The sequence below is a fragment of the Crassostrea angulata genome, chromosome 5 (genome assembly GCF_025612915.1).
Source record: "Crassostrea angulata isolate pt1a10 chromosome 5, ASM2561291v2, whole genome shotgun sequence".
NCBI classification, from domain to species: domain Eukaryota; kingdom Metazoa; phylum Mollusca; class Bivalvia; order Ostreida; family Ostreidae; genus Magallana; species Magallana angulata.
The window spans coordinates 7117312-7175925 of NC_069115.1; the positions used below are offsets into that span (position 1 = coordinate 7117312).

The 58614-nt window shown below is 32.0% G+C and overlaps 1 protein-coding gene across 2 annotated transcripts; it reads left to right on the forward strand.

Moving 5' to 3' along the window:
* Positions 1-15769: 15769 nt before the first annotated feature.
* On the forward strand, positions 15770-46206 carry LOC128182836 (sterile alpha motif domain-containing protein 9-like). Of its 2 annotated transcripts, XM_052851591.1 has the most exons (8): positions 15770-15882; positions 16184-16221; positions 25093-25149; positions 25255-25629; positions 34380-34451; positions 34565-34913; positions 35579-41382; positions 45426-46206. In XM_052851591.1, the coding sequence occupies exons 1-8, from the start codon at positions 15810-15812 to the stop codon at positions 45516-45518; spliced, it is 6861 nt and encodes a 2286-aa protein (XP_052707551.1). In that variant the 5' UTR covers positions 15770-15809; the 3' UTR covers positions 45519-46206. The 2 variants fall into 2 exon arrangements, with proteins under 2 accessions (XP_052707551.1, XP_052707552.1); XM_052851592.1 differs by lacking the exons at positions 35579-41382; positions 45426-46206 and having other exon boundaries at positions 34565-35159.
* The last annotated feature ends 12408 nt before the right edge of the window (positions 46207-58614 follow it).

The window sequence follows — 58614 nt, forward strand, 5'->3', positions numbered from 1 at the left end:
ATACCATCTAATTATGTATCTCTTGAGCAGTTTTAATCAAATAAATGCATTTTTATTTTTGGAGAAAATTGATTACATAAAAATTGCAATGTCAGAGCTGCCATTATGAGATTCATGACTAGAACACAAAGTTATTTCCGTAATCATTCCAGTAGAAATGTACATTTCGACAATTGTACAACTTGGCTGTCATAATAACGCTTATTCTTAACAATAAATGCAGGGGATGAATATATTTCTAAGGGATATTTTTGGAATATTCTTTTAATGAAATTTAATTAGCAGGCATGCAAAGCAAATACACATTAAACTCATGTTTGAGTTAATTTATTATTTTCAATGGAAAAACACATACATCTACAGAATATGTGACGTTTATAAAAGATTTAGATAAATCATTGCTTAAAGAATACTAGTCTCTTCATAATTTACTTCTCAAGAGTGGTGTAAAACCCCATTGTATTGTAGGATCTATTCATTATCTCTCCTTATTAGCACCTATCCAGAGAGGGACCAGGATATTGGGGTGAAGGGTGGGTTTTCTTTTAACAATTTAATTAATAGTAATGATGGTTTAACCCATGGTAAAGAAATGCTCATTATTTTATCTTTGTTGGATAAAAATTATGCAATATTCAAATACCCTTTGAATGGAATTAAGATCAAATAAAATTAAGATTCTGAATTTGAAAATAATTTCATAATAATTCATAAAGATAAGACACATATGGACTTTTTAATGTAGATTTTATTCAACAAAAATTAAGTAAGACATTTTTTTTAAATTCATATATATACAATAAAAAAATTGTTACAGATAAATCTCAATATATTAAATTAGTCAATAATGTTAAACAAATTTAAAAAAAAAAAGAGGTTGGTGCCTAAACATCTTAAGATAGGTGCCTAAACATTTTGGGGTCTAAACATCTTATCAATCAAGGGCCGTAACATCTTGGGGCCTAAAAACCCTGCTACCTTTTTTAACACTTATATACTTGGATTTAAACGCAAACAAAGTAATTTTATTGGATAAAAGTCTTAGAAAAGTATCATTTATATAAAATTTCAGGTCTTTCAGGTCATTAGTATTTCAGGTCTTTAGTAAGTGCCATCATGGGACTCAAGCGTGCCCTTTATCAGCCAATGAGCGCAGCCTTCACAGAGACGACAGAGAACCAGTCTACAAAACAGAATTTTTCAGTTCAGTCGAAGAAAATATCAGGGACGTATATACGTCCCTGAAAATATATACACGGTAAGAGCTTTAATTTCGGTAAAAATGAGCTGACAGTTTTATACGGAATTTGTTTTGCAGGACAGTAAAGGCAACCTTTTGCTTTCAAACAGCACACGTTTATAGGGTGTCCGGTCAAGTCGTACACAGACCAACTCGTATACAGGTCAACTCGTATACAAATTTTCCGCATAAAATAACGAAAGCAAAATCACCATAATTTGAAAGTCAACTCGTATGCAGAAAGTTAGAAACAAAACGTAGTAAATTCATACATGTTTAATTGTGCATTATCATTAAACTCGGTAACGATGTGAAATTAATTACAACAACAAAAATTAACGATTATTAATTGTGTCAATCCAATCATTATTATTTGGTAATTATTTCTACACATCAAAACAATAATTGTTAAAACAACAAGCGCGGTGTTTCTTGCTTCTCCAAACGGATGTCTTCTCAAAGGCTAATTAAGATACTCCTCATTATTTTGTTTGAAATAAATATATCCAACTTTCCGCTTTTATATGTCATTTCCCAAACTTCTTTCAACATGACCAGTACAAACCTGTGTGTTTCCTGTCGACGAACTTTAAGTTAAAAATTTGTTTATTCATATAATGAGTGAAAAGTGAATATAAAAGTCACATATGAAATTTCTTTAAATAATTATATATATATATATATGTGACTATTGTAATATTCAATAAAAACATATTTAAAATTAGATAGACAGATATACGGCTAGCAATCTATTGCCTACTTTAAAAAGACATGTACTGGTTAATTAAACTAATTAATATTGGAGCTTTTTCATATCAATTTTTCATTGTACATGTATATGAATGTACGGGAATCTTTGTATACGAGTTGACTTTTAGTTTTTTATGCGGATATTTTTGTATACAAGTTGACTTTCGTTTTTTTATGCGGAAAATTTTGTATACGAGTTGACCTGTATACGAGTTGGTCTGTGTACGACTTGACTGTAAATCGTTTATAGTGGGTTAATGTATCTCCCCAAAGCGAAAGCGCCCCATGCATTAGCGCCCCCAGATTTTTTTTGAGCGCCACAATTACGTAACTTGTGTGGAGGCATCCTCAGGTAGTGACTTGATTCAATTTTGTTCAAATCATGGTCCCCGGGGTTGGGTGGGGCCACAATGGGGGAATGGGTTATATAGAGAAAATCTTTAAAAAATCTTCTTCTCAAAAACTTTTAGGCCAGGAAGGTGATACTTCTGCCTATATTCCTCTTGCAGCGGGGTTCACTGTTCCCTCATGTTCTAATGCCACAAAGAAGTGCTGGGTAAGTCCTGTACAGAATTTCCACAGATTTCTGAAGACTTAACCACCGGACTGAGTGGAGCTGGGCAAATTTTAACATGGTTCAGTAGCATTTGAACCTCCCTCAGTTTATTTAATCTGAGAGCAAAGCCACTAAAATAGAAAAATATTTGACACTGTGTCAGAATACTTCTTTAGCTCTGGAATTGATTTTGATGCTTGTGAAGCAGCCAGGGCACATCTATGAGTGGCACAATGTGTTCCTATCAATGTGGGACTGTGCTCCCGAAGCCTCACAACAACTCCACTATTTTTCTCTGTCATAACATTCGCACCGTCAGTTCCAATGCCAGCAAGTCCTGCAACACTTAAGGTGGCAGGGGATAGTTTCGAAGAAAATTTTGAAATAAAGGGAGAACCTGGGGTTTGGCTGGTTATTTGAGGGGTATAAATTGGTAGAATATTTATTGCATTCATTTTGTGGATAGAGGAACTCATGTCAATTTCATTGATATATGACACTTTATTACTGGTAGCACTTTATCAGATATGGAATGAAAATGCGAAACTGTGGCCAAAATTTTCACTTTCGGTTTTGTGCTTGAAAAGTAGGGTGGGTTCAGAACACGAAATGTCACTCGAAAAGAAGGTGATTGACCCCCCCATCAATTGGTGATCATTTGCATGGGTATACATTAAGCTACCAATCCTATGGTAGTTTAAGGCAGTTGCTCGGGACTGGAGCGTGGTTCTGGACCCGTGAAAATGTGAAAAAAGGGCCATTTTTCAGAAAATTTTGAGACCGTCCCTGGCTTTTCTTTATAGTGCCATATGTAAGTTGTACTTGTTTTATTCTGAAATGTTTAAAAATTCTCAAGAGTCAGGACCATGTGTCCCCTGCATGCAAACCAATCTTAGCAAATTTAAAAATCCACCGAAAAATTAAATCACATATCTGAGCACTATCTGCCTCACATTTCCTTGACCAAAAAAACTATCCCCTGCCACCTAAACCTTTCATCCGCAGCTCTGTCAAAACATGATTTGTTATAGTTTCTGCATCCGCTTTTGCTGTTAAAATTTCAATGTTGCTAAGGAGGCTGGTCTGTAGTTTTCTCTCATGTAGATATTGGATGTACACCAACAGCCGTTTACGGTTTCCTCTGTCTGTGCTTTCATCAAGAATTTACGGAAGCGTATTAGGGTTGCAGCAGTATTTTTTTTTATTAATTTGTTATACAGATTAGAAATTGGTTATAACAGATTATCAATTTGTTATAACAGATTATCAATTGGTTATAACAAATTAGTAATTTGTTATAACAGATTATCAATATGTTTTAACAAATTATCAATTTGTTTTAACAAATTATCAATTTGTAATAACAGATTAATAATTTGTTATAACACATTATCAATTTGTTTAAACAAATTATCAATTTGTTATAACAGATTAATAATTTGTTATAACAGATTAGTAAGAAATGAATAATAGCAGAGAGATATCATAGCATTGTATAGAAATCTCATAGCATTGCATTTTATACTATTTTTTGGTATGCTATGATATTTTCAGTGTTTTGTAATGAGATTCCATTGCTATGCTATATGATATTTGACCGTCATTTTATGCATATCTATTACAATCTCATGCTATGCTGTGCTATGAGATTCGAGTAATGTTTCGAGATTCATAAGCAATGATATGAGATTCCTATGGGATTCTGTAAGATATATATGCTATGCTATATTAAATTGAAACGAAATGCTTAATGATATGGTAAGCAATGCTATGATCAGTGAGAATCATATGAAATGCTATAGGATTCAAATGCTTTATAATGTATATCGATGTTATGCTATGAAATTTAAATAACATATAATTAAAATCGTATGACATACAGTCGGTTCAAGCATATCTTTTACAACATACACCATACCATAGCATAGCATTGAAATCTCATAGCATAGCAATGGAATCTCATACCATAGCATACAATCTCATAGAATCGCATTCATCATATCATATCATAGCATACCATACAACATTATTTTAATTCGGTTTTAAATGTTTTTATTTGAAATAATAAATGTTAACATAATAGATTTGTGATAAACTTTGGCTTTTTATTATTTTACCTCGAAATGGTGGAACTCTTCTGTGTATGGAGGCGTTTTTGTTCAAATCTCATAGCATACCATAGCATAGCATACCATACCATATCATTAAGCCCTTCATTTCAATTTCTCATAGCATAGCATACAAATCTCATAGCATAGCATAAAAATCTCATAGCATACCATTAAAATCGCATAGCATAGCATAAAATTGTAAAAGATATGCATGAAATGACTGTAACATTGGAATCTTATAGCATATCACTGGATTCTCATTCATCATAGCATAACAAAACCTAGCACAGCATACCATATCATGTAATATCATATATCTTCATAAAGCATTTTATTTAAATTTACTAAAACAAAAGCATATAATGATATGCTATGATATTTCGATACTATTCAATGTTGTGGATATAAAAGGCTAAATGGTGCTATGCTTTGATGAATGAAAATCAAATTATATGCTATAAGATTCCAATGGTATATAATGTAATTCCAATGCTATGCTATGGAATTAGATAACTGTAAACATATCATTGGAATTGCATTGAATAGGATTGGATCTTATAGCATATCATTTGATTCTCATTCATCATAGCATAACAAAACCTAGCACTGCATACCATATCATGTATTATCATATATCGTCAGACAGCATTTTAATTTACCAAAAAATAGTATAAAAATGTAATGCTACGAGATTTCTATGCAATGCTATGATATCTGTATGCTATTATTAATTTGTTAAAACAAATTGATAATCTGTTATAACAAATTAATAATCTGTTATAACAAATTACTTATCTGTTATAACAAATTATTAATTTGTTATAACAAATTGATAATATGTAATAACAAATTACTAATCTGTTATAACAAATTATTAATATGTTATAACAAATTGATAATTTGTTAAAACAAATTGATAATCTGTTATTACAAATTATAAATCTGTTATAACAAATTATTAATCTGTTATAACAAATTACTAATCTGTTATAACAAATTACTAATCTGTTATAACAAATTATTAATCCGTTATATCAAATTGATAATTTGTTTAAACAAATTACTAATCTGTTATAACAAATTATTAATCCGTTATATCAAATTGATAATTTGTTTAAACAAATTGATAATCTGTTGTGCAAATTATTAAATTGTTATAACAAAATACTAATCTGTTATAAATTAATTTGTTATAACAAATTACTAATCTGTTATGACAAATTATTAATCTGTTATAACAAATTACTAATCTGTTATAACAAATTACTAATTTTGACAAGCAGAGAGGCTCTCTTGCTTGTTGGAGATTAACGTAGACTAGAGTTCGATATCAATAGTGCTTGGATCCATACGATTTTTAGAATTGTTTCGATTCGAATACATAGTTTGAAATCTATCTTTAAATATTACACATGATTCATATGGGGTTTCTCGAAATTCTTGTCTAAAAATTCATATAATAAAAAAGTGCGTAATTCAAATACAGACTAGAAACTGATTGCCATGCAATAAAGTTGATTTTAAAATAAATGATAATCGATAAAATCAACTCCCCTCAGTACTTTGATTTTTGTTCAGGGGACTGTACATTAAGCAAGGAAAAACTTCCCAATTACTATCAAAACGTCGCATTTTTAGCTTACCGAGACGAAGTCAAGGAGAGCTTATGCTATACCCTCGGCGTCGGCGTCGGCGATGGCGTCGGCGTCGGCGTCCGGACCTGGTTAAAGTTTTTGTTGCAGGTCCTGTATCTAAGCTATTATTTGTCCTATCTTCACCAAACTTGCATGGATGATGCATCTGGACCTACTTATGGACTTGAAAGACTTGGATGCTGAATCTGGGTCCTAAATTTCAGATGCTGGAGGAGGTTAAGGTTCTTGGACCAGGTTAAAGTTTTTGTTGCAGGTGCCCTTTGATAGCAATATCTTAGTTACTGCTGGTCCGTACTTCACCAAACTTGCATGGATGGTGTGCCTTATGATACTGATGCACCAGACAGGCTTGAGTGCTGAATCTGAGCTATAGGTTTCGGATGCTGGAGAAGGTTAAGGTTTTTGGAGCAGGTTAAAGTTTTTGTTGCGGGTGCCCATTGATAGCAATATCTAAGTTACTACTGGTCCTAACTTCACCAAACTTGTATGGATGATGCGGCTTATGATACTGATGCACCTGACAAGCTTGAATGCTGAATCTGAGCAATAGGTTTCGGATGCTGGAAGAGGTTAAGGTTTTTAGAGCTGGTTAAAGTTTTTGTTGCAGGTGCCCTCTGATGATTATATCTTAGTTACTACTGGTCCTAACTTCACCAAACTTGTATGGATGGTGCGTCTTATGATACTGATGCACCTGACAAGCTTGAATGCTGAATCTGAGCAATAGGTTTGGGATGCTGGAGGAGGTTAAGATTTTAAGAGCTGGTTAAATAAAGTTTTTGAAACAGGTGCCCTCTGATGATGATATCTTAGTTATTACTTGTCCTTACTTCACCAGACTTCCATGGATGGTGTGTCTTATGATACTGATGCACCTGACAGGCTTGAATGCTGAGTCTGGTTTCGGATGCAGGATAAAGTTAAGTTTTTAGGAACAGGTCACATGTTTAATAGATGATAGTACTATTTCAAACTTGCATAGTTGATTTAACTGTAATATGAATGAATCGCAGAGGTAGCTTCAGATGCAGAGCTTGATCTCCATTATCAAGGATGCTAAAAAATAAATCTTAGTTATTACTGGTCCTAACTTCACCAAACTTTAATGGATGGTGTGTCTTATGATACAGATGCACCTGACAGGCATGGATGCTGAATCTGAGCCATAGGTTGCGGATGCTGGAGGAAGTTAAGGTTTTAATTGCTAGTGCCCTCTGATGATGATATCTTAGTTATTACTGGTCCAAACTTCACCAAACTTGCATGGATGATGCGTCTTATGATACCAATGCACCTGATGGGCTTGAATGCTGAATCTGAGCCATAGGTTTCGGATGCTGGATGAGGTTTAGTTTTTTGGAACAGGTCACATGTTTTATAGATGATAGCTTGCATAGTTGATTTAACTTTATTATAAATTAAATGCAGAGGTTGCTTCAGATGCAGAGCCTGATCTCCATTATCAAGGATGCTAAAGAAATCTCCTACCTCACTCAAACCAGCTCGATAGATAGATGTGTTTGTTGATATTAAAATGATATAACATGATTCCTATGATATAGTATTGTATGATATTAAACAATATTGTTTGATATGATACAATATGATATCTTATGTTATATTATAAAAAGTTATACGATAAGATATGATATTGTATCAATTTTTTTGATATTTTATATGATATTGTATCGTGATATTGTTATGTATAGTATTGTATATTATGATACAATATTGTATAATATTATATTGCATTTTTAATTTATTATTTTATCACATGATACAATTACATAAGATATTGTAAAATATTATATTGTATCCTATGATACAATATTGTATATTATACAATATTGTATCATACAATATTGTATAATATGATATTGGTTTCAGTAATAGAGAATTATATCACATGAAATTGTATAATATGATATTGTAATATTATATAATATTGTATCATACGATATTGTATGATATGATATTGGTTTATATGATATATTATCATATCACATGAAATTGTATTATATGATATTGTAATATATATTATTGTGTCATATGATACAATATGTATAATATAATAATGTATTTTATAATATTTTACTTTATCACATAATATTGTATCATTTGATAAGATACAATGTTGAAATCAAATTATATTGATGTATTATATGATATAATATCATATAATGTATCAAATATGTTTCAGTGTCATTCAATACAATATCATACTATATTATACAATATAATATCATGTTTCAATGTTATGTTGTATTATGTAATATGATATTGTAATATAATACTATATTGTATTATATTTTATGATATTGTATTATGTGATCAAATACAATAAGGTATAACACAATACAATGTCATATCATACGTTACAATATCATATCTCATTATTGTTTATTACGGTATTTTATTGTATTATATGATATATATTATAAATATGACATGATGCAATATTTCATTTTATATCATTGTATTGAATAACATATGAACATGTGATTATCATAAAAAATTTTATCAGATGATATACGATATTTTGTCAAAACAGAATCCATGAATATCCAAGATCATAAAGTATGATTTTCATATAAAATGATAAAGGTGGTCTTATGAAGGTGATGTCTCATAAGGGTGATGCTCCGTCTCGGTGAGCTTAGTAATCTATGATTACCTATGTTTCCCAATCCATTGGCCTTGGCTCCAGTACCAAAAATGGTTGTGAGAGGCCTGGGCCCCTATCATATCTCAAGAGATGACATGGCTTGTGCATGAATTTTTAGAGGTGTTCTGGGAACCATACTTTTTTTGCAATAAAAAGGTTATGTTGTGATATAAACCAAAATTCTGAAACCTGATGACACAAAATTTAAATTTACAAAACCTTATTGTGCATGTATAGGACACCTCAAAACATATTCTAGGTGATGATTTGTCTACTGTTGAAAATGTAAGAGGAGTTTGAGGAAGCATTTTTTACCCAATATTTGACAACCAGGACTACCAAAGCATTTTTGAAACCTTTTTACAAAACAACATGACCCCTCCCTCCCGAAATTAAACTCAAAGAGTTCAGTTTGCTTGTTTATAAGATGTAAGAGCAGTTTGAGAAAGTTAAATGTGACAGATGGATGAAAGGACGGACCAAGGTAACAACAAAATACCCGTTGTTTCTTTAGAAAGTGCGGGTATGACAATTTAAGTTTTCTTTTAAATTCTAAAACCAACTATTTGAATCAAATCAAATAGGGCCATTTTTTTATTTTTAGGTTTACGAACATCAAAACGATAAAGTTCCGTAGGAGGAGGAAATAAAAAAAAAATAAAATTTACGTTTGACCAACTATTTTGTTGGGTTTCGAACCAAAAAAACTTTAAAGTTTCATAGGAGGAAAAATGTGGGGGGGGGGGGGGGGGATTTACATCATCTTTATACTAATAATGAATTGCCACTTTATGATAGTGGTGTGTAACTGCGTTAAGTGGAGCATGAAGTGTAGCATGTGAAAAAGTATGAATAATCTGTGAAATAGTACAATAGAATATTAGACAAACAACTTTTATATTAAATGTAGCATTTGCCATTTTATAGGGATCCGGTCATTTATTATTTAAAAATCTTTAGTTACAGTTGTATCATATAATCTTTTTAGCTAGTTACAAATAGTTTTCCACTTTATTTGTTAAGGGTAATCTTTGCTAAAATAAATGGAACAAATTTTCATATAAAATGGTTGAAATAAGGAATGCTTTATATAAAAATATAATCAGAGGTGCTAAGCATGGACATCATCATTAGACAATATTGCTTTAGAATATGTTAACTTTCTTTAAACAAATGGTATTAGAACTTTATTTTATTCTGCGTTTTGGGTGCTCGAGTGACCGGTTCTTTTCCACTTGCAACACATCGACATGCATTAATTACATATCGGTCTGACAAGATAATATGATCTTATAAAGTTGTTGATCTAGGCATTTTCTACCTTTGCGAACAAATTTCAGAATAACCACACCAAAATAAACGTAAACATCACTCAGAATGAAGATTTTTCTCGCGCCATCTTAGACAGGAAGTTGTTGCCTTACTATATGAAATCTCGATCCTAAACCAAAAAAATCTCAATGCCATCAAAAATTTGCTGTCAGGGAAAAAAAGATATCTTTTTTATTAATTTCATTTTTTTCTTCTAAAAACTCAGAAAACCGAGCGGCGGGTTTGTAAACCTAAAAATAAAAAAATGCTGGCCCAATGATGAATCGAGGATCATTCTATGGACTTACCATATAAATCAACTTGCATGCATCTAATTTATTGCCTGACGTCATGACGTCAGGCATATCTAAGGTTTAAAAGTTACAATCTCCGAAACAGTGCAGACAATGGGACAAGCAATATCATGATATTTCACATAAAAGATTAACCGATGCATGTTTAACAGTTTAAGATGTCAGCATTTACGTTCATAAATGATGAAAATGTTATATAGCATGTAATAACAACAGCGAGCAAGAGTTTTCAAGTAAAAGGGACGGTCACCATGCAGAGCACGTGTGTAATCCTGATTTAAAAATAGATCTGCATTCCACCATATTTGAACGGTGAAAAAGGGGGAGGGGGTCATCGCAACAAGTTGAAACATATTGTCTATTACGGTACAATGTAAGTAATAATTAGTGTTGGATTATCATTATTACAAGACAGTCATCAGTTTGGATTAAAACAAATATACATGTATATTTATACAGGCGGAATGTTTACTGGAGGAACTACATGTAAATCGCCAAAGCGGAGTGTGACCTGATTTTCGTTCAGTTGGGCGATTTCATTAATTTTGAAAAGGGAACATAACTCGCGTGTCTTACTAAATGTACATTACTACATTTGACAATTACTAATCAAGTGTGTTTCTTAATTCGATAGAATTCTTCCAAAACATCCGATCCAAAGTATAATATACATGTATGTAGCTGTTACAAAGCAAATGTCAAAAAATTCATCGATTTTTAGAATTGTTTCGATTCGAATACATAGTTTGAAATCTATCTTTAAATATTACACATGATTCATATGGAGTTTCTCGAAATTCTTGTCTAAAAATTCATATAATAAAAAAGTGCGTAATTCAAATACAGACTAGAAACTGATTGCCATGCAATAAAGTTGATTTTAAAATAAATGATAATCGATAAAATCAACTCCCCTCAGTACTTTGATTTTTGTTCAGGGGACTGTACATTAAGCAAGGAAAAACTTCCCAATTACTATCAAAACGTCGCATTTTTCCCAATCCATTGGCCTTGGCTCCAGTACCAAAAATGGTTGTGAGAGGCCTGGGCCCCTATCATATCTCAAGAGATGACATGGCTTGTGCATGAATTTTTAGAGGTGTTCTGGGAACCATACTTTTTTTGCAATAAAAAGGTTATGTTGTGATATAAACCAAAATTCTGAAACCTGATGACACAAAATTTAAATTTACAAAACCTTATTGTGCATGTATAGGACACCTCAAAACATATTCTAGGAGATGATTTGTCTACTGTTGAAAATGTAAGAGGAGTTTGAGGAAGCATTTTTTACCCAATATTTGACAACCAGGACTACCAAAGCATTTTTGAAACCTTTTTACAAAACAACATGACCCCTCCCTCCCGAAATTAAACTCAAAGAGTTCAGTTTGCTTGTTTATAAGATGTAAGAGCAGTTTGAGAAAGTTAAATGTGACAGATGGATGAAAGGACGGACCAAGGTAACAACAAAATACCCGTTGTTTCTTTAGAAAGTGCGGGTATGACAATTTAAGTTTTCTTTTAAATTCTAAAACCAACTGTTTGAATCAAATCAAATAGGGCCATTTTTTTATTTTTAGGTTTACGAACATCAAAACGATAAAGTTCCGTAGGAGGAGGAAATAAAAAAAAAATTAAAATTTACGTTTGACCAACTATTTTGTTGGGTTTCGAACCAAAAAAACTTTAAAGTTTCATAGGAGGAAAAATGTGGGGGGGGGGGGGATTTACATCATCTTTATACTAATAATGAATTGCCACTTTATGATAGTGGTGTGTAACTGCGTTAAGTGGAGCATGAAGTGTAGCATGTGAAAAGTATGAATAATCTGTGAAATAGTACAATAGAATATTAGACAAACAACTTTTATATTAAATGTAGCATTTGCCATTTTATAGGGATCCGGTCATTTATTATTTAAAAATCTTTAGTTACAGTTGTATCATATAATCTTTTTAGCTAGTTACAAATAGTTTTCCACTTTATTTGTTAAGGGTAATCTTTGCTAAAACAAATGGAACAAATTTTCATATAAAATGGTTGAAATAAGGAATGCTTTATATAAAAATATAATCAGAGGTGCTAAGCATGGACATCATCATTAGACAATATTGCTTTAGAATATGTTAACTTTCTTTAAACAAATGGTATTAGAACTTTATTTTATTCTGCGTTTTGGGTGCTCGAGTGACCGGTTCTTTTCCACTTGCAACACGTCGACATGCATTAATTACATATCGGTCTGACAAGATAATATGATCTTATAAAGTTGTTGATCTAGGCATTTTCTACCTTTGCGAACAAATTTCAGAATAACCACACCAAAATAAACGTAAACATCACTCAGAATGAAGATTTTTCTCGCGCCATCTTAGACAGGAAGTTGTTGCCTTACTATATGAAATCTCGATCCTAAACCAAAAAAATCTCAATGCCATCAAAAAGGGAAAAAAAAGATATCTTTTTTTTTAATTTCATTTTTTTCTAAAAACTCAGAAAACTGAGCGGCGGGTTTGTAAACCTAAAAATAAAAAAAATGCTGGCCCAATGATGAATCGAGGATCATTCTATGGACTTACCATATAAATCAACTTGCATGCATCTAATTTATTGCCTGGCGTCATGACGTTTAAAAGTTACAATCTCCGAAACAGTGCAGACAATGGGACAAGCAATATCATGATATTTCACAAAAAAGATTAACCGATGCATGTTTAACAGTTTAAGATGTCAGCATTTACGTTCATAAATGATGAAAATGTTATATGGCATGTAATAACAACAGCGAGCAAGAGTTTTCAAGTAAAAGGGACGGTCACCATGCAGAGCACGTGTGTAATCCTGATTTAAAAATAGATCTGCATTCCACCATATTTGAACGGTGAAAAAGGGGGAGGGGGTCATCGCAACAAGTTGAAACATATTGTCTATTACGGTACAATGTAAGTAATAATTAGTGTTGGATTATCATTATTACAAGACAGTCATCAGTTTGGATTAAAACAAATATACATGTATATTTATACAGGCGGAATGTTTACTGGAGGAACTACATGTAAATCGCCAAAGCGGAGTGTGACCTGATTTTCGTTCAGTTGGGCGATTTCATTAATTTTGAAAAGGGAACATAACTCGCGTGTCTTACTAAATGTACATTACTACATTTAACAATTACTAATCAAGTGTGTTTCTTAATTCGATAGAATTCTTCCAAAACATCCGATCCAAAGTATAATATACATGTATGTAGCTGTTACAAAGCAAATGTCAAAAAATTCATCTACCCCTCCCCCCCCCCCCCCCCCCCCTGGATCTCTGCCAATGGATGAGTTCATTCGTTGCGTGAACGGTAAAGCAGGATTTCGCGCCAAAATGTCACATTCATAGTTTTTGCGCGCCGATTAGTTGACGAGTCCGTTGGGATCATGCAAATACCCCAGAGCACACCATGTGTTTACATCACAGGCACGTAGCATCGGGGGTTAAGGTGAGGAGGGCTGCTTCCCCCTCCCCTCTTTTTTGACAGCTGGCACTTTTCTTAACTTTATAGGATAAATGGAAATATCATGGATTTGCCCCCCTCCCCCTTCACTTTTGTAGGAGCATGCAATAATGAAACTGCAAATAAGGAATTATAATTGAATTGAAGTTACAGTAAGGGTTTTTTCATGAATTTGAGAATTCACCCTTTTATAATTGATTGTCAAGATTATTTTGACAAAGCTGCTTACACACATTAAAAAACAATACGTGTTTGTATGCCCTCTTATATTTCATAGGGTTGGAAGTTTTAAAAAATGCCTTTCAGTTGATTTTGCAATTAATACAACAAATACAATTTAAAAAAACGACTATTTACTCTCCAGCTTTCAAGCTTACATGCACTTATATGATATGTGTGCATTCCTTAAAAATTGAATTAATAAAAGAAATGAATTTCAAGTGATATATATGTACAGTGTACATGTTCTAGATTGAAGAAAAGACTTACATTTTGTCTTAAATATGCACGTTCCATTTATAAATTTATGATCAGCAGCGAGAATTAAAATTCATTTCTGATAAAAAAGCCTAATTGATACATGCATGCTTCCATTGAATAATTTTGTTTAGTTAGGCAAGCTTTTTGGAAAGCTATTACTTGTATGGATATTTATATACAGTATCATTCAATTGCAGCTATTCTGATCACATTGTCCGTCTGTTCATCTGTACGTCTGTAAACTTTTTTACATTTTGAACTTCTTCTCTAAAACTGCTTGGCCAATTTCAACCAAATTTGGTACAAAGCATCTTTATGGAAAGGCGAATATAAATTGCAGAAATGAAAGACCGATCTTTATTCGAAGCAGAGAAAACCTTGAAACTGTAGAAAAAGGGGGGGGGGGTGCATTTCAAATCAAAGTACTGAAGTACTCAAAGCCGGGCTCTTTTGATGTGTCTTTATGCATATTGTGCAGTAAAGATTGAAAATCAAAATATCTCTCTCTCTCTCTCTCTCTCTCTCTCTCTCTCTCTCTCTCTCTTTAGTATAGCGGAAGTTTTTACTTTGACGCTGTTCGGTTTTTTGTTTACTTTTGAAATTGTGCTATTTATAGTAATATTGGCGATTTGCCTGCCTACAGCCAGGACTCTGCTTTCAGCAGAGCCCGGTTAAAACATGGGCTTCACAGGATTTGATCATGTGACCAACCAACTTCATATCTCGATGAACTTTTTAAATTGCTGTTTATTTCTTAAATGAACATTTTCGTGTCGTCACAAAGACCAAATCACGCGCTTTTGACTTGTCGCTTGGATTATTGTAAAATTAAAATCTCGGTTATTTTTACACTTCTGAACGATTTGTCTTTTTCAAACGTAAATATAAGTAATAAACAGCAGTGTTAAAAAGTTCACCGGGATATAAAGTTGCTTGGTACGTGATCTAATCTACTGAGAAGCCCTTTGGACTTCACAGGATTTGATCACTTTACCAACCAACGTCATATCAATCCTGGTGAACTTTTTAAATTGCCATTTATTTTTTATTGAATGCCCATATAAAGCCAGTGTTGCTCAGGTGAGCGATGTTGCCCATTGGGCCTCTTGTTGTTAAGATTTTGTCACAACAATTGAATTTGTACTTTTAATAAACTACACACTCATACCCTTGCAGGAAGTACATTTACATTAAAGACGGGGGCGTTGCAGATGTACAAAAATGACTCTTTATGTGAATGGCATCCCTAAGAGTACATGTACCTCAAGGGACATTGTGAACATTTTTAGTACAGGTAGTATTGATTATCATCTTTTATTATTTGCTATGTTTGCAAGAAACTTGAAAAGAATTTAAATATTGTGTATTTGTGTGCCTGTACTTTTTTTTGTCATACATTGTCGGGTAACTAAATGAAACTATTATTGAGAAAAACAAGTTGCAGTCATATTGAGTTTAGTGACATCAAAACCATTTTAGTCAAGCATTAATGTTTAGTAAATAACACATAAGAACATCAGGATAATTTTATATATTTACCTTGTACAACAGACTAATAAGTAACAACTGAATTCAATTTAAAATTCTGTTTAAAGTTGCCCAGGTGAAATACGTGAAGATAGATCAAGAACATGTGAGTATATGTACCTGATTTTGATCCAATTTGATTTACAGTGGCCTCCGAGTATAACGAGATGCTGGGGACATAGTTTTATTTCTCGTTATAACGGATACTGGTTATATCCAAGGATGGCATTTCCCATACCAAAACATTTTCACAATTAGCTCATGATGAGCAGCTCACGTGAAGACTAACAAGATTTCCTCACGTGAGTTGCTCATGTGAGTCTTGTATGCAATTTAACATGCAAATTAGGTAAAATGCCCACATGAGAAAAATTCTGCAGACGAGCATTTTTTGCTAACGTGAGGAATAGATCTGCTCACCAAGAGTTTTGCTAAGATGAGGCTCATGAGGATTATGAGACTCATGAGGTTCATGTTGAACAGTTGCTCACTTCAAAGACTATGGACAAAAGTTTAAATTAAAAACTTCAATATATATTTACATCTGTCATTTTAAAAATACAATTTCATACATTGTTCAACATTGCATTTACACGAACCTTTAAAAAGTTTACGAATATTAGATGCTGGCATGCCGCGAGTCGACAACAAAAACGAGTCGTTCCTTTGTTTTTCAATTACGAAGATAATAGAAGTATGATCAGCAATAACTTAGTCTTATATTGTTTGTTATGCTTGATATGATTCTTACACTGCGAGTGTGAAGTTTAATTTGTATATATTCTATACGTTGAACAGAAATAAACTATAAACTCTCTCTCTCTCTCTCTCTCTCTCTCTCTCTCTCTCTCTCTCTCTCTCTCTCTCTGAATGTATGTTTGTGCATACTAACAGTGACTGAACTACAAAAGTCTTATTTTAATAAATTTTATTTATTCTAGACTCACGGTTTAAACAACGATCTCCACACAATGACTTAAATTTTGTAGACGATCTATGACCAGCTTTATATGTTTTATCTATACAAAGCACACATAATTAGATTGAAAAGAAAGTGCATTGACCTGTGCTCGTTCTTAATACTTGCTTTCTATGGTGATTCATGCGGTAAATGAAGGTGGCGACATTGCAGAAAAAAATTACATTACCTGCGTTCTTTTTCTCTGCATTGATCGCTAATTTATTGTTTATATTTACATCTTTCTATCAACAAATTGATAAATTGGTTGAAAAAAGTCAGAAAAATTAACAAAATTATTGTTACGTACATCAGTACGTTAGGTATAAGAAACGTCTGCTATTTGAATTTGATTCTGACATCACAAATAGCATGATTATTTCGTGTAGTCCGGGATTTTTCTTAGGTTGCTGAAGGTTTCGACCAATCAATAAACTAGTAAGAACTGGATCGTTTATATTTCAGTTCTGTCAATTTCAACAGAGCTATGAATGTACAATCCATTTTCGTAATAAAATAGAGGGAATCATACTTGGTGGATGTAAATAATATATTCATTTACCTCTACTGGCTTTCGAGTATTTCTCTGCAATATGGATACCCTAACTATGTCTGGTTAGTTAATTCCAAATTCTTATTCTAAACAAAGGGAATGGAAAGTTTGGAAATAAATACTAATACCTAAAAAAAAATAAGAGAAATGTTGGTTGTGTTAAAATCCAGTTAGACTGTCCGTCATGTTTATGACGCCGCGTTAAAGGCTTCGTAAAATGTTGACGTTTCGTTTTAAAAAGGCGCCGTGTTTAACGTAAAATGTATCATACTTACACTAAAGTTTTATGAATAAATCATATACCATTGAGTATTGTTTATTCTTGGCTTTTGAAAATGGTAGGAATCATTAGATTTTAAAACACGGCATTTTTTGACCAATAACGTCCCTTGTTCTTTGTCCGTTGTCTGTCGTCGGCGTTGGCGTTGTCGTTGTCGGCGGTGTTGTCGTTGTAAACTTTTTACATTTTCTTCTTCTTCTCCAGAACCACTGGGCGGATTTCAACCAAATTTGGCACAAAGCATCACTAGGTGAAGGGGATTCAAGTTTGTTCAAATGAAGGGCCACGCCCCCTTTAAAGGGGAGATAATTGAGAATTATTGAAAATTTGTTGGTATTTTTCAAAAATCTTCTTCTCAAAAACTATTTACCAAGAAAAGCTTAAACTTGTGTGGAACCATCCTCCGAAAGTGTAGATTCAAGTTTGTTCAAATCATGGTCTCCGGGGGTAGAGGGGGGCCACAATAGGGAGATCAAATTTAACAATGGAATATATAAAGAAAATCTTTAAAAATCTTCTTCTCAAAAACTATCAGGGCAGAAATGTTCAAATTAAAATGGAAGCATCCTCACGTAGTGTAGATTCAAGTTTGTTCAAATCATGGACCCCGGGGGTAGTGTTGGACCACAAGAGGGGGTGAAGTTTTACATAGGAATATATAGAGGAAATCTTTAAAAATCTTTTTCTCAAAAAATATCTGGCTAGAAATGCCCAAATTAAAATCGAAGCATTCTCAGGTAGTGTAGATTCAAGTTTGTTCAAATCATGTTCTCGGGGGTAGGGTGGGGCCACAATGAGGGGATCAAGTTTTACATAGGAATTATGGAGAAAATCTATAAAAATCTTCTTCTCAAAAACTATCAGGCAAGAAAAGCTCAATCTAAAATGGAAGCATCCTCAAGTAGTTTAGATTCAAGTTTGTTCAAATCATGGTCCCCGGGGGTAGAGGGCGGCCACAATTGGGGGATCAAGTTTTACATAGGAGTATATAGAGGAAATCTTAAAAAATCTTCTTCTCAAAAACTATAGGCCAGAAAAGCTAAAATTAAAATGAAAGCATCCTCAGGTAGTGTAGATTCAAGTTTGTTCAAATCATAGTCCCTGGGGGTATGGTGGGGCCACAATCGGGAGATCAAGTTTAACATAGGAGTTTATAGAGGAAATCATTAAAAGTCTTCTTCTCAAAAACTGTTTGGCCAGAAAAGCTCAAATTAAAATGGAAGCATCCTCAGGTAGTGTAGATTCAAGTTTGTTCAAATCATGGTCCCACTGGGTATGGTGGGGCCACAATGGGGGGATAGATTTTTACATAGGAATATATAGAGAAAATCTTCTTCTCAAAAACTATAAGGCCAAGAAAGCTCAAATGTGCGTGTAACTATTCTCAGTTAATGTAGATTCAAGTTTGTTCAAATCATGGTACCTGGGGGTAGGGCGGGGTCACAATGGGGGATAAATTTTTATATATAGAGAAAATCTTCAAAAATTTTCTTCTCAAGAACTATTAGGCCAGGAAAGCCCAAAAATGAGTGGAAGCATTCCCAGATCGTATAGATTTAAGTTTGTTTAAATAATAGTTCAGGGGTAGGATGAGGCCAAAAGGGGGGATGAATTTTGACAAAGGAATATATAGAGAAAATCTTTTTAAAGACTATTTGGCCAGAAAAGCTTAAACGTGTGCAGAGGCATCCTCGGGTAGTGTAAATTCAAGTTTGCAAAATCACAGTCCCTAGTGGTAGGGCGGGGCCGCGATGGCAGTTTAAATTTTTACATATATAGAGGAAATCTTTAAAAATATTTTGGGAAAGTTTTCTGTCCAAAACTCAGTACTTAGTTTGAAAGCACAGGTTATGCAGATTTAAGTTAGATGAAAACATGATTCCCTAGAGAAAAGTGGGGCCATGAAATTGGGAGGGGGGGGGGGGTATATAGGAATAGAGAATAAAAGGGGCTTGGTATTACCCCCCCCCCCCCCCAGCAAAAAAAAAAAGATGTGGATAAAAATTGGAACATTTTGAATTTTTTTTAGCAAGATCTACTGTACTTAGTTGTTAAGATATTTTGATACTGTACTGCTAATTTGATCAGAGTTAAGGCAATTGTTGCTCAGGTGAGCAATGTGGCCCCTGGGCCTCTTGTATAATTTATTATTTATTTTATTTTAATCTTCCTTAATGCTGTTAATTTTAACAAGTAATCAGATAATAACCCCATTCTGTCATTTCTGAAAAAAAATCTTATTGTAAATTTAGAAGAAAAGGATGAGAGAGCAGAACAATTAACCCCCTGGGATTAATTATCTTGTCTGCTGCAGAAAATTTAGAGGCTTATCTCTATCTCAATCTGTCATATGAAGATTATGAACACCTTTGTCTGCAACTAATGTTTGTTTTGATGTTGAGGTCAACCCTGGTTGATACAATGTTTTTGCTTGCATTGGCTTGCATTTTATAAAACACCTGTTTAAATCTTTTTTAAATACACATTTAATTTTTTTTTTATAAGACATGAGGTTATCTCTGTTTTATGCAGATACAAGGTTACTATTTAGAGTTTTTGCACATTCAGGAATTATCTTGAAATTTTAAAAATACAGTTGTTACTTATAATTTTCATATTTTTTTTTACCACCTTATATATATTGCAGTTCTTTACATCTTATGCCGGGCATTTATTTTTCATCATTGTTAATATAAAGAGGATGGAATTCAAAGTTTTTTTTTCACTTCTGTATATTAATTGTCATAGCGGGGCCCTTTCTGACTGGTCAGTTTTCTAGTTTATTATCACATGATACTTCGTGAATTTCCAAATCACACTCTTTCCCGACAAAGATTAATTATTCTTCATTTTTTTAAAAAAATTCTTAGCCCTAATGAATAGATTTACTTCTCCTTGTTATATTTTTATTTCATATTCATTCATTTTCTGACTTTTAGTATCGATATTTGCCTCAATGAATTAAACTTATTAACACAATTTCATATGTACAAACCCCAAATTGTGCAATGCTTCTGTTTAAACAGTTGAAATTAGATTTAAATTGATGAAGGTAATTAGTTTTTTAAAATCTTATTTGATACTCTGTATCAATGTTTGTTTTTTTTTAAAAAGTGGCTGAAAAAACATGTACATATATATTTTGAACAAAATCAATCAATAAGCAAAAAAAAAAAACCAATAAAATTTGAGATGTGCATGTCGTGAAACCGTGAATGGTTAATGTGAAATTCGATTGGCTACCGCTATTCACTATGTCCACAAAACAAGTTTTCTATTCAAACATGTGATTGACTTTCTATAAAACCTTTAAACAGGATACCCCTATTTCATTTAACACGCGTTTCTCTACTTGTCCGAACAAATGGAGAGGCTTTCTGACAAAGCCATTGCCATTGCCGATATTGTTTTGTCTCGAGCTAAAAATGAGATTTATTAGACACACTAAGTTAGTCGAGTCATTTATCCGTGTTGAGTTTTGGCAATTCTGATCTTGAGGAAGCTCTTACTGTGGAGTATTATGGACGCGCTAAAAATTAACTTTGTTGATGGTGTTTTTACTCGAGAAAGTGGGCGGAGTTTAAAAAGAAGTGTGGGGTATATAGGGTATGTACATATAACCCACACTTTTAACAATAGAAAACTCGCCAAGCTATGGTACAATATATAATATTGTATCATACGATATTGTATAATATGATATTAGTGTCTATAATATAGTATTATATCAAATGAAATTGTATTATATGATATTGTTATTGTTATATTATATAACATCGTGTCATACAATGTTGAATAATATGATAATGGTTTATAATATATATGATAATATCACATGAAATTGTATTATATGATATTGAAATATATATTTTTGTATCATATGATACAATATGTATAATATGTTATTGTATTATATAATATTTTACCATATCTCATGATATTGTATCATTTGATATGATACTGTATAATGTTGTATCAAATTATATTTTATCATATTATACAATATCAATGACATATTATGTATCAAATATGATGCATTATGATACAATACAATATCATACTATATTATATAATATAATATCATATTGTATAATATTATAATGTTTTTTGTAATATGATATTGTATTATATAATACTATATTGTATTACATATTATGATATTGTAAAATGTGATAAAATACAATTATTATACACAAGGGTAAAACAGTATACCCCCGCTCCGAAGGAGAGGGGGTATACTGTTTTACCCTTGTGTGTCTGTCTGTCTGTCTGTCCGTCCGTCTGTCCGTCTGTGTCCGTCCGTAACAAAAATTTCTGTCGCATTTATCTCGGCAACTATTTATCGCAGATGCTTGAAATTTTAACACAGTGTTTGTTAAGGCATGCCATATCGTGGGATATATTTTTGTACCAATCGGACGTCAACTTCCTGTTAAATGACGACTTTGCTTATTTTTTAACCAAAATTTTCAAACAAATTTTCGTCAAGGATTTCTCAGCAACTGTTTATCGCAGATGCTTGAAATTTTTACACAGTATTTGTATAGGCATGCCATATCGTGAGATATATTTTTGTACCAATCAGACGTCAACTTCCTGTTAAATGACGACTTTGCTTATTTTTTAACCAAAATTTTCAAACAAATTTCTGTCAAAGAATTCTCAGCAACTGTTTATCGCAGATGCTTGAAATTTTTACACAGTATTTGTATAGGCATGCCATATCGTGGGATATATTTCTGTACCAATCGGGTGTCAACTTCCTGTTAAATGACGACTTTGTTTATTTTTAACCAAAATTTTCAAACAAATTTTCGACAAAGATTTCTCAGCAGCTATTTATGGCAGATGCTTGAAATTTAAAACACTATTTGTTTTGGCATGCCATATTGTGAGATATATTTTTGTATCAATCGGACATCAACTTCCTGTTAAATAATGACTTTGTTTATTTTTTGCCAAAATTTTCAAACAAATTTTCGTGAAAGATTTCTCAGCAGCTATTTATCGCAGATGCTTGAAATTTTTACACAGTGTTTGTTAAGGCATGCCATATCGTGGGATATATTTCTGTACCAATCGGACGTCAACTTCCTGTTAAATGACGACTTTGCTTATTTTAGCCAAAATTTTCAAACAAATTTTCCTTAAAGATTTCTCAGCAGCTATTTATCGCAGATGCTTGAAATTTTAACACACTATTTGTTAAGGCATGCCATATTGTTGGATATATTTCTGTACCAATCGGATGCCAGCTTTCTGTTAAATGTCGACTTTGCTTATTTTGCATATTCACATCAGAGCGGGGGTATCACTAGTGAGCATTGGCTCACAGATATCTTGTTTATAACACACTACTATGTCATATCATATGTTACAATATTATATCTTATCATTGTTAATTACAGTATTTTATTGTATTATGTAATTTATATTGTAAGTATGATAGGATGCAATTTTTAAGCAGATAATATACGATATTGTGTCAAAACAGTATCAATGAATATCCAAGATCATAAAGTATGATTTTCATATAATGTGATAAAGGTGGTCTCATAAAGGTGATGCCTCGTCTCGGTGAGCTTTGTAATCTGTAATTACCTATATTTTTAAATTATATTAAATGTACTCGATGTTTATCCATAGTCCTTTGCAATTTCACTTTATTTTTAATTAATTGTTAACTATTTCTAAATAAGTCATATTGTTTCTAGCGAAATTACTTTTCTTTCTTTTGCTTTGAAGCCATGACTGTGAACATTGCAATAAAAACAACTCATCATTATTTCTGAATTTTTTTAATCTATTGTCCTGTGTATACATACCTGTAAAATTCACATGGCCTTACCGTTAGTTACCTGGAACCTGCGTGTGCAATCAAGCGTGCCTGAATACCTTGTTATATCCGATAGCGCTTATGTAGGAAAACTGGATTATGTTCTGTTATATCTTTGATGATACATGTGTATTTATTTAATTTGTGTTGTTATTATTAATACATATGTGTAATTATATTATTTCCTAGGTGCTTCAATCAAAAACACAACGCGAAGTCATTAAAATATGCTTACTATGTTTTACCGGTTAGTAAAGGTTCACTAAGGCCCCCATCTGTAAACAAAGTTTGTAAAAAAACCCGTATTTTCATACCTTTAAATAAACTTCGTTCTCATTGGCTGATCGGTTTCAGGTAGTCCAATGGGACAGATCGATATGTATTGATTTTCTTCTATTGTTTAGTAAGGGTATAAAAGGACAGTCTTGTCCATTTCTCATTGAGTTGTCCAGCAGAACACTCCACTCAGGTGCTGCAACAGCACCTAACTCACTTTCTGCAGCCTTTTGGCTACTTTCACTTTAACTGTGAAATTTGATTAAGTCATTCATTGACTCATTCGGAGTTTAATTCCTAAAAGTTTATTTTTGGCAAAGTAATTTATTTTCTCCTTTGGAATAAATATTTTTGAACTATAATTTTCTTATAAGAATTATTTAGAACATTTTTGGAGTATTTTTTCCACTTTTTGAGACTTAGGCATATTTATGAATATTCCTGGAAAATATTTGTTTTCCAACCTTTTCCTTAGAGTTTTTGATATTTATATTTCTGGGGGATATTCAGAGTTTCTTATTTTTGTTTATTAATAAATTATTCATATTTTGAGAATATTATTATTCAAATATTTAATATTTTGAGTTTTTCATTTACAACTCGTATTTATAGCCATAGTGGTTATCCCATATTGTCATTGTTTATCTTAGATCATCGTATCATTTTGTTATATAAATCATTAATTTGCAATCAATCTTTTGTTGTCACTCTCTGCCAAAAGCACATCCAGTGACTCGAACTGTAGCCTGTAAGGAAGTCGTTGCTTTAGCACATAGCTAGTGGACATCTGTGACACGGCCATATAAACAACAGATTGTTTACTGGTTTGCAGGAGTGTGCACTCCTTTTCTTACTACACTTACAACTAACGGGAAGAAATGTTTACCTCGTAATATCCAGAGGCCACTGAACATTAAATTAAATTTAAGGGAATTCTTTTTGAAATCTACAAATCATATTACAATGTCACATAAATTCTACACATACATTTGTGTTTTCCATCATACTTATCTAATCATTAATTTTTTTTTCATCGATTGTGAAATAATGACTAAACGTTCTCCTATTTTACAGGGACGCGCACATGTCGAACTACATGACAAAACTTCAACATCTTTTGTGCTCACCAAGGTAAAATACTTGTACTAATAGACATACAAATCTTTTGAGAATACATTTTGCTTTGTTTTATTATTTGAAAAGATACTTTGAAATCATACAAATCCTACTTTTCAGAAATGGAGAATCAATGGTTCAGAATTACATGTAGCAGATTCAGAACAATCAATTGCAAAAAGAAGTAGCAATATAACAAATAATGAAATAGAAATGCAATCAGCTAGAAACATTAAGACAAGAACAAAAACGGAAAAACCATATCAACTTTACAGAAGAAATGCTAATTCATTCTGGGCTGACGTACCACATGATGCATCTAGAATTAGAGCCAAAAAGGGTAAAGTCAAGTTCTACGCTGGCTTTACGAAAAAAACTTGCACTGAAAATATGATTGGTATATGCCAAAATAAAAGAAAGATACAGAGAAGGAACTCGAAAAAATCAAACGTTAAACAGCACCTATTCAGTCATAGTTACAAGTCACTGGATCTGGTAAGACAAATTACTTTTAAAAGCATTATCTAAAAAATGATCATTTTTAGACGGGGTCACATGACCCCGTCTATTGGTTTACTGTCAGCCGAAGTCTCAAACAGGAAGGCACGCATAGAACACATGAATTGAGTCTACGCGTAAGAAAATAGTGCAGAAAGTGTTCATGCATTTCAGTAAATATGTATTATAAAAACACGCATTAAATCTTTTTAAGTCCTCTGTGTATAAACAAAATTCTATTTAGAAAATAAACAAATAGTTTTATTGATCAAAATATTCTTGCTCGGGATCAAATGTGGAATGAGTTACGTAACTAAATACACAGCGTCGTTGATGATTTAGTTGGTGTACGAGCTCATTAATCAATAGAAGAGGTTGAAGGTTGAATCGAAAGTTATGTTCCCAAACGCAATGTGCCATTTTTGAAAAGTTGTGAATTTTATTTTGACAATCTTTCACCTTAATACTACCAAACTTCATGCGCAAGCTGAAGTTAAAATCGGGACGGGTTATACAAATTAAATAGGTGTTTCACTGGCTTCCAGTCTACTTGCGGTATGACTGCTGTTCGTCTCTATAGGAATTTTGTACAAAGAAAATAAAAACAAGTCTGAATTTGCCTTCTTGTTTGTTGGCTCTTTAGTTGATTAAACTGAATTTAAATTTTAAACAATGCATAGTAATCAATATCTATAATAGATTATACATTTTGGAAGACTTATACATCATATAATATATACAATCTTATCGATTGAAGAACCAAGTTAAATGTTAAATGCTCATGTTTTCCGGCTTAGTTGGAATCAGGCTTGGGGTGAATTACATTGTAAAATAATGCATTACATTACCATTACTTCATGAATTAGGGCATTAAATTACCATTACCATTACTTAATTTTCTTGAAGTAATGCATTACATTACCATTACATGAGTAAAGTAATGCATTACCATTACTATGTGAAAAGTCAATAAGTTTTAAAAAAGTAATTCAATTTTAATTTAACTAAATAAAGAGTTTTTGTAAATATTTCATAAATAAAACATGTTTAAAATATTTACAGGTTCATGTTCATGTTCACTATCAGGTTCAAATTTAATTACTTATAGAGGATTGCTGTAGCACTTGTAGTTTTCAAAGTAAGGTTGGTCCCAGAACATTTACACGCTAATGGCGGAGTTGACAATCTCTGTTATTTATGTCTCTGATTTTCGGACTATGATTTTTAATGAAAGGAACGGTTGTATCGTAATTCGTGTAGGTGATGCACGAGTTTACACAAAAAAGTAGTAAGTGGCGAACGGATTTATTTTTACTTATTAAGTTTGCATGAATCGCAAATGAAGAAAATCGTGTCAGTTAAGTCGGTCTTAAAAATCAAAATGGCGACCGTGACAAATCTTTTTTATTGTCAAAGTCCTTGGAATCTTATTGTAAAAAAAATATTTTTAACGTCAAGTGCCTTTGTTTGTTATCGGTATACAAATGTTCACAAATTTGTTTTGTTTGTTAATTCAGCAGTTTTAGAGTTTTTGGGGTTTTCATAAAACTTTTATTACGGATACCGTCCGACTTGTGGATTTTCCCTTGGATCACAAAATTGAATAAATCTAATGATTAAAATTATCTACTTTGATATAGTTGTTTGATTTTCCCGGTTAGTAGTAATTTTTAGAATTTTTCGTTGGGGTCTTATTTTACATAATATATTACATTGTGTCCATTTTCTAAAATTATGAAGGCCGGGATTGAGTAAAATTTAGACAAAGTATCAGACAATTGCAAATAAGCCGAATTAACATAGATTGTAACAACTAATTCAAACTCATAAATTTTGGAAGCATATTCGAGGAAATCAAGGACAATTACAAATTCAAACTTTCAAGACCCCGTCTTTCAGTACTCTCAGTACTTTGATTATTCAAAGTTTTGGATTACACTATTCGTCTTTCTTTCTTTCTGTTTTTCTATACTTTTAAATGTTCATAATGTATTAAAGAATAATACCCGGTATATTAGTATTCAATGTGAAAAATAATTGAATACTTAAAAACCTTAAAACTCGTTCTAAAAGAGCGCTCAGTGAAATTTTAAGATATATATTTTATTGAAGTGGTTATAATGCAAGGGTTGTAAGAAATTGAGACTATCAATTGAAAATAAGAATGCAAAAACCCAGATGATTTTAATATTTTTGTCGAACTATACAGGGATTTTTACTTTGCATGAATTAGATTTACAGAGCACCTTTTCATATTTCCACAACGTCAGGTGACGTTAATCAACTGGAAGGCAAACCTGTCACTCGTTTCCAAATTAAACACCTTTCAGTTCCACACGCTTTAATGTCTTTTAACCCATCTTTAAATGTATCTTCAGACCAAAATTTATCAAGTTTTTGTATAATGTCTTTTGTGGCATATCGTAGATCATGTAGGTCCAATAATCTTTTTCCACACAGTTTCGACTTTAGATTAGGAAATTAAGCGATACCAACAGATGCAAGATCTGGGATGTATGAGAGGGAGTTGACTCGTCCTCAAAAATAAAATATCATTTCATCTTTATACCTCTGATGTTATTCATAAAACATTGTCCTATAGACACACATGGGCCATCTCAAGTCTCCGTCGGAGATTTTCCTGCTTGTACACAACATTTTATGACGGTCCAGTGCTTCAAGATGTACAATGACGTTAACGTTTTGACTCAGTTTTCAAGCGTTGGTTGTCCTTATTCGGCAATAACACAGTCAGAATATTTTCAATTTAATTGAAACTTTCACTAAATGACGTTAATATGTTAATGTCATGTCGTATAAAATATTGTGCAAATTTATGTGCTTAAACTGTACAATTACTTAATAAGGAAAACTGCATACAAAATACAAAGTAATATAAAAAACCTGACATGCTCCGTAAAGCATATTTATACTACTATATTAAAATAATAGACTTGAATTTTGGGGTTTTAATACCGAGAAATCGGAAGAGTACTGTCTTTTGATTTATATATTTTAAACATCATTGGTACTTGAAGATTACCAATTTGTTTTTATTTTTTCTCAATCAAGCTTCGCTAATTAATAATCAACGAAAATTCCTTTTAAAAATCTGGAAATCATCTGGATTTTTTGGATTTTACAATCCTGCACATGCGCATTTAAGTCACGCTAAATCACAGGAGGCTCCTTAGTTTTTGTTTCCACAATATCACATTTACATGGATAAAACTCAGAAACGATATTACAAATAAATGTAAATTTTCATTGAAAAGTTGTCATATATTCTGTTCATCAAAGGAAATACGGGAGATAAACTTAATTCAGTGCATTTAATATTTAAAATCCCGAGAGTTTTGCATGTCATGGTGTGTAAATTTGAAGCGAGTTAAGGGTTAAAAACCTTCATGAAAAGGTGTTGAATTCTTCATTTATATGAATTAAAATTCTAAATGAAAAATATTCACAGCCTCAAAATGGTTTTTTTTAATGAATAATTTAACTGTTATTTTCAATGCAGCTTCATCAATTTTCTCCAAAATCGTTTCGAAGCAATTCTGAAATTGTTTGCTACATTACGGGTATATGGGAGGCATTTTAACTGTGGGGATGGCCTGTCCCGAGACAAAGTTAGATTATTCTAACTAAGCAGAGTGTAGTGAAATTAGTAGCATTATTGTAGGCTTAAAGCTTGGTTATGTAAATGTCAACAATACAGTGTGTTGATGTACCTATTTCGTAAATGTCTGATATCATTTGCAATGTCAACCCGTGCACGCAAGGGTCGAGGTCTTGTCTTATCATAATAATTAAGCAGTATATTTAAAAAAATCCAAATCGTTACATACTTACTAGTAAATACGTCAAGTTTAAATGCATAAATATTAACATTTTTTTAAAAATACTTTTTAATGGTTAGGTTTACCTTAAAAAATTGTTTGTTTGAAAGTGCTGCCTTGGGGGTTTCAGACCAAGAGAGGAGGAAGGAGGGGGGGGGGGGAATTTTGCTTCATTTAATATTGAAAAAAAAAATCTCAGTAAATAGAAGAAATGTTTATTTTTTATTTATTTTATCAAACCCATGTTTTGACAAACAAACTAGCATGGAAACATTGTAATTAGGGGTTTCAAGGGACCAGGTATCCTAACTATTTTGAAAAGCAATATGGAATAATAAATGCTTAGAATGTTGATCTAGTCAGTATTCAACCATCGAAATTTATTCATATGGCCCCAATAAGGAGATAAGGGGTTAGCCCCTAAAAACGGTCTTTACCAAATAACTCAAGAATGGTAACAAATTTTTAAATGTTTGTTGAACAAAAATATGTTTAATATCAAAAGACCTTTCATTTAATATCAAGAAAAAGGGGCTGGTCCCTCAAATTAGGGACCAAAAGGGCTCTAAAGGATTTATTCCATAGAACTTTACTGAGAAACATTTTTAATATGTTTAAGAAACAAAAATGTTCATCTTACAATTATAAAGCTATACATTATAAAACTTTTATCATGCGTTAGGTAATTGGGGCTTTTAAGGGGCCAGAGGTCCAAATCCTCAATCAATTATATCTCAAAAAGGACAAATATTTTGAAAAGCAATATGGAATAATAAATGCATAGAATGATGCTTTAGTCAATATTCAGCCGTCGAAATTTTGTCATTTGGCCCCAATAAGGAGATAAGGTGTCAGCCCCTAAAACGGTCTTTACAAAATAGCTCAAGAACGGTAACAAAAAGACCTCTCTTTTGATATCAAGACAATTTAGGGGCCATAAAGGCTCTGAAGTCCTTCTTTTATAGCACTTTACTGAAAAATATTTTGATATATATTTAGGAAGCAAAAATATTCACCTCACATTTATTTAACAGTAAATTATAATTAGTTTATCATGCGTTCCGTAATTAGGGGTTTCAAGGGGCCAGAAGTCCAAATAATTTTTAACATATATCAAACAGAACAAAGAACAAGTATTTTAAAAAGCATTATTTTTAAAATCAATATAGAACAAAAAATACTGAGAATGTTGTTCCTATTAAAAATTTTGTTATGTTGCCCCGATAAGGAGATAAGGGTTAAATATCAAAGTCAAGGTCATATTACCTTCAATAATCGCACGGAAGACATCCACGTTGATCCTCGTTGGTCGCAACGAGATCGTGTCTAGTGTTTTTTTTTTTTTTTAAATTTCTTACAAGTTTTGTGCACGCGATTTCTCAGAAATAGCTCGACTGATTTTCATGAAGCTTAAAGCTCAAGTGAGCTATTCTGATCACTTTTTGTCTGTCGTCCGTCTGTCTGTAAACTTTTCACATTTTCAAGAACTTCTGAAGAACCACTAGGCCAATCTCAACCAAACTTGGCACAAAGCATCCTTAGCCTAAGGGGATTCAAAGTTAATAAAATTAAGGACCACGCCGTGTTTGCAAAGGGAGATAATTAGGAATTTTAGAAAATTTTCGAGAAATTTTCAAATATCTTCTTCTCACAAACCATAAGACCAGGAAAGCTGAAACTTGTGTGGAAGCATCCTCAGGTAGTGTAGATTCAGAATTGTGAAAATCATGTTCCCCAGGGGTAGGATGGGCCACAATGGGGGGGGGGGGTTCGAAGTTTTACAAAGGAATATATAGAGTAAATCTTTAAAAAATCTTCTTCTTAGAAACTAATCAGCCAGGAAGCTGCAACTTGTGTGGAAGCATCCTCAGGTAGTGTAGATTCAAAGTTGTGAAAATCATGATCCCCAGGTTAAGGGAGGGACCACAATAGGTGGTCAAAGATTAACATATGAATATATAGAGTAAATCTTCAAAAATATTCTTCTCAGAAACTAATCAGCCAGGAAAGCTGAAACTTGTGTGGAAGAATCCTCATGTAGTGTAGATTCAAAGTTGTGAAAATCATGACCTCCGGGTGTAGGGAGGAGCCACAATGGGGAGGGGGGGGGGGGGGGAGGTCGAAGTTTTACATAGGAATATGTAGAGTAAATCTTCAAAAATATTCTTCTCAGAAATTAATCAGCCAGGAAAGCTGAAACTTGTGTGGAATCATCCTCAGGTAGTGTAGATTCAATGTCGTGAAAATGATGACACTCCCGGGAGTAGGGTGGGGCCACAATGGATTGGGGGGGGGGGGGTTCAAAGTTTTACAGTTTTAATATGTAGATTAAATCTTTAAAAATCTTCTCTCAGAAACTAATCAGCCAGATGATTCTTTATGATTGTTCAGACTTTGGCCCCAGGACAATTCTTCGGCCTCACAAGAAGGTTCAGAGTTTGATGTAGGTTTATATCCCATGTATAAACAATTGTTCAGGATCTTTCTGAGAATTGCAATACTCAACATGTGATATGACTATAAAATCATCCTGTTAGAAAAAGGACTAATGATTATAAACATAAGAATATCCAGGGGCAAAAATGGATTTTATTTATACAGGATCTACATGTATTATTGTACATTGTCCAGATAGTTTGTATTATGACTCTATTAAGCTGATTTTATCATACCTATATTTAGGGTCCTGCAAGGATTTGCGGGTGCCCTATAGTAATCACTCTGTCCATCCGTGTGTCTGTCTGTCACTCTTCCGTCTACAAATTTTCTGGGTTTTTTTTCTAATTACTTTTTTATGGTTGCCCAATCAAGTTCATATTTGGTATGGTAGTTCAGTAGGCAGAAATACATATTTTGATGCTAAGTTTGGTTCTGTGTGTCTTCTGGTTTGGAGCTGGGGTGGTGGGGTAGATTCCCTAACTATGCATAAGAATGAATGGGCAAAGAGAGATAACTGCTGAGAATGTTACCATTGTATACTAGGAAGGCTGTGCAATATTTGTCCTTTGGGATTAATTAACCTTCCACAGGAAGAAAATCCTAAGCTTTATCTTTATCTGTCACATTGAGATTAATTATTGCACTGCTTGTGTCTGCAAATGAACTTTGTTTTGAAGTTAAGGTCAATTTTGAATGATGTGTAGTATTGTGTACATTCTTTGAAATATGGATTTAAAATATAATATTCATACTTTATTTTGGTTAAAATACCGTACACAATGATTTAAGATAATTTTATAGAATTCTAAAATCAAGATATATATTAAGATATCCTTTTTCACTATTTTATTTTATTTTTTCCTGCCCTTACGCTGTTAACTTTAACAGGTAATCACTATTTTATTTTATTTTTTCCTGCCCTTACGCTGTTAATTTTAACAGGTAATCAGATAATAACCCAATTCTGTCATTTCTGGAAAAAAAAATCTTATTGTAAATTTAGAAAAAAAGGATGAGAGAGCAGATCAATTAATCCCCTGGGATAAATTATCTTGCCTGCTGCAGACAATTTAGAGGCTTATCTCTGTCATATGAAGATTAATGAACACCTTTGTCTGCAACTGATGTTTGTTTTGGAGTTGAGGTCAACCCTGGGTGATACAATGTATTTGCATTCACTGAAGGCTTGCATTTTATAAAACACCTGTTTCAATCTTTTTTAAATACACATTTAATTTAGTTTTTTTTATAAGACATGAGGTTATCCCTGTTTTATGCAGATACAAGGTTACTATTTAGAGTTTTTGGACATTCAGGAACTATCTTGAAATTTTAAAAATACAGTTGTTGCTTATAATTTTCATAATTTTTTTTTTAATATAATCAAATTGATTGTGGTGTATAAAACATGGGATAAATAAAATCTCAAATGATTTGTAGTATAATATGATTTTTATCCAACTTGTGTGTTTTATCCCCTCACTAAGGCTCAAGAAAAAAACCACTTTAATTGTTGGATGAAAATCATATCCAACTACAAATCATGAGATCCTATATACTGTATTGCAGGTCTATAAATCTTATGCCGGGCATTTTTTTTTCATCATTGTTAATATAAAGAAGATAGAATTCAAAGTTTTTTTCACTTCTCTATATAAATTGTCATTACGGGGCCCTTCCTGACTGGTCAGTTTTCTATTTCCTCAGGTGAGCGATGTGGCCCATGGGCCTCTTGTTTTAGAAATTGACGTTTTAGGGATTTTTAGAGGGTTGCTTGTCCCTCTACGTTCTCCTAAACTATAAAAGATATTAAGTTCAAACTTTTAGAGATAGTACACAAAAGATTGTAGATTTGTAATTCTATTTTCATTTTGATCTGGCTTGAAAAAAAAAATCTGAAAAAATTCAGTCCGAATTTCCTCTGTTTTGCTCCATTTTTATTTGTGCCATATTCCTTAAAATAGTGAAAATATCAATTGTTATGTCAATAATTCATTTTGTTAATACTTTTTGTGTTAAGAACAAATTTTACTGATGACATGAGAGTATTTTTTTAACAATGCGAATTTAAGAACTCAAACCTGGAGTAAACAACTTCCTTAAAGTTAATTTTAAAGAGACATCAAAGTTAATTTTTCCTATCTTAGTTATTTACCTTTTTAGACACAGTTAAATTAAAGAAAATACTGAATTACTGCAAAAATAAGCTTGCAGGTTTTATCTTATCAAAGGTCAAAAATCGATTTTTCTCTAGGTAATGATTAACAATCGACATTTTTGGAATAAAATTTTAACTATTATTAAAGGTGAAAAGCCTCTAATTGTTTCATGAACAATTTTTGTTTTCATTTATGTTTTCTTTTATTAAGATTAATAAACAAATTATAAACATTATTATTAAAATTTATGTGTCCGCCATACCTGGTGCAGTATGGAGTTAAGATAATGTTTTACGTATTTATATTCAAGGATGAATTCATCAGTTATGTTGACAAAATTATCAAAGAAATAAGCAGTTCCAATTATGCAGACATACAAAAGGTGAGTCAAGACAGCGATAAAAGAATATGAATAAAATTTTGAATTAATTTATTTTTTATTTAAGCGAAATTTTAAATCAAACACTTTGATACTGCGCTAAAATTATTTTCAAGGGTATGATACCTGTACAAAAGTGCAATGATGATGAGAGGAAGTACACATTAAACAGAAAACCACCACCACGTGTTAATAGCCCAAAGCAAAAAACGGGTCATTCTCAAGACATTCCTGTTTGTGTATTGTTGAATGGAAATCTAAATGTACTTTGGTGTAATCCCCATTTTACGTCACTGTTGGAGCTAAATGACAAAATCAAAACGGATTTGGGAATACCAACAAGGCTACAGTTGTTATTGTACAATGGAAAAGTGTTGACTCCAAAATGTCTGATAAGTTTTAAGCCGTATGAAAACATTCATTTACTCATCAAAGGAAAAGGTGGAATGCAGAGCTCCAACAAAGGTAAAGAAGATAAGCGAAAAAGATGGCGACAAGGCACATTTGTTTACTCAAAAAAACAATTTTAAAAAAGATTAATTTTCATTTAAATCTATTCTTAATGATAAAACCCAATTTTGAACAAGAACAATTGCTCACTATGGTCAGTAACAATAATTTAACAAAAAAAGAAGAAAGAAAAACATAACTCTTAACGATTATGTTGTATCAAACCTGCAATCTGAAAAAAAGCCTTTTCTCTATGGTAATCAACGGACTGGTACTTTAACCATTGAACCATTTCAGTAACATCAAAGAACGTTAATTAAATGCTGTACTTTTGCCACGAGTTTATTGACTTTCCATAATTCCTTCAAACGTTCAATTTATGGTATAGAAAATGATATTTCGAATGTATAGTGGGTCATCACATCAAGATTTTGTTAAATGAATATTATTACACATATACCAATTAAAATCAATATATTCCAATTATTGAACCTGTTTAAGGGTTAAAAATCAATGTTATGTTAAATGTTCATCGTTTTAAACGATGTTTTGAAAGAATTATTAGATTTTTTGATATTTTAATCCCCCCAACCCAAATCTTCACAGTTAAACTATTTCACTGAAACGTTACAGTGGATATTTTGTCAATATTTATCGATATGTTATCTTTGAACTCGTAGGCATATCAAAAGACAGTTCAGAAAAAGATATTGAGGAGTGGTTAAAGACAGAGGTTGGTTTGAAAGATGATCTTTTTACGGACTATCCTATTCTGACTGATTTGAATGGCACACTATTATTTCATTATGCTGAAAATGGCGCTAACACCTTTTCGTCAGACGCCAATATCCCAAAAGGCATTGCAAGAAAAATTTTGGCTTTTAGAGATGAAAGATTTGATGGAATAGATAATGATCTATTAAAAAAAACACCGGAAGAAACAGCGAACTTTGTTCGAACAGCTCTTGGAACCAACAATAAAAGAATTGAAAGACTTTGTGAGGTTATCGTTGAAAGGCATATAGACGGCTTTGTGTTTTACAGTTACATGGATGAGGAACAATTTAAAAGTGACTTTGTTGATTTAGATATCCCACTGCTCTATTTCAAAAAAGTTATTTTAAAGCGCAACATGGATTTTAAAATTGAATCTCAAATTACTTCATCTATTACTGAAGAAATGCAAACAACTGCACATCATATATCTTCCAAAACTAATAAGGAAGACAATGCTATATTAGAAAGTACGCCTAATTCAATACAACATGCAATTCAACCATCACATAGTATTCAGTCGAAAGGAGATCACTACCAAGAATTTTTTTGTTCTTTACTGTTGCTGTACGACAAAGAAGAAGGCATTTGTGAGCCATGTCAGTTCAAAATTCTGTACGGGGCATGGACACATGTGAATGAATTGGAAAAAAAGTTCGTTTTTTTCCTTGTATGCCGAGAAGATGAATATACAGAGAGCAAACTACTAACTAGTCTTTGGAAGCTAATTATAAAAAAAACGCAACAATGGCTTGATCTCCTTCAGGAGGAAAAGAGAAAATTGTTCACTAAAAGTAAACAATGCGGTATTTATACCTTCAATGGTAAAACAATACATATGTCCCAGCAATGTAAATTGGCATTTGTTATGGAAAAAAAATGTGAGGATATGAAAAAATTTGATGTTCCTATTATCCTTATTAGCAAAAACATTTTTCGAAATCGGAGACGTTGCTTCGTTGCGAGACTATCAAGAAACTGTGAAGCTCCAGAACGGTTTTATTTTTCTTTTAAACCATCGGAAACATGTTTTGTTTTTGACCCGGATGATTATTCAAAGGGATTTAAGCTATATGAAGATCTTTCTCAAGAAGTATTATATACACGGACTAATGCTTTGGATGTTACCGAAAACAACAATGTTCAGGAAAATAATACCGATAAAAAAGTTCCAGACATAGGAACTAATGAATCTAGAGACAACTGTCCTTTCGATGCTCAGAAGAAAACAGAATATGTCGATGCCGAAGAGATAAATGAGAACAAATATCATATACAAATTCCAAGAGATTTTGAACAAAACTCTGATTATGTGATATATCACTTGGGCACAATTTTCTCTCAACCAGAAAATGACGGTTCACTTTCCTTAAGATGTTTCGAGTTCAAATTTTTTATCAATTGTGTTAATAAAGCAAAGGAGACCAGATTTGCTAAATTTCAAAAGGAAACTTTAAAATTTGCTTGTGGATGTCTCAATGCAAGGAAAAATGGAACCATATATTTTGGTGTAGCAGACTCCAAAGAACCAGTAGACGGTGAAACATATAAACACGGAGAAATTGTCGGATTTGAAATAAGTGAGAATTATTTAAGTAGCCGCTGCATGTATACTGATGCACTCAAACAAGGAATTTCAAATTGTTTTGACAATAATACAAAACATATTGCACTCAAATGCATTTCCGATCCGAGATTTGTTCGAGTGTTTATACCAGGAGAAAAGTTTTTTCGCTTTGTGATGGAAGTGGATATAAAACCTTCTTTATCACTTTGCAAAGGACGTCATTTTGAGGTGAATCTAAGCAAAATTGAAAATCTTAAAGACAGATCTGTGAAATCAAAATTTGTGATCTATGTACGTAAAGGCTCCTCAACAATTTCTCTTGCAAACGACATTGATAAAAAGCTATTCATCAATGTAGATTTACCAGACATTGACATCGAGAGAGAAACATTTGAGGAACATTTAAGAAGGTCTAGATGTGATAATGTGAGGGAAAATTTAGCTACCAAACTAAAACGTCTCCTTACAAAAGGGAGCTTTAGATTTGATGATGGATTCTGGCCAATACTTCTTTTAGGGAAACCTAACGACGACCAAAAAATTAAGGAAAAATTGGGAGAAAGCTTGTCTTTCATCAAGCGAATGAAGTTTACTGCTGTATTTGATTTTGATGATTATTCTGATGAAAATGGTTTTTGTTCGTTACAGAGAAACCCCGAGCGCACTACTATATGTACAGGAGAATTGTTTCGGGTCAACGCTGGAAATATGCTAGAACTAGCAAATGAATTGGGTCTTCGCCAACAATATAAAACAGTATGGATTTTTGCAAACGGAAAACATGACCCTGATAAAACTAAACCGCATTTGAATCGAGTTGATTGGCATAGTTGTTATTCAGCCGGAGTCGGTGATGCTGTTTCTTTTTTCAGCCAAAATTTTGCGATTCCCAAAAAAAGAGAAGTTATTTTAGTTTTACTGTTTTCTAATGATTTTTATGGAATTATTGATACATTCAACGAATTCACGAGGAATTTTGGATGGGACTCACTTGTTATCATTGCTGAAGAACATCGACTATTTCGTGATTTTGTAGACACCATAGAAAGAGAAGGAAAAGGTAGCAAAGAAAACCTAGAAAAAGTATCAGTCATAGGAATGCCTTGGAATCATGTAAGTAGTACTGTGACTTCCTTACTGGGATACGATGAAAAGACTGGCTGCGTTTTACCGTGTTCGTCTGGGGTACTTATGAATGTGGAAGAGAAATTCATCAATACTTTAACAGATTTGAAGATCCTAAGTGCTACGCAATGCGAAAATAAAGAATTCTTGAATAGTGATATCCGAAAACAATTTTCCGATGATCAGGAAAAGGCGTTTTATCAAGGTCAACGCGTTAGTTGGTGGAACTTTTTTTTTAAAAGTCATGTCTGCTCAAGAGAAATATACGATGAAATACAAAAAAAAGCTTCTGGATATCTAAATTACGCTAAAGAAGAAACTCGTAAAGTGGTTACACTAAGTATTGCACATGAACCAGGAGCAGGCGCCACGACTGTTGGTCATCAACTTTTATGGGACTTTAGAAAAGATTACAGGTGTTGTGTAATTGTAAAACTTTCGAAGGAGACAGTGTCGCAAATAATATCACTTTTTAAATATAATGAAGATAATTCGTCTGTATTACGACCAAATCCTCTTGTTCTCTTCTTAGATGACATTTCGCAAACTGAACTGTCAGTATCGGAATTCACTAGAGAACTGAATATTGAATTTAGAAAAGAAAATTTAAATTATGTTGACGGTATGACTTGTCTACTTATAATTTGTCAAAGAGAAGAAAATCTCAGTCGCGAACAATTTGGATCAGAAAATATATTTTATCTTAAACAAGAACTTAAAAAAGACGAGAATGCCTGGTTTACTGACAAATCTAATGAGTTGGACAAAAAAGGAGAGGACATAGAGGATTATAAGCCCAAACATTTGATATCATTCATGATATTGCGATCAGGTTTTAACATGGACTCTATGAAAAGCACTATTAAGATTTTAATTTCGAATATTGAAAAAAATCCCGATGAGTACAAGCTACTTACGTATGTTTCGTTTCTCGCTACTTACACGCCATGTCAAACGAGAGGAATGAAGGTTTTTGTTCCCCTTGAATGTTGTGATAACCTAATGGAAGTGTCTCCTCCCTGGGAAAATCGTTTGTCCAACGAAATGAAAATATTGCTGATTATCGAAAAAAGCGATTTGAATGGTGGTCCAAAAGTTAGAATAGCTCATCCTCTTCTTGGAGAAAAAATTTTGTACGAAATCATGAGTAAGGAAAACGTTGAATTGTTTGACATTGCTAAAGAATACCTAAGTTGTTCATTATTAGACCGTTCCTCGCTAGGATATAAACGTCTTAAAGAATGTACGACAAATATGTTAATACAGCGAAAAAAAAATGAATACAGTGTTCTCAAATTAGGAATGTTTAGTCCGCTAATTGAGGAAATTATAGGAGATTTAAATTTGTATGGAAGGGCTGCTGAAATACTGAAACTTGGATTTGAGAAATTTCAAGATCCATTAATAGCACAAGCTCTAGCTCGTCTTTATTCAGATTGTCAGAATTACGCAGAAGCTATCAAATGGGCCAAAGATGCAGTGGATCTTTCATTTCAGCAGCAGTCGGCACCATATACACTTCATACATATGGCGTTGTCTTACGCGACAACTTTAAACATTTAACAAAAAAAAGGACTTTTTGCCCCCAAAATATACATGGATATTTAGATTTGATTTTTAAGTCCTTAGAAGCTTTTTTTGAAGCCAAGAATAAACAAGACGATATAACAGACACACAGAAATTGCTCAGTTTAATGGAAATAATTGTTAATATCAATCATATTACATTATTTTTGCGAGATAATGTCACTTACAATACTGACAAAGAAGATATTATTCGATACCTTAAAGACCCTCACTTTATTCCCGAGGAGATATGTGAAATATGGAGCAGATTTCACGAAAAATTAAAAAGATTGGGAAAAGAAGCTAAAGATGCATTTAAAATCTTGGAGAATAATGTTTGTTTTTATTCAATTTTTTCGGACGAGGTTCTACAAAGTTCCTCCCAGCCAAAGGGAGATGAAATATTTTACCGACGATTTCCTAATCGATATAAATATATTCATGAAAATTTTTCCGGAATATATGGCGAAAGTAGTTTAACAGTGAATGGCGGAGATCAAGAAGAACAGGATTCATTTCATAGAGGAAGGTTATGGACTTTGAAAGGGAATTCCTACATGAATATTTTTAATCACATTAAAAACACTAAAGGTAGAGCGACAATCGATGTACTGTGTGAAATAAAACTCCATCTTGATCAGATAAAGTCAAAAAATTCGAATGATTTAGCAAATGAAATCTGTGTGAACGTTGCGCTTGGTATTGTAGGATATTCAAAACGAGATTCCGAGAGCAATATGTTAAGAACATGTCAACGAATAATCGATTTACGTGATGAAAATGATGATTTAGCACACTTTTTTAAGAGCATGTTATTATGGACAGATAACACTATGTCACCACAAAGAAGGCATTCAAGTTTAGAGATATCTTTTTCTCATTTGAAACAAAAATTTAAAAAGAGAAAATACAAAAAAAATGTGCAAAAAAACGAGAGTAAATTTTCTCAACCTAGAACGCAGTTTTTTCTCGGAAAGGGTCGGGGCATACCTTCTCTCTGCCATACTTATCAGATACCAATGTTTGGTAAAAAAGGCGCTAACTCTCAGTTTGATAATTCTCTATGGGAAGAAGACACGACAAAAGATAGATTAAGACGTCTATATGGAACCATAGAAATTAGCGAAGATGGCAAAAGAACAATTGTTTATTGCATATGGGACAACAAAGACAGTGACTGCATAAAAATTAGTAATATCAGAGGGTTAACTTCTCGGTTTTTGTCAAAAGAAAGAGTATCATTTTATTTGGGATTTAGCATTGCAGGCCCAATTGCATACAATACCAAGTCAGCACAAGATGAAAGTGTACACCAAGGAATGTGCAGTCACCATGGATTAACCTCCAAAGTAGAACTCTATTTAAAAGAAACTGAAGAAGAACTCGAACATCATCTCAAGATCATTAAAAAATTAGAAACAAAAAGCCCACACCTTCTCAAGGAAAGAGAGGTAAAATCCTTTAAACGAATAAAAAAAATATTAGACATAGAAGGAACCACTTTAGTTGTATTTGGCGGTTATTCGTGTTAAAAAATCCAGACATGTGAATCTGAATATACAATTGTGTTCGTTTGTGAGTTTAAGTACTAAGTACGAATGCTATCTTTTTTACATTAAATTTTTTTCTCCGGAGGTTCTTTCTTTAGATGCACAACAACAGCTAAAAAATGTTGTTTTAATTAACGCGTAACTTGTCATTTTAATACGTGTTCCCATCTGTAATCACTGCAATTGTATCTTTGTTTTCTGAAAAAGTATCTGACATTTATGAAATTGACAAATATAAAATATAAAAGTTTAAGGATACGAATATTGACATGACCATATATGGGAACGGTGATGTCACTGATAAAAAGGCAGGAAGAAATATGCAGAAATGGTAGGAATGGAAAATGAAAGTATAAAATATTTCCCCTTAATATCTTGATCATCTTCATATATTCACTGGATATCAACCTTTTTTCGGAAGTAAGTTTCTTGAAAAAAAATTATGAGCTCGGGGTGCATGTATCAAAAGTGTTTAGAAAATTGAAGTTGAGTGAAAAATTCGATCACCGTCAGGTACATGTGTAATCTTTAATGTTGAAAATATTACAAATGAGGGTAAATCAAATGTTACGAAGACAGTGTGGCTGTCACATATTTTGAAGTAAAGTAATAACAGATTATTTTATGCAAAAATACTTATTTTATTGAAAACCAAGTTTCATTCCATTTGATGAATTTTAATGAGTTTTAAAATCAACACGTTTTGTCACCACGGCTCACGGTAACGTTGAAAACATAACGTAAAGATGATGCACGCACATTAAATAAAAATATCAAAGCTTTATATCACCCTGAGTCTTTTGTGCTGTTCACCATATAATTTAAACGGCAATATTTCAATTGACATATACTTTGTTCACATTTGTTCGAAAATCATAGGTAAGTTCCTCGAAGTTTTCTTATTTTTCCGCATGTCTCTTATTTTCAGAAAGGAAATCCCTGATGTCAGATGACGTTATGTATTTTTTCTATCAAATATTTACAGATATTCTATCCTCTTTCGTAATGTTTGATGTTCAAAATACATTTACCACTGATATTTTCCACTATTGAGTATTTTTTAGTTTAAATCGGCTTTTCCCGAGTTAGATCCATACTGTTTATACTTTTCGTTGCGCCGTGACGTCAGGCTGACGTAAATGTTTTAAGTCAATTTTAAAGAGAACTGTGTGTCTTAGTTACTGACATCTGTTTAACAAGTCTATATATCCCGTCATTATTTGGTACATAGAATATCATGACAAATTTTGATTTCCGATTTCAATACTAGTTGTTTTAAGCCTATTTTATGGAATCATTACTTTCAAAATAATATGATCAATTGTTGACACAATACAAAGTTTGACCGTGCGCCGTTGCCTCATTTTTGCAAGATAAGATTCTGAATAATACCTAGAAATAAACGAATAATGAACCTTTTTGATTTCAAATTGTTTCAAACAATTGCTAAATGATATAAACTGAATTATGTAATAGCATGACGTTAAATAACATAGCTATGGCAAAAATCTTCGTTGTTTATTGACCCTCGTATTCTGACTCTTTTAAAATATATTTACCAATACATACGTTCTAATTTTGCAGGACGTCTAACAATTGTTAAGTAAAAAGAGTTCGGAGCTCGGTTGAATTAAAATGACTTAAATCATTCTTTTCGTTTCAACAATGGAAGGAGTATTCACTCTTCTTCCCAACAAAAATATACAACGCTGGTTGATTATTTATCCGAGTTAGTAATCTATTTTTTATCTAGCTGAAACATAAGATATGGTATTCTTAACAAAATTTAAAAAAATCCAAAGATAACCTCAGCTGTCGCGATATCAAAACGTGTATAAAAATCTTTTTGTCGGTAATAAATAGAAATATGTGCAAGTTGGCGAATTGTTTTGAATTCAAGCAATAATTATGGGATATGGTTTTGTTGTGCTGACTGTCAAATTAACACTGACTCGCCCAGTAAAACGTATATCTTCATTTGGTGAATCAAAATTTTCTGGAGAGTAAAACAGGTATAAAGACACTGATAAACATGTACTGTTCATCATTAAGCAGTTTCTTAGTTCTGCATTATGTCTGTCAGTACTAGCACAGTTTATATTATAAAATATATTATTAAATTAAAATTCAATGACGAAGTTTGTTACCCGTTTCCTAATATTTCAGAAATCCAAATTTCGAAGAAAATCATCTTTATAGAAACATAAACTTTCTAGTATCTCCTTTCTATTTTTCTTAAACCTCTTGATTTGTTGACCATAGTTTTTTGCTTCCATGAACAATTCAGTTTCATTTTAGTTTGAAATTGACTTATTTTTTAACTTATACAATATTTACAAGGTCATTTTGATATGATATTTTAAAAAAAATGAATAAACAGAAATTTTCTTGCAAAAGTGTGTGAATCCTCACTAACTCCTGAATATAAAATATGATCCGATATAAATAATTTAAAAGCAATCGAGCTACATGTACACAATGCCTTATCGCGGTCACGGAATTCCATGCCGCTCATAATATATTGATCCTTGACCCGTCTTCTATTAAGATATTTTCATACTTTCACACTTGTGTTTTGTAAATTCAATTATTTGTCATTTTTATAGGTGTTAGTATTAGACATCAGGCATTTCTCTAGGTAGTAAAAGTTAACTCCTATAATATATTATCTTTGGGATTTTATTATAGAAACTAGAGCATTTTATTTTTAGCCGGGCTCTGCTGAAAGCAGAGTCCTGGCTATAAGCAGGCCAATCGCCAATGTTACTATAAATAGCACAAATAAACAAAAAACCAAACAGCGTCAAGGTAAAGCTTCCGCTATACCAAATAGTTACACAAGGAGCCATGTTTTGTCAAAAGTGTTGTCATTTTGTTTCTTTTCTTAAATTTCGAATGAATTGTCTATCTTTTTTAGTTTTCTTATTAATAACGTGTTTTTAGAACATTACTATGCATTTTGGACACATACAATGCGCATGAATTTTCATGAACTACTTTGCTGCACGATGAAGAAACGGGGATTGAATATATAATGCTTGTTGCAAAATTCAAGGCAGCAACTGTTGAACTTTTTAACTTCTACTAGACAGACTTATTATTTGTTTATAGCCGCTTACAAAATTTGGTCGCTCTCTGATGCTTTGTCGACATTAAAAGCATGAGAGAGAGAGAGAGAGATTGAGAGAGATTCAGTCTTTAGTACACAATATGCATAAAGACACACCAAAAGAGCCCGGCTTTCAGTACTTCAGTACTTTGATTTATTTTTTAGTGCACCAATTTTTACATATGTACATTTTAATGTTATATCTAGGAATAATCAACCTCAAATTCCTGTTCTAAATGTAATATTTTCAATCAATTATATTTTTATAACACTTTAACTGAATTCATTTTCGTTGCAGTCCATTCTGGCGATTTGGTAATGCGTTTTATTGCAGCTAGCATTTTCTATAAATGGTACATGTAATGTCTAAATTTGACAAACTGTAGACTTCATAATTATCAATTTGTAACATGTCAGATGTGCTATTTCCGAGCATGAAAATATAAATCGAAAAACAGAGGACTGAAAATGTACAAAGTTGAAGGTTATTTTCTAACGAAACAATCCACGAAATGTGCATCATACAAAGACACAAGAATAGGGACTGGAAAGTCAAATTGTAAAATGTTAATGCCAGAGTTTCATGGTTACACAATCGGAATTACTAACATTCATACCCAAACTCACAAACCAACACAATTGTATATTCGGATTTATAAATTTATGTGATTGGATTATTTTTAACACAATGACCCTTAATTATTTGTTTTGCTGATACATTTAACAAAGAAGACCTAAGCTCAAACCCAGAAAAAGAAATTTTTGGAAAATATGTTTCATTTGAAACTTCCCTTCTGTAGGGATGGCATACTTACTGTGTAATTTTATTTTTCAGAAGCAACTGTTGAAGGACAAAGATGATATTATTGAAGCTTTAGAGGAACTTCAAATTAAAAATGATAATGCTGACTTTTCGGATCTTTTTTAATAGAACTCATTTCCTCTTGGGACTGTAATCTTCTGCTCTTCTGCCTGAGAATTAACTAGGAATACTAAGAACATTGTAACAAGATAGCTTTGCTAAGACATATTTAAGTCCAGATTTATAACTTTGTTGTGATGAACAATAATATGTTAAATAAACATAACTTATTGTCAAATCAAAACCTAACCATCAAACATAAACATTGCACGCACGCACACACACATATATCCCATGAACTAACAACTATGTAGTTTCAATTTTTAATGTTTATCATCAAATTCAAGGTGGCTATCTTAGTAACCACTCTGTAACAAACATGAAATTTATCTTGTGATATTTTGTTCATCCTATAAATTACTGTGAATTTTAACATGAGTCTGTTATCGCTTGAAATTAACAATTCATGTCGATGTAGTAAGTCTTTAGATGAGTATTTCCAATTTCAAATCAGAGACCTAGCGACTAAATATGCATCAATTGAATAGACCTGCATGTATAAGTGCCACGATCTTGAACGCAACCTTGTCTCTAAGTTGGATGTAAAAACTATGATGTTATGATTTTTTAAAGAGTTGGTTTTCAAAGTTTTATACTTATAATTGCTTTTGTGCCATTTCTTTGATATTTATACCCGCACTTTTTAAAGAAAGTTCGGGTATATTGTTGTTACTCTGTTCCGTCCGTACGTCCGTCCGTCTGTCACGTTTTACTTTCTCAAACTGCTCTTACATCTTATAAACCAGCAAACTGAACTCATGGAGTTTGATTTGGGGTATCATGTTGTTTTGGAAAAAGGTTTCAATTCTCTGATAGTCCTGGGGGTCAAATAATTGGTAAAAAATGAACTCCTCCTACATTTTCAACGGTAGACAAATCATCTTTTGGAATATATTTTAGGGTATCCTATAGATGCGCAATAAGGTTTCGGAATTTTCAATTTTGTCCTGGGGGTCATTTAATGGCTGAAAAATGACGTGGTTTTTTTTTTGTTTTTTCTTTACAAAAAAACTGGTTTCAAAAACGTCATTTTTTTTGGCGGTAGCCAAATGATCTTCTAGAATATGATTGGGGTGTCATATTGAGGTGTGATCAGGTTCCAGAAATTTTTTTTTATTAAGGGGATCAGTGGGCAACAAAAAATGACTTTTTTTTGCAAAAAAGTATGGTTCCCAGAACTCCTCTTACAACTTTTGGAGTAGCTACGTCATCTCTTGGGATATAATTGGGGCTGTCCTAAAGATGTGCAATAGGTTTTAAAAAATTAAATTTCATCCAGGGAGTCAAATAGTAGCAGAACATTGACGTTTATCACTTCAAAAAAAAAACATAGATCCAAGAGCTCCTCTTATGATTTAATGGATAGACACATCATATCTTGGGATATGATAGGGACTGTTCTATAGATGTGCAGTAAGGTTTTAAAAATTTAAATTTCATCCAGGGAGTCAAAAAGTAGCAGAAAATTGATGTTTATCACTTAAAAAAAACATAGATCCTAGAACTCCTTTTATGATTTAATGGATAGACACATCATATCTTGGGATATGATAGGAACTGTTCCATAGATGTGCATTACGGTTTTGAAAAATAAAATTTAACCCTGAGGCCCATTACCTACATACCTTTTGATTCCCTTTAAGGATCAAGAAAATATATGGTTAAGGGGTGGGGATCTTAACCGTTTTTTATATATTCATGCACTTCCTGTTCGAGGGGGGTCATGACCACCCCCGGGGCCCATGACCTACATACCGTTTGATGCATCTTGACACAAGGAACAAGAATATATATGGTTTAAGGGTGGGGATCTCAACTGTTTTGAAGATATTAAGGGACTTGCTGTTTGAGGGGGTCAGGACCACCCACAGGGCCCATGACCTACATAACATTTGATGCTCCTTGACACCAGAAACATGAATATATATGGTTTAGGGGTCATGATTATAACAGTTTCTGAGATATATGGTAATTTCAAATTCCTGGGAGGTGGGGATGACACCAGGGGTCAGATCTAATAAACCCTATATATTGCCAGTAACAGTCAATATATGATTATGAAAACCCTATATTATTATCTTTGTCCGTTTTCAAGTTACCATTTACAATAGAATCTACGATTCTACCTACAAGGTTCAATGTTAGACCCCACACCCTTTGACACCCCCCCCCCCCCCCGAAAAGTGGTTGTCTAACCCAAAATGAGAAAAATCAAACCAGGGTGCACAACTAAATATGCAGGCCTATCATATCCTAGAATTTTGTACTATTCTGTTCAGCCATCTCTGAGAAACAAGTTCAGAGTGGGAAAGAAAAAAAAAGAAGATGAAGAATAATAATACATGTATTAAGAACCGTACAAAAACAATAAGTCTTCAAATTTCATTCGGGAGACTTAATAATAAAGATTAAATAGAGATAGGATCATCAAACATCAATAATTTAAAGATAATTGACAATATCTGATTCTAAGGGAGTCAGGATGACCCCTTAGGGTCATGACTTACATGCCATAATGTTCTGATGCGCCTGCATGACCTAAGGAGGAATAATATCTTTGGATTAAGGTGGGGATCTCAATGGTTTTTATGATATTTGATAATTTCAGGAAGAGCCCTTGGGATCATGACCTACATACCATCTTAAATGCCTTGAACAAAGAAACAATAATATAATGTGTACATGATATATGATTCAATTTAAGAACCCAGATATAGATCAATCATCTGTTCTGTAATACTTCCTATGTATATATACACGTATACTACATGTATTAGTTTGTGTTTTGTTCTACACTATTCATGTTCATGGCTGTAGTTTGGCTTAGTCTTAATTTAAATTACATTAAAAAAATTGTCAAATATATGACTTGGAACCCCCACTCCCAAATAAATTCAAATATAAACAGTTCTCCCCCCCCCCCCCTCCCTTGTCGAATGATCTATTAAAATCAAAATATAATTTGGATGTCTTAAAACTTTTATAAACTGGTAAAAAATGTTATTCTTGAAAAAAATTACATTACACCTTGCATAATTGACAAATGATCTATTGAGATATGATCAGAGGTCATATTTCTACCTTGGGATCAATAAGTAGTATTCATTGACAAGTTAAAATTAATAACAATAAATGATTTAAATTATAAATGTTTATACTCCACATTCCCCCCCCCCCCCCCCCCCATCTAACCTGGTTATAAAGATTCAGTCTTCTTAATACATTCTTACATGTGTACAGATGAGTAGCAAATTTCAAATCATTTCTTGATTGCTTTTTCTCTTGTGATTCACATTAACATTTTGGAAATTGCTAAGATTTTTAAGATTTATAAACAAAATGTTATATGCATCACTGCCATGTGTATTCGCCTATTTGGGGCAATTGTAAAGTCTCCTAAACAAAGCAGTGACATCATTAGGATAGAAATTACCCACATGGATCAAACACTTATTGTTATAACATATGAATAAGATAAAATACATTATTTCTAGTTTTAAAATGTCAGGGTGTCTCCAAGGGGGCATAATCTATATACAATTTTACGCGCAATGACACAATTAAAGAGCAAAAATAAATTATATGGTTTAGGGATGAGGATCTCGGATCTCAGAAGTTAACAAAATATACAGTGTATCATATAATTTCCTATTTTATAAAGGCGGGGGGGGGGGGGTTAAAGACAACACCTGGGGGTCATTAATGTACTTTACACCATTTGATGCATCATAATGACATTAGAAGATATTTTGTATTTTCCTGTTTCGTGAGGTCAGAACAGTCCCGTAAGGTCATGACCTACATTGTATTTGATGCATTATAATACATTAAGAAAGAAATACTCCTTCCTTCCTATTATAATTTACTCATATAAAAATGATAAGTGTCTACACTTACTTACATGTAATACACAAATTTAATAAGAAATTGTTTATACAGGGTCAACATGGGGTCAACTCAATAGTGTAAGTCTGACAAATGAAAAAAAAATAACCTTTGCAACTAAAATGACAGACACTTTACAAATGCGATAGGATAGGTAACGATGATAAGCATATTTAAATATTAAAAGATGATAATACAGTATGCTGTCAAAGGGAGATCACATTTAGAAAGTGAAAGTAGAACTTATATACAAATACAAATATTTTATTGGCACAAACACAATTACAATAATTGGCAAAGGCCAAATGGATATATCAGAACATCATTGTATGTTTACAATAATTGCATGTACAGTATATATATTTTTACTGATCTATATAGATCAGTTTAACATTTCCTTAGACTAATTGACATATGTGTTCAAAGCAGTCATTAATGAATTTAACAGTAATATTTAAAATAGTATGTATTTCACTATTTAAACATACATGTAAAATGTATCTTTCTTTGTCCAAGTTATTGGCAATATTTATTTTACTTATCTTATAAAAATTACTATAATAGCTGTTCTTTAGATGAGAATAGGCTTTACATTGAAAAAGAAAATGAGTTTCACCTTCAATTGCACCAGTTTTACAAGCATTACACTATCTTTCATTCCTAATTGTGGCATTATATCTACCACTTTCTATTGCAAGTTTATGTGCACTTAATCTTATTCTACTAATAGAGGATCTCTCAGATCTTTTCCTGAGTATATCAACATAAGGACTTCTTTTTCTCATATATAATTTTTGAAAAAATGAAAGTTTTTCTGAACTAAAAATGTTTGATGATTGCTCTTGGATACATTGGTCAATGATTCTTTGCTTTATGTTTTGTAAAAAGTGTTGGATTGTGCTTTTATAATTACTAATGTTGGGAATCCCAAATTGTCTAGGATGCCATAAATTTTCTTAGTCCAGGAATTGGAATTGATCGTTCCCTGATATAATTTAAATGCCAAAGAATTAGACGTTATCAAGTGATTCCAATATTTAATGCTTGAGAATGAGATTTTAGACCAAAGTGGTAACCTGTTTAATTCTGACAAACAACCAGCATTAAGTTGCTTTGCAATGTAATCCAAGTATATCTTTAAGAAATTTTACATGAAATTTTTCGATAACTGAAATATCTTTCAATGAGAGATCCACTCCCCATATTTCACAACAATAAAGAAGTACAGGAAGTACAATAGAATCAAAAAGTTTTTCTAAGAGCTTACATGGATTATCAATACCAATTATTTTTTTCATTTTAAAATATGCTTTTCTGGCCTTTTCAACAAGCACAGATGTTGCTAAATTAAACTTCCCATTACTTTTCAATACAATACCCAAATAACAGTATTTTGATACAACTTGCATAGTATTGTTACGGACTTTATCTTTTATAAACAATAAAATATTTTATTATCAATGTAAATGTGATTATCGTCCTTTAATTGTGTAGTTTGTGAAATTGTATAGATGTCGCTTTATATTTGTCACGTGATCATTGTCTATATAAATGTTGATTATCATGATATTTTATTATTCTTTGCTTTGCTCGGTTCTGAATAAGAGCTCAAGTTTCCTGAATAAGGAACAAATGAAGTCCTGAATAAGGCATGGTCAATTAGCCTGAATAAGGCTGCGACTATTCAATTTACAACTGCTTAGCCTGAATAAGGCATCAGCTATTATTATTTTATTTTTACATTTGATTCAATCCTGTGCTGACGCATTTTTGCTGTTTTCAAATTGATAGACTTCCAATAAATCCATAAACACAGAAACTTGTTTTACTTCAAGCAAAACGAATCCCGTAACAGTATTTCCATTGAAAGTGATATTGATGCTTTGATGTTTACTATTTGAGTTAAAAATCATGATTTTAGATTTATCAACATTGACTTGTAATTTCCAATTTGAACAATAGTTATAAAGAATATCCAAACTAGTTTGTAAACCACTTCTGCTCTCTGATAAAATAACAATATCATCAGCATAAAGCAGACAGTTTACATTGAGATTATTTACATGTACAGGTTCACATTTTACATTTTGTTTCATGTCACTGACAATACCATCATAAATATATTGAAAAGTGTAGGGTTAAGAACATCCCCTTGTTTGACACCACATTCAGAGTTAAATATTTTACCTAACCCATCAGAAAATGTTATCCTACTGGTTGTGTTGCTGTACATGGAAAAAAGAATATTAAATAATTTTTGAGAAATATTAGAGTTAAGGAGCTTATAAAATAAACCTTCTCTCCATACAGTGTCAAATGCTTTTCTATGGTCAATGAAAGCAGCATATACTTTTTTACTTTTACAATGGTCAATGATAGTTTTTATAGAGAACAAGTGGTCTGATGTTCTACAGTTTTCTTTGAAGCCAATTTGATTTTCACTTATAAGTGATATGGACTACAAATTCAAGTAACCTAGTATGTATTATTCTATTGAAAGGTTTTCCAAGATTTGAGGTAATTGATATACCTCTGTAATTGCTAGGGTCAAGCCTATTTCCAGATTTATATAACAAAACTAAATAACCCTCATTCCAGCTTTGAGGAAATGTACCAGAATTAAGTATAAAATTAAACAACTTTCCCAAAGAATTTAACAATAAATAACCTCCATGTTTTAAAATCTCATTTGCTATCATATATGTAGATGAGCTTTTCCCATTTTTCAGAGATTTTAAGGCAGTTTTAATTTCATTTATGGTGATTTCTGGTTCAAGGAAATTGCTATGGTGTAGTTTATTTTTCATAGCATGAAATTTTTTTCAATATATCTTTATAAAACTCATTAAGATTGTTGTCAGCTTTATTGATGTTTGTAAAAAATTGGTAAAATTCTTCAGAATTAACTTCATGAGACGAAACCTGTCTTGTGATAGATTTATCCAGTTTGTTCAATAATTCCCAAAATGATTTAGGATTGTTATTAATATTTTTGTAAATATCATTACAAATTGTGTTTCTATAATTTTGTTCCTCAAATTTACATAGTCTTCTGTATTTTGCTTTATATGTATAAAACATTTTCCTGTATTCACCATTGAATGGGTGTTTGTTTACAAGTTTCTCATAATTTTTCACTGTTTTCCTAAGATCAGAACATGACTGTGAGAACCATGGTTTTTTCCTTGTTTTATGTTTGCCTCTTGATGTTTTCATAATAAATTTCGTTGATATTCCTGCACATTCAACAAGTATTGAGCTAAAGGTTTTTGAGATTGATTCACTATCAAGAAATTCATTATTCATAAATTCAGAAAATTTAATTTGAAATAAACTGCTTTGAATATTAATTATTAGTGTATGATTCTATTGCATCATTGGTCCACAGAAATTTTCCAGGAATAGGTTGTAAATTATTTAATCTATCAGAGTAAGGTTCTGAGCAAAAACTGTCAAATATTGCACAACATATAGGCCGATGGTCTGAGAAGGGTGTAAAATCTAAAACTTCAAAGTAACCTACTGAATTCAGAATATCCTTAGATACAAGACAATAATCAACAAGACTACAGCCGTTATATGTTATACAAGTTGGCTGACCAGTTAGGTCACCTGTTGTTCTACCATTTAAAATTCGTAAACCAGATTCCTTACAAAGGTTCAAAAGGCATTTGCCACTATTGTTAATATGTTTGTGGTCAAGATTATTTCTGGACATAATTCTATCTGGTTGATATAGAACATCATCAGAACTTTTTTTTCTTTTTTATATTTATGTTTTTTATTCATGACTTTCACAGCTTTCTTACATAATACATTTCTTTTGGAATCTCAACATTTTTTTACATACAATATACATGCAAGAATAGATATATAATAGTTCACAATGGTGTGAAATTTAAAGTTTGTTTTTTATGTTTTTAGTGGGGGTGAGAAAGGACAGAAAACATTGAGTGAAATAATATGCATATAAACACAAACAAAAGAAACAAAAGAAGAAAAGCAAATAAAAAATATAACATGCACACCAACTTATAAATTGACAGCTCTAAATTTAAGGATTTTCCAATATGTGATTATAATATACACAAACAACAGCATGAATATAATATTTAGCACGTACATGTACATATATTTATTTATGAGAAAAAAGAAGGCGGAGAGAAAAAAGCTGACGGGGCAATGGTTGCTTTGCAGCATAGCTGTCTATCAGGGTTTGCTTATCAAAAAGATTTATTTAGATATTTTAAAAAAGCATCATACATTATTTTAACAAATAGTTGGGGATATAGTAAAGACTTGCTAAATTCTTTCAATAATATTCTCCAAGTGTCTCTCAAATTTTTCAAATTCACAGTTCTTTAAAAGTAAATATTTTCCCACAAGAAGCCTGTTTTCAATTTTCCTTTTGAGTTCCAACACATTTAAAGTTGGGTAAGTTTTAAGTCTACAAGTGAAAATATACTGTTTTACAATATAACTTAACAGGTTTTGTATTCTATACATATGGTAGTTTTTATATTAACCAAAAAGTATACTTTGCTTATCAAACATTAGGGACACCCTGTAGTTTCTTAAAAATAACTCTTCAATGTCACTCCATAGTTCTTTTACAAATGGGCATTCCACAAAAAGATGACTGATTGTTTCAGAATCTTGTTTACAAAAAGAACATTTAGGGGATTCAATAAGTTTAAGCTTATGCAAGTAATAATTTGTTGGTAATATCCTGTGTAAAATTTGGAATTGTAACCAATGGAATTTAGATTCTTGGGTTGTCTTAAAAGGAAGTTCAAATATTTTATACCAATCATTCTCATTAGACATTGTGTCATTCTCTTCCCATATTAGTATTGCTTTATTTTGGACCCTCTTTTCCCTTATCAATATATTATACATATCTTTACATCCTTTTCTATTTTTGTAGAATATGGCTAATGTGTTTGGGATATATGGTCCAACTGTTGGTTTAATTTCTTTTATATTGCATTCACCTATTCGTTTTAATATACTCTTTTTTAGACCATTATATTCAACAAAGTTAGTCTTAATACCAAGTTCAATTAAAGATTCAAAACTTCTAAAGTCACCATCTATATCAAAAAGGTCAATGATGCAAACAAAACCAGCATTAAAAAAACTTCTCAAAAATATACTTTCCTTGTTTATCTTTACCCTTGGGTTATACCATATGTGTTCAAAAAGTGGATTGGTGTTTTGGGAGATTGTCTCACTTATTTTTATGTAACTTAGGAACACCTCTGACCAAAATTTGTTACCTATACTTTTACTGTGTTTAAGTATATAATCCGAGCCCTTTATCCATAAGTTATTTATTTTTATTTTCATTTGAGCTTCTAATAAATTAACCCACTTGGATTTTGATGTGAGGAGTCTACGAATCCAACTTGATTTCAAAGCAAGTGTAAAATCAGAGTAATCAATCATTTTCAATCCCCCTAGTCTATAATCTTGAATGACAATATTTTTTTTAATTTTGTGGACTTAGCCACCCCATAGGAAATAATATAGTTCTTTATCAATTTCTTTTAACATTTCATTGTTGGGGTTTGGTAAGGTAAGAATAAGGTGGTTAAATTTTGGAATAATTAAATTTTTCAAAACCACTAATCGTCCAAAAGGTGTTAGTTTTCTGCATTTCCATTGTTTTAAAGTACTTTGAATTTTTTGAAATATTGGGTTGTACTTTAAATCAATCATTTCATTAAGATTTATGGAGAATTTAATTCATAACAAGTCAAAAGTGTTATTTCCCCATTCTAACTTCCATCTTGAATGATGAAAAACCTCTTTTGAAAATTTTTTGCTCCCAATCCAAACAAGTTTTGTTTTAGAAAAATTTATTTTTAGTCCTGATAAGTCAGCAAAAAAATCTAGTTCTCTTAGAATTCCATCTAATGATTCTGGGGATCCATATGAAAACAGAGTAGTATTATCTGCATACTGTGAAAGTTTATATTCTTCTCCTTCTATAATTATACCTTTAATATCTTTGTTATTTCTTATAAGAATCCCTAAAACTTCTGCACATAAAAGAAAAAGATATGGTGAAATTGGGTCACCCTGTCTACAGCCCCTTTGAGGGTAAAAATGATCTGACGCTATCCCATTTTGAATAACACATGACTTGATTCCACTATAGAAAGTTTTTACCCAATCTTTAATTGAATCACCAAAATTAAATAGATCAAGGGTCTGGTAAATAAATCTCCAAGATATGGAATCAAATGCTTTTTCAAAGTCTATCAACATTAATAATCCTGGTATTTGGTTTTGTTCAGTATAGTTCATTCAATCATACACTAGTCTAATATTTTCTCCTATGAATCTTCCCTTTAAAAATCCTGTTTGGTCACTACTGATTAGTTTGTCTAAGACTTTTTTTAATCGTTCAGCTATACATCCAGAGGCTAATTTATAGACAACATTTAATAGACTTATTGGGCACCAATTTTTTAAATATTGCTTAGGTTTTCCTTCTTTGGGAATACAGGTAATAATTCCTAATTTATTAGTTTCTGAAAAGTTCAACAATTCATATGAGTTATCTATTGCCCGTGTTATAAAGGAACCCAAGTCTTTCCAAAAAAATTTAAAAAACTCGCTAGAGAAACCATCCGGTCCAGGACTTTTATCATTCTTCATTTTTTTAAGAAAGTTAAATACTTCTGTTTTGATTAATGGGCCTTCAATGTATTGCAATTCCTTAGTATCTAATTTTGGAAAGTCAAACTGATTTATTTTTTCTTTAACAAAATTTTCTCCAGCTTCCTGTGTTTTTTTACTATACAGCTTCTCATAGAAGTTTTTTGTTTCATTTAAAATTTGATCTTGATCATATATTATTGTTTCGTCTTCTTGCACTAGTTTTGGTATTTGCTTATTGATAAAGTTTTTAGATTCTAAAGAAGTAAAGTACTTAGAAGGCTTTTCACCTTCCTCTATCCATTTGCTTCTTGACCATAAACACTGTCCTTTAAGCCTTTCTTTTCTAATATTCTCAAGTTCATTTTGTTTGCTGGTAATATCAGGCAAGGATTGTTCTCCTAAGTTTTGTTCCAGAATAAGTATTTCTTTCTCTAATTGTGATTCTCGCTTACTTGCATTTTTCTTCTTAAAAGTAGAGTATGAGATTGTTTTCCCTCTTATTTCCATTAACAAGATGTCTAGAAATATTTGGTCATTTATTGTAAAAGATATTATGTCATTGTCTATCTCTGGGATTAATTCTCTATTATAGACTAAACAGGCATATTGTAGCTTAACCTCGCAAATCTTTTCCTTAATTAATTTAACATAATCCTTGTCTGTTAGTATTGAATTATTAAATTTCCAAAAACCTTTACCCCTCTTAAATTCATTTGTTTTAAAAATTAATACTACTGGTGAATGGTCTGATCGATAACTATTTTCAAACTTTATTTGTGGAGCCAGAGATAAAAAAGATTGTGAGATCAAAAAAAAATCAAGTCTTCCCTGTTTAATTGGGTTTCTCTTTCTCCAGGTGTATCTAGGCCTTGATTCAATACTAAGTTAAAATCCCCACCTATTATTACATATTGGCCTGAGTAAATTTCTTCTATCTTTCCTAACAATTGGGAATACAACTCTGGGGTATCAGAATTTGGGCCATATAAGTTGACTAGTAAAAATTGTAGGTTGTCAATTGTAGCCTCTAAAATAAGATAATTTCCATTTTCATCTCTGTAATTTTTATGTACTTTAACTTCACAATTATCATTAAAGAGAATTGCAATTCCCCTTGAATTTGACTTATATGAATTAAAAAAGACATCATGACCCCACATTGTTTCTATATAATTTTCTTCTTCAGTTGTAAAATGTGTATCTTGAATAAAATATCATCAGAACTTGTGTGTTCAAAACATTATATGTAGTACAACAATCTGGATAACGAAAATTCTTCAGCAATACCTTACAATGCTGACATTTTACAGTAATCAGACTAGCTATCTGATAATAAACATATATCTTTATGGACATATATGTCTATTTTGTAAATTTGAACAGTGCTTTTTTAGGTTTTCAAAAGTAGCTTACATCTAAAACAAGAACAAGTAACATATTATCATAATACACTGTATTACAAAGTTGTTCAGTGCTAAATGAGTAATTGAGTTGTAGAATGTATCATGTACTTTAACCGTTATTTATAATGTTGACATTATATAGTATTCAGACTAGTAATATCTGATAATAAAAAAAAGAAATAAAGAAAAAAAACCATATTATATGTCTATTTGTAAATTGGTACAGTATTTTTTAGGTTTTAGAAAGTAGCTAATATTAAAAACAAAAGCAAGTAAAATATCATAATATTCCAATGTTTTTCAGTACTAAATGAGCCACAGAACATGTATGTATATATGTGTGCTGGCATCTCATTATATTGTGCTACTGCTACTACATGTATTATGCTTACCTAAATTGGTCAACATCATAATGATAATCCAATTAAAACACAATAATGAGTTCCTTTAGCTGATCTTAACTAATCCTTTTCTGCATACGGAAAACACAGACATGTATGTATGGGTGCTGCTAAAACGCGGAACGGAAAACGGAACGGAATGGAAAATATCATCACGTTTATCGCTTAAAAAGGGTATATACTGACCAGAAACAATTTACTTTGTATCTTTTATTTATATCTAATGAATGATTATCAACATGTTGCTATCTTATTAATATTCATATGAATGTCTATCAATTATAGCATTGTAGTCATTCGGCTTTTGTTGAGTACGAAACGGAAAAATCGAATGTATACGATTTGTGAAACATTAATATGATTAAACGAGCAAATTAGCTGTTTCTTTTTACTTATTTTTCTTATATGGTATTGCTGGCATATCAGCGTAACGTACGCAGTTAGTGAAAGCGTTTTATGCGTGTTTTGAGTATTTTTATATTTCAAATATGATATACATGTATATACTTACATCAAAATTGAATTTTCGGTGTTCTAAACGATCTTTTATCATACAGACGATACAGTATCATTGAGACGGAAGAAAAAAACCGTAGGACTGACGACATTAAAAATTGAAATACAGTAAACATTAAAATGCCCGGTAATTTGTGAAACTAGTAATTTGTGAAACTAGTATTTTAAGCAATGCAATTTTGTTTACGTTTGCATTACTAAGCAGTTGTTTATTCCAGCAGCTATATA

Coding starts and splice junctions, on each gene's coding strand:
- LOC128182836 (XM_052851591.1), top strand. CDS start 15,810: ATGACTCTTTATGTGAATGGCATCCCTAAGAGTACATGTACCTCAAGG. Junction 25,630..34,379: donor GTTACAAGTCACTGGATCTG/GTAAGACAAATT, acceptor TTTATATTCAAG/GATGAATTCATCAGTTATGT. Junction 34,452..34,564: donor ATTATGCAGACATACAAAAG/GTGAGTCAAGAC, acceptor ATTATTTTCAAG/GGTATGATACCTGTACAAAA.